We start from the raw sequence: 72,089 nt of genomic DNA on the forward strand, positions 1-72,089 counted from the left end.
TCACTAGACGATATATACACACACTCCGTAGACTATATACACACACCATATACACACACTCTGTAGACTATATATACACACTATATACACACTCACTAGACTACGTAGATGGTCAGACCGGATATAAAGACGTATGTTTCTGGTCGCTAAAAAGACGTTAACAAAACTTCCTTTCCCAACTAATATACAACGTGGCCTGGACTTCACAAAAACTGTCCTAATGACGTCATTGCAACCAGTTTGGCCCGCTAGGGTTAAAGTATTTATATTTTCTAAATGTGGAGGGCAATAATCCTCAGCAGCTTTGCATTCCAGTTTGTCCCTCCCATACAAAATCAGTTGCTTCTCCTATGTAGTGATCACATCTTGTGTCGTTTCCAATACGCCAAGGGCTAAAGGAGACCCTGAGCAATCCGCCCCAGGCATCAGTGACTGTCAGCTCAAGACTTTTGCACACTCCCACAGCAAAGCATGCAGAGCCACAGCCAGAGTCTGATCAGTCAGGGAGGAAACGTGACTGACTACTGAATAATCTCATCCTCCAGATTAAACTAACTGTACACGCATCTGAAAAGCTGCTTTCTGAAGCCCAACAGGTACAGAAGATATTAATAGTCGAATCAGTGATCTTGTTGGAGGTTGGTTTGGAAGGCAGTTAGTTGAGAATGGCCAAACAGGCTGATGTCAACATTTAAGGTATATATTGTATTACGATAACCTGATTACTACTACCAATATTCAATGTTATGTACTGTAGCTACATTTCTATGAGGTGGGAGATTATTTACATTTACCCTCCTATATAAGAGTGTTGATAAGCAGCTATGAAGCCACATAAAGTACTAACCAGAGAGAGAGAGAGAGAGAGAGAGAGAGAGAGACAGAGAGAGAGACAGAGAGAGACAGAGAGAGAGACAGAGAGAGAGACAGAGAGAGAGAGAGAGACAGAGAGAGAGAGAGAGAGAGAGAGAGAGACAGAGAGAGAGAGAGAGAGACAGAGAGAGAGAGAGAGAGAGAGAGAGAGAGAGAGAGAGACAGAGAGAGAGAGAGAGAGACAGAGAGACAGAGAGAGAGAGAGAGAGACAGACAGACAGACAGAGAGAGAGAGAGAGAGAGAGAGAGAGAGAGAGAGAGAGAGAGAGAGAGAGAGAGAGAGACAGACAGAGAGAGAGAGAGAGAGAGAGAGAGAGACCTATTTATTTGTTTATTTTAATATCATAGGCCCCTGGGCCAGATACAGAATGTGCCGTGTTCAAAGGGGAGAGAGAGAGAGAGAATTGTTGAACTACTATTGAACTACAGTATACTGAACTAGTACTATTGAAAACCATACAATGAAAACATGTATGGGACACACACATTGCTTAGACGTGTCCACTGTGATATTCCCTCATACAGTGAAATGATCCATGCTTCACATGTCCTGCTTTGTGTACCTCTCTTCTGATTGGAAATCAATATGATAATAACTGACCTGACCTTAAGTCCTTAACCCTTAAGTCCTCTAGGGACACTGACCAAATATACCAGCATTTTCCCACCTTGCAGCTGGGGGCCCTCAGCAGGTGCAGCTGATTAACAAATCCTACTCTCTTAAGGACAGTTATGAGAGGGAAAAACTCCTTTCCCACTGAGAACATTTGCTTTTCGTCCATTTGGTTTTAATCCAGGAGGAATAGAGAGCTCAGCTCAGCTGGGTTGGACCCTATCAGTCATCTAACCTCCTGGCTCAACCAAAGAGGAAACTATACTTTCCATCACAAGCTGAAGAGCTATCAGCTAACTGAATTAGACCAGCTTTACCTAAGGACTTTATCATACCATGACAAGTGTAATGTAAATGAGAAATGTTGAGCACACTACATATTTCAATTGAAACAGAGCTATGGAGTGTAATTCTAGTGTTAAAGCTCATGGCATGTGTCATGTAGCATAATGGTCAGATCTAGAATCCCATTGGAGAAGTATACTGTATGTGCTAAGATGTTGTTGAAAATGATTTAACATTTCATTATGAACAAATGTGTATGCGGAATTGGTTGAATTGGTTGAATTGGTACTCAACAAATCCTCAACGAAAGAATGGTATAAACACTGCACGTGGACCCTGAATGTCTTGGTTAAGAGGGTGGTCTAGGCTGCTTATCTCTGTGGTCTGTTTTTAAAACCCTCTTTGGCTTAAAAGATCTCTCTAGATCTCTGGAGATGGCCATTGCCACTGAAATGAAATGCTTATAGTTGCTGTAAGAAAAGACTGATAAAAGGGGATGTCACGTTTCTTCAAAATCGAACCCAGAAGCATACCAGGACAAGGAGAGTAGGAAGAAGGTGAGTATTTATTTACAAGTGAATGTGAGTGGGTAGATACATCCAGGTGGCGTAGCGGGCAGCGGTGGTGAGTTGATGGGAGTAAATAGGTGGATCCAATGGGGAAGCGGAATCCTCCGATGACCAGGCGGGAATGGGGTAAATGATCCGGGTGAGTAACTGAAGACAGAACAAACGGAGGTAAGTTGAAGGCAAGCAAGACGTACAAAACAACAAAACTAATTCTATCCAACTTGAGGCTGATACTATGGCACAACATACTGTTCATGGCTATCGATCCGGCAGGGAATGGATGTCAGGTCAGAGCTTTTGAAGGGGAGAGGTGATGATCAGGACAGGTGTGCAGATTACTGATGGGATACAGGTGCGGGTGAACATCGATCTCCCAACAAGCTAATCTGCCCGGCAACCAGACAGGGTGCGTTCCAGGACACCGGAAACACACTCCAGGACAGAAACACAGGCAAACACAGACTCAGGAAGCGGGGTTCGTGACAGGGGAAGCCTTTTAGCTCAGCGCCACGTCCCATAGCCTGTGTAAGAGAGCATTGCTAAATATTGAGAACATGCATTACACTCTCGTAAACACAAAATGGCATGACACATACAATGATTAAAGAGGCAATCTGCAATTGATACATCATTTTTTAAAACTTAAATTAATGACATGTACCCACTGATTCTTGATAACTTATAAAATGCCTTAGAAATGCCTCACGAGTTTAGTTCAACTGTCGTACCCATCAGAACCCAAAATAGAAACTTGTTTAACTCGGATGTTTGTAAACAAAGTAAATGTAATGGTTAAAACTATCATTTTGATATCATGGATGGTCAGTGCTTACATCCATAACTCTGTTTATGTGGTTACATTTCTCCAGCGCCATCTCTCATCTTTTTACCGAAACCGGGGCGGAGAGACACTTTGTTATTGTTTCAACTGCTGATTGAGGCTTTACGGTGAGCAATTTGGCATGAGTATCAATATGAATGTATAATGTTATTTGACCCGTTTATGGCAAATGGAATTACGATAATGTACGTTTTGTCTATGTTGAGCATTGCCATATCTACAGTCTATTGCCCAGCTGTCACAGCTGCATTTTTAGCTGACGCCTGTGAGACCATAGTTTAGTTATGAATGCGTATACATGTTGTAAGTAGCCTCTTCGTGTCCTATTCCGTCCACCAGCGGTAATACAGCAGCAGTCATCCTGATATAGGAAAAGTCCATGATATGTCTTTTGACTCAATATCCTCTCCTTATTATGTAGGAAAGAGTTTGAGCGGGAAGCGTATGCTTCCTAAAGCTACGGCAGCTACAGTATGTGATGTGTATAGTGAAGTAGCTTGCTGGAGCCTTGTAGCATTAGGTCAACTGACTTGGTGGAAAAGTCAGAGCATCACCTCATCAGATTGGGAAGCCAAATGATCCAGTTTGTCTTGGCCCTGTATAGTCACAACTCAACTGCTAAGGAAAAACACTGCAAATATGGGCTGGATGACACAACAGAGTTACATGTCATGAATATTGGAGTAAATCAGCACACAATGGACAGATGCAGGAAAAAATGCTGGACACATGCTGGAAATACAGGATTCAAGCATTTTGAAGAATCTTTATTAGCTCCTCCAAGCTAATAACTAAGCTTTGGCTTTGAGGGCTAAAAGAGACCATGGTTCGAACCCCAGTCAGTCATACAAGGACACCCTAATTGACCTATTGAGTGAATATTCCAATAGTATTTCATTCCGTTTCACATTGCCGTTTCTTTGCGATTACTAAGACTACAAAAAAAAGCTTTTGCCATATTGTCTGATGAATATAGAGGATTTTGAATGATTCTTTTAACGTCTTATTCTACGGGAGTGACAAGAAAAACAGCATCTGTGACCTTGCAAATAACTGTCTAATCAGTCTGCTACCCTGTCATTCATCAAGTGTAACAAGAGTTTAACTCTTTCTCTAAATACTTACCTCATTCCCTGCATTTACTGGCCCCATTAATGTTTTTATTTAACCTTTATTTAACTAGTCAAGTCAGTTAAGAACAAATTCTTATTTACAATGACGGCCTACCAAAAGGCAAAAGGCCTCCTGCGGGGACGGGGGCCTGAGATAAAAATGTTAAAAAACAATATAAATACAGGCCAAAACACACATCACAACAAGAGACACAACACTACATGAAGAGAGACATAAGACAACATAACAGCAAAACAGGACAACACTGTTAACACAGTAAATGGATCAGCTGTACTGTTTATGACACTAGAGCTGTCACCATTACAATCTCTCAAGCACATGTACTTTATCTACTGTAAACTGTACATGATTAGTGGTCATTCAACAGCTTTTCAGCTCTCCTCCAACTCAAACAAGCACCTCAAATCAGACCATCGATGATGTTGATGACTTTTGCTGTGGTTTTATTTTTTGCTCCTCTTCTCCCCCTCACACACGTCTCAAAATGAGCAGAAGCGTTCACATGACTGCCACTGTTGATGTGTCTAATGTGCCTGTGAACGGATCGGTTCACTTTCCCAGCGAAAACTGTCTCTCTGTGACTCATTGCCTCACTGGCCAACAATGTGATATGCAGGAGCTGTGATGGAGCAGCATCTGTTTAGGCCACTCAGGATTAGTAGGAGGGGGAGAGATCAAATTGTACTTGTCACATGCGCCGAATACAACAGGTGTAGACTTTACCGTGAAATACTTACTTAAGAGCCCTTCCCAACGATGCAGAGTTTTTAAAAATCTGACAAAATAAAATAGTAGCACAAAAGGAATAAAATACACTAGAATGAAACTATATACAGGGAGTACCAGTACCAGATCAATGTGGAGCTATATACAGGGAGTACCAGTACCAGATCAATGTGGAGCTATATACAGGGAGTACCAGTACCAGATCAATGTGGAGCTATATACAGGGGGTACCAGTACCAGATCAATGTGGAGCTTTATACAGGGAGTACCAGTACCAGATCAATGTGGAGCTATATACAGGGAGTACCAGTACCAGATCAATGTGGAGCTATATACAGGGAGTACCAGTACCAGATAAATGTGGAGCTATATACAGGGAGTACCAGTACCAGATCAATGTGGAGCTATATACAGGGGGTACCAGTACCAGATCAATGTGGAGCTATATACAGGGAGTACCAGTACCAGATCAATGTGGAGCTATATACAGGGAGTACCAGTACCAGATAAATGTGGAGCTATATACAGGGAGTACCAGTACCAGATCAATGTGGAGCTATATACAGGGAGTACCAGTACCAGATCAATGTGGAGCTATATACAGGGAGTACCAGTACCAGATCAATGTGGAGCTATATACAGGGAGTACCAGTACCAGATAAATGTGGAGCTATATACAGGGAGTACCAGTACCAGATCAATGTGGAGCTATATACAGGGAGTACCAGTACCAGATCAATGTGGAGCTATATACAGGGAGTACCAGTACCAGATCAATATGGAGCTATATACAGGGAGTACCAGTACCAGATCAATGTGGAGCTATATACAGGCAGTACCAGTACCAGATCAATGTGTAGCTATATACAGGGAGTACCAGTACCAGATCAATGTGGAGCTATATACAGGGAGTACCAGTACCAGATCAATGTGGAGCTATATACAGGGAGTACCAGTACCAGATCAATGTGGAGCTATATACAGGGAGTACCAGTACCAGATCAATGTGGAGCTATATACAGGGAGTACCAGAACCAGATCTATGTGGAACTATATACAGGGAGTACCAGTACCAGATCAATGTGGAGCTATATACAAGGAGTACCAGTACCAGATCAAGGTGGAGCTATATACAGGGAGTACCAGTACCAGATCAATGTGGAGCTATATACAGGGAGTACCAGTACCAGATCAATGTGGAGCTATATACAGGGAGTACCAGTACCAGATCAATGTGGAGCTATATACAGGGGGTACCAGTACCAGATCAATGTGGAGCTATATACAGGGAGTACCAGTACCAGATCAATGTGGAGCTATATACAGGGAGTACCAGTACCAGATCAATGTGGAGCTATATACAGGGAGTACCAGTACCAGATCAATGTGGAGCTATATACAGGGAGTACCAGTACCAGATCAATGTGCAGAGGAAGTATTTGAGGTAGATATGTACACGACATCAGGGTAAACTAGGCATCAGGACAGATAATATTAAGAGTAAAATAAAGAACAGAGTAGCAGCAGCATAGGATGAGTGTGAAAGTGTGTGCGTGTGTGTGTCTGTATGTGTGTGTGTGTGTGTGTATGCGTATGTAGTGTGTGTGTGTGCTTATGTAATGTATGTGAATGTGTGTGAGTTTTGAGTGAGAGTGTAAGTGTGTGTGTGAGTGAATGTGTACATAGTGTGTACATACAGTGCCTTGCGAAAGTATTCGGCCCCCTTGAACTTTGCGACCTTTTGCCACATTTCAGGCTTCAAACATAAAGATATAAAACTGTATTTTTTTGTGAAGAATCAACAACAAGTGGGACACCATCATGAAGTGGAACGACATTTATTGGATATTTTAAACTTTTTTAACTAATCAAAAACTGAAAAATTGGGCGTGCAAAATTATTCATCCCCTTTACTTTCAGTGCAGCAAACTCTTTGGAGGGAGTTGAAAGTCCGTGTTGCCCAGCAACAGCCCCAAAACATCACTGCTCTAGAGGAGATCTGCATGGAGGAATGGGCCAAAATACCATCAACAGTGTGTGAAAACCTTGTGAAGACTTACAGAAAACATTTGACCTCTGTCATTGCCAGCAAAGGGTATATAACAAAGTATTGAGATAAACTTTTGTTATTGACCAAATACTTATTTTCCACCACAATTTGGTGGATCCTACAATTTAAAAATCCTACAATGTGATTTTCTGGATTTTTTTTTCTCATTTTGTCTGTCATAGTTGAAGTGTACCTATGATGAAAGTTACAGGCCTCTCTCATCTTTTTAAGTGGGAGAACTTGCACAATTGGTGGCTGACTAAATACTTTTTTGGCCCACTGTAGTTGTGTGAGTTTGCATCGAGTCAGTGCAAGCAGTCTTATGGCTTGGGGGTAGAATCTGTCTCTGAGCTTGTTGGTCCAGGAGACGATGCTCTGGTAACATTTGCATGACTGTAGCAGAGTGAACATTCTATGGCTTAGGTAGCTGAAGCCTTTGGCAATTTTTCGGGCCTTCCACTGACACAGCCTAATATCGAGGTCCTGGATGACAGGGAGCTCGTACCCAGTGATGTACTGAGCACTCACCACCTGCTATAGAGCTTTGCATTCGAGGTCAGTGCGTTTGGCACACCAAGCAGTGATGTAGCCAGTCAAGATGTTCTTGATGGTGTAGCTGTAAAACTTTGAGGAGCAGAGGGCTCGTGCCAAATCTTTTCAGCCTTCTGAAGGGGGAAAGGTGGTGTCATGCCCTCTTCACGACAGTGCGGGTGTGTATGGACCATGTTAAGTCCTTAGTGATGTGGATGCCAAGGAACTTGAAGCTCTCGACCTGCTCCACAACAGCCCTATCGATGTGGATGGAGTGTGCTCTCCTATAGCCAACGATCAGCTCCTTGGTCTTGCTGACGTTGAGGGAGAGGTTGTTGTCCTGGCACCACACTGCCAAGTCTCTGACCTCCTCCCTGTAGGCTGACTCATCGCCGTCTGCCTGCCACATCATGCCATCAGCAAACTTGATGATGGTGTTGGAGTCGTTAGCTGCCATGCAGTTGTGGGTGAACAGGGAGTACAGGAGGGTACTATGCACACACCCATGAGGGGCCCCCTTGTTGAGGGTCAGCGTGGCGGAAGTGTTGTTGCCTACCCTCACCACCTGGGGCCGGCCCATCAGAAAGTCCAGGATCCAGTTGCAGAGGGAGGGTTTCAGTCCCAGGTTCCCTAGCTTGGTTATGAGCTTGGAGGGGACTGTGTTGAACGCTGAGCTGTAGTCTATGAACAGAATTCTCACATAGTTATTTCCCCTCTTGTCCGGGTGGGAGAGGTCAGTGTGAAGTGCAATTGAGATTGTGTCGTCTGTGGATCTGTTGGGGCGGTATGCGAACTGGAGTGGGTCTAGGGTGTCTGGGATGATGGTGTTGATGTCTGTCATGACCAGCCTCTCAAAGCACTTCATAATAATAGCAGATGTTAATGCGAGTGTAGCGAAATGCTTGTGCTTCTAGTTCCGACAATGCAGTAATAACGAACAAGTAATCTAACTAACAATTCCAAAAAAAACTACTGTCTTATACACAATGTAAGGGGATAAAGAATATGTACATAAGGATATATGAATGAGTGATGGTACAGAGCAGCATAGGCAAGATACAGTAGATGATATCGAGTACAGTATATACATATGAGATGAGTATGTAAACCAAGTGGCATAGTTAAAGTGGCTAGTGATACATGTATTACATAAGGATGCAGTCGATGATATAGAGTACAGTATCTACGTATGCATATGAGATGAATAATGTAGGGTAAGTAACATTATATAAGGTAGCATTGTTTAAAGTGGCTAGTGATATATTTACATCATTTCCCATCAATTCCCATGATTAAAGTGGCTGGAGTAGAGTCAGTGGCATTGACAGTGTGTTGGCAGTAGCCACTCAATGTTAGTGGTGGCTGTTTAACAGTCTGATGGCCTTGAGATAGAAGCTGTTTTTCAGTCTCTCGGTCCCAGCTTTGATGCACCTGTACTGACCTCGCCTTCTGGATGACAGCGGGGTGAACAGGCAGTGGCTCGGGTGGTTGATGTCCTTGATGATCTTTATGGCCTTCCTGTAGCATCGGGTGGTGTAGGTGTCCTGGAGGGCAGGTAGTTTGCCCCCGGTGATGCGTTGTGCAGACCTCACTACCCTCTGGAGAGCCTTACGGTTGAGGGCGGTGCAGTTGCCATACCAGGCGGTGATACAGCCCGCCAGGATGCTCTCGATTGTGCATCTGTAGAAGTTTGTGAGTGCTTTTGGTGACAAGCCGAATTTCTTCAGCCTCCTGAGGTTGAAGAGGCGCTGCTGCGCCTTCCTCACGATGCTGTCTGTGTGAGTGGACCAATTCAGTTTGTCTGTGATGTGTATGCCGAGGAACTTAAAACTTGCTACCCTCTCCACTACTGTTCCATCGATGTGGATGGGGGGGTGTTCCCTCTGCTGTTTCCTGAAGTCCACAATCATCTCCTTAGTTTTGTTGACGTTGAGTGTGAGGTTATTTTCCTGACACCACACTCCGAGGGCCCTCACCTCCTCCCTGTAGGCCGTCTCGTCGTTGTTGGTAATCAAGCCTACCACTGTTGTGTCGTCCGCAAACTTGATGATTGAGTTGGAGGCGTGCGTGGCCACGCAGTCGTGGGTGAACAGGGAGTACAGGAGAGGGCTCAGAACGCACCCTTGTGGGGCCCCAGTGTTGAGGATCTGCCAGCTGGTCTAAGCATGTTCAGAGAACCTGCTCTGGTATTCTCTCTCCTGGTGTTCAGAGAACCTGCTCTGGTATTCTCTCTCCTGGTGTTCAGAGAACCTGCTCTGGTATTCTCTCTCCTGGTGTTCAGAGAACCTGCTCTGGTATTCTCTCTCTTGGTGTTCAGAGAACCTGCTCTGGTATTCTCTCTCCTGGTGTTCAGAGAACCTGCGCTGGTATTCTCTCTCCTGGTGTTCAGAGAACCTGCTCTGGTATTCTCTCTCCTGGTGTTCAGAGAACCTGCTCTGGTATTCTCTTTCCTGGTGTTCAGAGAACCTGCTCTGGTATTCTCTCTCCTGGTGTTCAGAGAACCTGCTCTGGTATTCTCTCTACTGGTGTTCAGAGAACCTGCTCTGGTATTCTCTCTCCTGGTGTTCAGAGAACCTGCTCTGGTATTCTCTCTCCTGGTGTTCAGAGAGAAGGAGAGAGAAGGAGTGAGAAGGAGAGAGAAGGAGAGAGAAGGCGAGAGAGAAGGGAGGAAGAGGACACACACCAACACCCACAGTAGATGGAGAGACAACTGGACAAGAGAAACAGACATCAGACATCCATCAGAACAGGGAGACAACTACACTTTATGACATCAGAGGGCTAGTATGGCTTGTTGACCAAACTTCCCCATGTAGGTGTGCCAGAGAAGATAAGACATTATTCAGTTATCACTGAAACCTTTGCCCCGCCTCTTACTGTATATTCCCCCATAGAGAATATCACTGGCTTTTGACTGCTGAAACACAAGCTAGTAAGCTAGGATGTATGGTACAACTTCCAAGCTGTTCAACATTGTGTTATTCCTGAAGTCTGTATTCCTACGTTTATCTATGATCATGATGATAGTACAACTACAAGTATCGTCAGGAGTGCAGTGAGTGTAATAACACTGGCAAGGTATACAGTTCGTAACGGCTTTGCTCATATTGTCTGCGGTAGTGCTTTGGGTAACTGTCAGCTACGTATTTCTCCAGCAAATAAAAGAGGGAAAGAAGGACAGATGAGGTTTCTGCTCAGGTTTTGTTTTCAGTTATGGGATGGGAAACAATCCAAGGGGAAGATTGGAAAACGTTATGTGGCGAATCAGTTTGATTTAAACTGAAATATGAATCCCTCCCCGTTATGGATCCAGAGATGTATAACAGATATTACGTTAGACAACTGTCTTCATTCAACCTGAGGTCCAAACTGTGGGGGGAGAGAATGGAGTACTGCCCAGAATGGGTGGTCTGTCCATAGAAATAGACTACCCATTGGTCGAGACACAGTCTGAGGGGCTTTGTCCCTTCTAGTAATTATTTTCTAAGGGTCTGTTGCTCAACTGTCTCGACCAACGATGTATATAAACCCTAGACTGCTGATCTTATGTATTGGCCATTGATACGCTTTGAAGCAGCTCTTCATAGGAATGAATGGAATTCTACAATATTTCAATTAAATGTTTCAAGGACAAAATTACATTTATTTCAGTATTATTTTGCTATAGTGGCAACAATAGTAGACATTAGTCATCTCTCAATATTATACTTTAAGGATTTTTACCAAACATATTTTTTTAAAACGTCATTTGTATGTTTAGCTCACATAATATAATGTAAAGTATGCATTAAGGTGTCTGTAATAGAATACATGTTTCAAAAATGAATGTAGACATTAATAAATGCATTTCTATAGCTTCTAAAAATGTTTTTTACAATGGTGGGGGAGTGCCAAGATGGAGGCTTCGACACAGCGCCCCATACAGTCATCTAGTATATACATAAACCATTGGTCTCAACTCAATCTAACTTTAACATTTTAAATAAGGACCCAACACTTCCAATTCTTTTCTGTGATTGAAACTCCTATGCCAGCTGAGCCTGTCCTGACCTGTCTGTTAGAGAAGGATGATTGAAAAAGACAGCCGCTGCCGCTGAGAGACAAGAGAGTGGAATTAATTGGGAATTCAACAAACACATAGCAGACTCCTGAGAAGCAGCAACTCCACTCTTGCAGATGGTCTTGTCAGTGGCACGACTATATCCATACAGGGATGTACCCTTTGGAAGTGGCGATCATTTAGCCTGGTCGCAGATATGTTTCTGCTGTCTTGCCAACTCCTGGCATGATCAATGGCAAGACAGCACAAACAGAACTGGGACTAGTCTAGGTATAATCTTGGGGGTAAATGATGACTGATGCTTCGGGTGAAGGGATAAGGGTTACTTTGTAGGATGATATGTGAAGTAGAGTGGATTTCAATGCAGCAGGTCAGGTTTGTTCAGACCATCTGTCACCAGAGGAAAGGCAGATGCAATACATGACTGTGCCTCGCTAGAGCTTTTGAACTGCCAGAACCAAATATTTCCCATTTTATTTCATCAATTCATCACTTCTGCCAAAAAGTGGCAGCATGCAATTTAATTTAATGTCTTTTTTTTACTCCATCTGAGGGGGAAGATTTCTACCTTCTACAGAGTCAAATGTATTAACTTCTACATGAAAGTGTTTTTCCCCCTTATCGTGCAACTCAGAACCAAGTATCAATTGTACAAAATGCAACTGACTTATATAGAAAGCACATCTTTGCTATTCTTCCATAACAACTCTGGACCAAGCACAGTATCATAGGATATAGCGTCTGCCTGAGGACATGCCAATAGGATTTCACTTGTGCAATAAACTCTTAACATGACAGCGCTGTGCAGTATCTGCTCTTTGTCGTCAATTGTCGCCAGTTAACGCTCTGCTCAATCTCCCTTTAAATGGCCCTATGTAAATCTTTCCTGAGATCAAACTGCAGCCTGATAGGGTCAAACAAGGTTCAGGCTTTGATCATTGACCAATCAGGAGCACCATAAAGTCAGTTGCCATCTAAGAAGTCTGATAGCCATCAGGTCTCCCAATAAAAGAGCCATTTTTATAGGAACAAATTCTATCCAAATAAATCCTGTTTTCTTTCTTTGGTTTGGCTCTGGGGTCAGAGTCATTTGGGGTCACGGTAATGGCACCAGTCATTCATGAGTTAACCCCTTCTTTGCCTTCTACTACCCATGCACTGATAGCTTGGCTTGGGGAGGAGCTGCACAGTGGAGCAAAGGTAACTACATTTTGTGAAATGGATGTCAATTTTGAATCCGTGTGTGATCATTAATGTCTCCATTTTTTTAAATCCTAAAAGGTCCCTTACGAGAAATAAAGAGATGGACCAGAGATGAAATGTATGAGACTTCTCTAAGACAAATTAACTTGAATTGAGATGATCATTTGCCCAAGATTCCTATCATGGCTGATGCATTTCTCTTTAATTGACTAAAGAGCAACAGCTGAGACATCACGAGGAGTTAGATTAACGTGGTATCATAAATCCACAATTCACTTACCTTGATTTTAAGTGTTAGTACAAAGGCACAATAGTATGGGCAGGTACAACTGGATAATACCCTGAACGGAAGTTGTCACACAAATATGCAAACATCAGGCAATACTGTGTCAGTTCCAGCTGTATTCAATCTGATCTATGAAATTGTATCACATGTAAAGTTCTGTTGTGTTATATCTCTAGCTAGCAATAGTGAACACTAAACTTGTCAGTTAGAGGACACATTCTTCCAACACAGGCAACTACCTCCGAAAAATCAAATAACAGCAATAATGAAGACCCACAGACCTGCAACGAGCAGTCGCGGAATCCTGACACTGTATTCTTCCACTGTGTTGTGCTGCACATGAAGATAGCATTGATTGTGGGTTTCTGGACTGTCTTGACTATTGCATAATTATTTGAATTTTTATTGGCTGCCATTTTGAATTTCCTATTTACTTGAGCAAACAACCCACTGGGCACACACCGGTTGAATCAACTTTGTTTCCATGTCATTTCAATGAAATTACTTTGAACCAAGGTGGAATAGACATTGAATGTATGTCTGTGCCCAGTGGGACGCATCTTTATCAAAGAGGAAACTGTTGATTTCATGTGAAAGAAAGCAAAGTCTTACAATCTGAGTACAGCTGCACACTGGCTTTAAAAGGCTCTCATGTGTAAAGTGCAACCACAAATACAAAAGATGGATGAAATGAGTCAGGTACTTAGCTTTTCAGGAGAGCAGTAGGTTGAATAATGAGTATGACTAATGAGCTGTATGATCATCGGCCAATACAAAGTTCTGTGATCTGTTTGGGCTTTTCTCAAACATGCATTGCATTCTATGCACCTGTTAGATTTGGCAGCAATAGTGATGGATTCCATACCAGACCACCACTGTTCAGCCAAACCTAATGACTGAAACTAAATTACCATCTAATGATCTGTTATGAAGAAATATTGAAATTGCTAAGGGCATTTTCAATATCGCAGGCATTAGCCCTCTCATTATGTTGGAGCAATCAAAACAAATATTGTCCATTCGAAAATACTTTTGGGAAGAGAAGAGATTTTGGTCACAGCTGTGAGTGAGAGCATTTTCTCAGTCTATGTTTTCCGGCCGCATTGCGACACAGTCAAACTGATATTTACATCTGAATCTTCTGAATGAAACGACTGCATTCCTCCCATCTCTCGGCATCAAATAAAGTACAACATACAGAGTACAGTGATGCTTAGCTGATTTGTAGGCCCAAGGAGGGTAAAACTGCTTTCTGAATGGATTATGAGTATTTAAACATTCTAAAAGGAGGTAACTGACTGCCTGATAGAAGAGATGAGAATATAGGGTCACAGGTAGATCCCAATGTTTTACGTTTTATGATACAGCCTCCCTGTTGTCGATACATAAGTCATGTGGAATTGCACTAAAACCCAACTATTTGACCAGAGCTCCCCCTGGGGGGAAATGTGCTCACTTACAACCAAGAAAAATTATATGAACATAAAGATGGGCATAAGTCATTTATTTTTGAGTAAAATATTGTGCAGGTGTACATAAAGGATGTTTAATTTTAAAAAACTTTTGTGATATCAGGGGAGAACTAGTGTTTCATTACTTACCAAGATAACTAACAAACCAGCACAGTACAAAGAATCACACCCTTCTGTATTTTCTAGTTGCAATGCAAACTATTTACCACCAGAGGGCACTGTTGTACAGCAAAGTGACCCTCCTCACTATCTCCTACTGTCACATACTTAATGAACACACACCCCCGCCAGGGATCACATAAGTCAGAGTGTGTGGCTCAATAAAGACACAGTCATGGTCTCATGGATGACTGAAGTCAGGGATCTTTAAACTAATCGTATAGTGTGTTTCATCGACATTACAACAACATTTAGTAGGATAGGCGTGGTATGGTATGCAGCAGTGGTGTCTTGCGTTAACCATTTTATCTAAAAAGGAAATCACTTTTGATTATTTCACCAAGAATAAGAGGTAGGTTTAAAGGTAATATATATGCTAAACTATGTATACCCGTTTATATTATAGCATGTATCATGCTCATAGATTCGATTTATACAGTCACTATTACAATGAACAGGAGAGAGGTTCAAATAACAGCCGCAATGTGAGACACATTATACAGAAAAACAAATAGGTTACAAATAAGTCCACCAATGTGGTATTACTAGTAAGCGAAGCGAGCTTAAAAGACTACCTCAAACGTCCTTGCTCTTCTGTCCCGTGAAATTTCTGCCTGGCACATGTGTCTACATAAGATCGAAAAGAAAACTAAAGAAAACAGGCACAGTGTGCCTTTCAACACTGCCAAAAACCCAAAGCGTGTCAAATAATGTTGGTGATTCAAGCTCTAGGGATTTCGTAACTTTCAGTGAGAACATATGTTGTCGTAGTAATTGAGGACATGAAGACTGGTGGGTTTCCTGCTGATCTTAAAAAAGTCTTTCTTCTCTTTACTCTATTACAACTCTATGCTGTGTGCCAACAATAAATACCTGTGGGCACCATCCATCTGGAGAGCCCCGTCCATGCACGCCTTGCATCAATGCTATGGCCTTAGTTGTGCCCAAAACCTGAGCAACTAACTATATGGAAGATCACAAGTGATTTATTTTTCAACTTACTGCTTGCTCACTTGGGGAAATAGCCGTCAGGGGTGAAATAACATAAAAGTCACCTTTGGAAATGACAGAATGAACCTTACAATTTTTATATATATATTTAAATGTAAAAATGGAGACATACTATTCTATATCCTCTCCTCTCTAAATTGTTGATTTATTCTCTCCTCTCTCCTTTGTTTTTTCCCTCTCTCAAGGAAGTTATTCCATGCTGGGAAAACAGACATGCATTTTCTCCCCCAAATGTTCCAGCTATCTGCATAGCGAAAATCGTACACTTTTCAATATCCTTGCTTCCCTACTCAATGTCCCGCCACAGTAAAGGAGCTTCATCGATTCACTTGTTCTACTCTCCAGTGAAGAAGAAGCTTCTGTATGGTGGTGAGGGATGGGGAGGAGTTCACCCCAGCAACCACAGGCCTCGCTCTGGATATGTGAGAGAAGATAGATTGGCCTGAAAGCCTGCTTCCTGGGGCCTACATTTTACTGACATAGAAGTCTCTGACAGCTAAAGGCTGGAACCTTCTCAGTTGCCGCAGCGACCCAGGCCTGACAGTCTATAAATGTGAGGTTATGGTGGATCCATGAGTGTCTCCTTTCAGCCCAACACTGAGTCTGTGTCCTAATGGGTCATGGTCAAATGTAGTGCACTAAATAGGGAATAGGGTGTCATTTGGGATGCAAAGCTGATTCTCTGCAACCAGTGCTCACAAGACAATACAAAATCAATCTCCTTTGTTGCACTCGGTTTCTGATTCAACAAGGCACAATTTTCCAAATTTCTTCTAAAGAGAGGGAGGGTTGGAAAAGTGCAGTCACTGTGACGTGTGGCCTGCAGAGGCATGTACTCTATGTACTGTAGATAGTCAAACTATTCCCTGGCTCACCGCCACATCACAGAGACCCCCCACAGTTTGACAAAAGAGGACACTCAGAGGATGCGTCCCAAATGGCACCCTATTCCCTATACAATGCTCTACTTTTGACCAGGGCCCGTAGAGTGAACTATGTAGGGAATAGGGTGCCATTGGGGACACAACAAGCATATCTCTCCAGGAATAGCTGGCCAATTCAATAGGACAGGGCCTCTTAAGACAGAATCCAATTCAAATAGCGGCTACCTCGTATAAGATAGAGAGAATACCGAGATGTTAAGCCTACTCATTCATCATAATGTAGCAAACATTTACAGAGTGAAAATGTTAATATGACATCTTTATAACTACATGTAAACCTTAACATAGTTCACATTGTTTGTTTGGACTGACACACACACACACACACACACACACACACACACACACACACACACACACACACACACACACGTTGATTATGTTTGAATGAGGGACAACTTATTTTTCGGTCCTTTATGTCGGTTGGACAATCAGAACCCATTGGCTTGCATAATGCAGTTCAACCTTTACGTTGTATAATGCACAGTTATTTGCCTTTCTGCAAAAGTTAAACACGGGTTCTGCTTCAGTGAAGCCATGGTCAAGGTTAGCTAGGCTACACTAACCAGCTTTGTCTGTCCATGACTATTGTGTAGGGGCTTGTCCACCCATTTGCGTCAGATCCTCACAGATCCTCACTCACAGCTTTGAGTTTTGTGATGTAAGTACCCATATTGAAATATAATTATTATACCATGTCAGTCATATTGTGTGTACCCATTAGTGTTCCGGTCGAATTGCTGTGGTCTAAGGGTCATTGTCCCTTCTGGTAATCCTATTTCTATGCATACCACTTCCCCTGGTGTGTATAATATGTATAGTGTGATATACCACTAGATAGCTTCTGTGTATGTTTAAGGGGGCAAGCCAAGCCTTAATGGTTCAGAAAACCGCCCTCTTAACCACAGTTCCAGACCAGAACTACTGTGTATAGCCTAGTCAGACAAAATGATTCCCCTTTTATCATCTCCACTTCACCCAGCTGTTACGTAACATTCAATCTAATCAAAGCTGTCACTGAAACGTTCACGAGAGTAGAGGGAGAGGGGAAAACTGTGGAAACACGATATAGATCAGTTGATGTGGATCCCAGGCACCGCATGGAAACATTGACAGAGAAAATATATCTAAACATTTGCCCTTGGTTGGATGGGAGACTTTCATGATAAACAAACCTAGAACGTAAGTGCCTGTTGGGGAACATTTAGCTAATCTCCATGCTGGATAACAGGCGCAGAGATGACGATGATGATGGTCTTGGGTGAGGCTGGAGATGTGGGTTGGCGGTAGTCAACTTGATTTGCCAATTGTGTTTAGTATGAGTACTATGAGAAAAGATCATTCATGCATGAAATAATCGTCTGACTTGTCATATTGGGCACTTCAAAGGAGGTACCTAAAAGACCATGTGACAATGACCCTGTTCGTTATCAGGTTTGACAATAGATTTTAAGAGCAAATCCTTATTTTATTGCCATTGGATTATACTTCATGGTCATTTAATGCCATTCTGTAAAAACATGTTTGGTATTATACAAGCAAGCAAAGAACAATCGGTACCAAGGGTCTGTTCTGATTTTAATTATGATAGGTCTACAGATTTCATCCATTTTCCTTATTGCCATTGGAAGTGAACCATTTGTCTTCAGGGCACCGCGGGGAACCTGGCAAGGAGCTTCGGCAGATTTCTTTTTCTTTTTTCACACTGACAATAGAATTTTGAATAGTTGGATTTTTGGTTTCAAATGAATATGCAAACTTAAACTCTCCTTCTCACAGTGGGCCAGAAAGCTGTGTGTGTGTGTGTGTGTGTGTGTGTGTGTGTGTGTGTGTGTGACTGTGTTTGTTTGCGCTTGTGTGACTGTTTGCATGCATGTGTTTGTTACAGCTATCGTTTTATAAGAGATCACTTGAGAACATGAGTGATGAGGCTGCGAGACTCACACCATAGGGTGAGTTTCTTTGGATTATTCAGTAAACATATTGGTCTAGTCACAGTGTTCGTGCAATGCTCCCCCAATGTAGTATAATATTAGATTGTGCTTTTAGACTCCAGAGTAGGCCATAAACATCAGAATGTACCACTCCTTTGGAGACAGCAAATCTAGACCAAAATATTTGGCTCTCATTGGTTGGTGGTTGTATGCATTTGGTTTTGTAACTTCAACAAGGGACCAATGCTAAGACCAGGGTCATGTGAAGTTGGCTGAAACTGGGAGGGACGACCTAGACTGAAGAGTGTCTGCTAAATCAATTACCTGTAAGCCACCAAATTTCTATTTCCGTTGAAAAACTGTTTCAGATGCATGTCCCAATGAACACAGACCAGATTTGCATGTTCTAATTCAAATATTCCTTGATAACACTGCTATTTTACGTTTCCGTGTTTTGGCAAAGCAGGCCCTGCACAGAATACCATTGTTCCCCGGTCAACCGGTGCTCCCCTCCTTGACTCACCATATGGCTTTGGCTAAAGATGGCGTCATCAGGATCAGGGCATGGACGCCTTGCAGACAGTGTTTTCTCTCTTCACACCTGTGTTAATTTATGGTGTAGCCTCTCATTTGATCAACACAGAGAGACAAAGGCCTCAAACAAAGCTCTCAGGTACAGAGGCGATGACTGTGTTTGCTGTTGCAGCTCTGGGCCATTGTTTAAAGAAAATGGATTACCTATGTTCCATTCATGAACACATTCTGGCCCTTCTTAAATGGGGACGTGCTGGCTATATGGCTCTGAGTTATAAACGATTTAGCCAATGAAAACGCTCAAATCAAAAGAAACTACTGGGCCTTAGCCTCAATGACCTCACTGTTACGGTCTGGAGAAAATGTGTTTGCATTCATGTTCATGTTAATGCTGATGACACTAATGTTAAATGTTGACACCAACGCTGAGAAATAGAATGCATTGCTATGTAGTTCTATTGTATTGTACAGTTGTCATAAACATGCGTGAGCACCTTATAAAGGCTTATCATCTCACAACGATTCAAACTATTAACAACCATTGTGTCATTGAGGCAATCTCCTACAAAGAGAAACATAACGTTTAATTAGGCTTATAAGATATAAAAGCACGTACATCAATTTATTTATTTTTTTGCCTAGTTTGATATTGAACAACAAATGGTATACACTTTAGGTCATTTTATTGGTTTCGGAAATTATCAACACCAGCAAATGTAAAACCTTGTGATGGAGTCCAGTTATAACACACTGACAGAGTTACAAAGAGTCACATTCAAAGCATTAATATGTACAATTCCACACTCAAAAAGCCTTCACTGGTGTAAACTGAATTGGGATTGTAATGTCAAATCAGACATGTAATTAAGTGATAAATTGTATTTTCTCAATTCCCTCCTCTGACCTTCTCCTCCAATGTAGTTTGAGAAGGAGGCAAGGTGATAGGACAAGAGGAATTGAGGAAAGACGATTGAGAAAGACATGAGGTGTTGACAAAAGGGAAGTTAGGGAGAAATGGCGAGACTTCAATGGAATAGCAGCTAGCAGCCATTGCGTGCAGAACCCTTCTGACGAGAAATGAAATAAATGCCTAACAATACCACTTCTGTAAGTTAATTCATCACTGATAACTTATTTTTATCATGGGGTAAACAAATGATTGTGTCTATAATGGCACCATACAGAGTACATAAGATAATTTGACAAACTTTTTTTTGTTCAGTACTCAAACAACTAGCAAAAAAAGCCACGTAACAAACTGACAGATTTGCAATGTGTTCCATGTGAAAACGGCACTCACAATTTTGTCAAATTAGTTATGTGTTGAACATGAACATTTCATGTGACGTGATACATTTGAGGACAGGACTGTCTTGCAAAACGCAAGCTACCCCTAATGTTCATCACAAAGGATTCAACAGGAACAGAGGTAACAGCTAGGAATGTGTTCAGGAGGGAATAAACATTACAGTACACAACATTCAGCACAACATCAGAACACACCTTGTCACTGGGGTTTGCTACTACTTTGTGACACGATGTACAAAAGGCATGTCCACAGACTACATAGTAAAGACAGACGAGACCTCTTCCAGCCATGTTTAAGGCAATTTAAAAGCATTTCCTACAGGTATTAATTCTCCTCGGTACCACTGGTATCCCTGTCATTCTTTTTGAGCAATACACATTTTCACAGAAAGCATCATTACAATCGAACAAACAAGTTAGACACAATCAAATAAATAAATCACGTTAACAAGAATACAGAAATAAAGAATGACTGCAATATTATGTTCTTTTAAGACAAAGATGAGTGCAACGGATTGTGTAGGACACATTGGACCTCTGACATCAGACGTACGCTACTATGCTGCCTGCATGAGCTTTACCTGGCGTCAGACCTACTGTACACATATAAAGGCAATAATAAGCATCATCAGTAAGAGTGAGGAATGTCAAACACGGTGAACATCTTGTGTCACGGAATGCCAATGTTGAGAAGTCTTTGTGCCAGTTTCACAGACATAAGTTACGCATAGTTAGGCGATTGCACATCAGCATGATCCCAAAAATATTTGGGTCATCTCAGATTGTTCTGCCAATTCTCACATAAAAACTTAATTGGGAGGAAGGATGTTTCACATGATTTTTTGAGAAAAGCCATTTTAGGCCCATTTAAGACCTACCTATACATGCCTCCTGTAAGACCCTATGATCTGTGAACAGTATGTGGTACAGACATCTTGGTGCCATTATCCTCCTTATAGTGTGCTCTTAAATATGGAGTATGTCTAGATTTAAAAATAATAATAATCACATTAATTGTTTCAACATTAACAACATTATTATAAATATCTCAAAAGTACCATTTTTGATTTAGCTTAGACATATTGTTTGGAACAACATGCTCTTAAAACAAATCACATTTCCAGAGAGGGCTCTCTGCTACTTTCAAAGAATTTATCAATGATATACATTGAAATGTACCGTACATTATAGGTCATTAACCAAATCACACCCTCCTGTAGGATTGCACATTCAGAAAATGTTTTCCCCATTCACTATGTTTGTGATGCTCTTAAAATGTATCATAACTTTAAAAAGTAGCAGAGACCCCTGAAAATTGGATGTACTTGTATAGTATATTACTTAAAACCACCATTTCGGGCCCGTGGGAAAAGCGGCCATCAAGAGCTTCAAAGTGCAGTGGCCTTCATCATACAAGTTCAAAACGTGCGAGTGACCACTTTAACAGAAACGTATCTGTGGACCATATCAGTACGAGCCAGGCCTCAGGAGGATCCCAGGAGTACGGGGAGTACAGTATTAATGCAACACAGCACATGTGCTGCTCGGTGTAGAGCTAAAGGGATCAAAAGGAATAGGGGCATATAACAGAGTACACAAAGGCAAGTCATCCCGAAAGGGCAAAGCACGACACAGTAAGCCTAAAGTGGAGGAAGAAATCTAATTGGACTTCTCCAAAACCACTAGCGATTCTAGTAAACTTCTAGCTCCAACAGGATACAGAAAGACCACGAGGGATAACGATGGTGTGAAGTCCATCTGAAATTTGTTTGGTACAAAGCTGGAGGTTTTAGGAAGCAGGAAAAGGGTGGATTTGGGAAGTTTGGTGTGTTGGGCTTTTTGAGATCAGAGAGGTATTCTGATCAAACAGAAAACAGGTGTTGGGTAATCAAAGCTGCTCCGGATGTGTGGCCGATGTTTGAGACCCACAGACGTCATGGACTAAATCGGAGACAGACCCGGATGTCCTCGGATCCAAAGTTTCTGCGGTGAAGGTGGCGACACATGAATAATGGAATTTATCCAGATGCACCAGGCTGGACTTTCATCGGGGGCTATTCACTGACACAGTTGATTAAACGTGTGTGTGTGTGTGTGTGTGTGCACGCGAGTATCTCTCCCACAGCTTTTATGGTGGTAGTTTCTCTGCGTTTTTGGACAGACTTTGCAGCAGGGTTTTCTGAAAGTGCTCCTCAGATGTTTCAGGGACGAGGAACTCGAGGAGAAGGTCCCAGATACAGTAGACCAGGTGTCTGTACAGGGTAAGAGTCACAGGTTAAAGGTCAGGAGTCTTCCAGAAATCTGCTGTCCAACATTTCCTCTCTCCAAAATTATACACAATTTCATTCTGGCAAGTTACAGGTGGACATTTTAAGTTTGTTTAAAATGTTGAAAACTTCATTTGTGGCTAGTGAATTTTACAATGGGTCAAATTACAAACGGATATTTCTGCAATTGTGTTGCAATTTCCTGTACATACCTACACATACGCTACAATCACAAGACGCAGGCCTCCTAACTGTCCCTAGAATTTCTAAGCAAACAGCTGGAGGCAGAGCTTTCTCCTATAGAGCTAAATTTTTATGGAATGGTCTGCCTACCCATGTGAGAGACGCAGACTCGATCTCAACCTTTGTCTTTACTGAAGACTCATCTCTTCAGTGGGTCATATGATTGAGTGTAGTCTGGCCCAGGAGTGTGAAGGTGGACGGAAATAAAATCAAATTCAATAATGTTTCAAACACTACAGGGAAAGGCTCTGGAGCAACGAACCACCCTTGCTGTCTCTGCCTGGCCGGTTCCCCTCTTTCACCTGGGATTCTCTGCCTCTAACCCAGGAGGGTTACTGGCTTACTGGTGCTCTTTCATGCCATCCCTAGGAGGGGTGCGTCACTTGAGTGGGTTGAGTCATTGACGTGATCTTCCTGTCTGGGTTGGCCCCCCCCCCCCCTTGGGTTGTGCCATGGCAGAGATCTTTGTGGGCTATACTCGGCCTTGTCTCAGGATGGTAAGTTGGTGGTTGAAGACATCCCTCTAGTGGTGTGGGGGCTGTGCTTTGGCAAAGTGGGTGGGGTTATATCCTTCCTGATTGGCCCTGTCCGGGGGTATCATCGGATGGGGCCACAGTGTCTCCTGACCCCTCCTGTCTCAGCCTTCAGTATTTATGCTGCAGTAGTTTGTGTCGGGGGGCTAGGGTCAGTTTGTTAAATCTGGAGTACTTCTCCTGTCTTATCCGGTGTCCTGTGTGAATTTAAGTATGCTCTCTCTAATTCTTTCTCTCTCTCGGAGGAGGACCTGAGCCCTAGGACCATGCCTCTGGACTACCTGGCATGATGACTCCTTGCTGTCCCCAGTCCACCTGGCCGTGCTGCTGCTCCAGTTTCAACTGTTCTGCCTGCGGCTATGGAATCCTGACCTGTTCACCGGACGTGCTACCTTGTCCCAGACCTGCTGTTTTCAACTCTCTAGAGACAGCAGGAGTGGTAGAGATACTCTTAATGATCGGCTATGAAAAGCCAACTGACATTTACTCCTGAGGTGCTGACTTGCTGCACCCTCGACAACTAATGTGATTATTATTATTTGACCATGCTGATCATTTATGAACATTTGAACATCTTGGCCATGTTCTGTTATAATCTCCACCCGGCACAGCCAGAAGAGGACTGGCCACCCCTCATAGCCTGGTTCCTCTCTAGGTTTCTTCCTAGGTTTTGGCCTTTCTAGGGAGTTTTTCCTAACCACCGTGCTTCTACACCTGCATTGCTTGCTGTTTGGGGTTTTAGGCTGGGTTTCTGTACAGCACTTTGAGATATCAGCAGATGTACAAAGGGCTATATAAATACATTTGATTTGAAGAGGACCAAAACCTCCTACAAGGTTCAACGAGCCAAATTAGATCAGCAATGAAATCCTTACAATTGAGAGAACTTTCTTGATTCTAACAGCATGTTTCAAACACTACAGGGACTTAGTTGAGTCGTAAATATATTATACTGTACCTTACGCACACACACCTTATTTGAACATTTCAATAAGAAGATTAATTGTGACACATGCTGCTATAATCAAAACTAACGTATCTTAAGAACAAAGGGCTGGCAATGTAGAAATCATCAGCTTTACCCACTGGAAACGTGTCTGGAAAGAGGTATATAATATCAAACACGCTAGAAAACTTGGCTGATGCCCACTGATCCAAAACCAGCTCATCACTTGGCTTTAGAACCCTTTATCAACACCTCATGTCACGTTCCTTCATAATCTATTGCAAGACCATGATGTCAGGCTCTTTAAATCATGGCCAGACAGACAGACAGACAGGTAGTGTACGTTACTTTGTTGTGTGTGTGTGTGTGTGTGTGGTCACCTGTTTATGTAAGGGTCCTGCAGAGATTCCAGTGCAGTCTGCCAGCTTAGTTGGTATTTGTCTGAGCCCAGCATATCTGAGAGAATATCTGTAAACACAGAAGAGTACAAATATAGGACCGTGAGGCCACACAGGACTCACAGGGATAAGCTAAAAACCATAGCTAGTTGGATATAGTAAGACCAGTAGTCCCTGAAATGGCTTCTTAGAAAGATCAATAGTTCGTTGAAATTATTGAATTTACATTAAAGCAATATCATAAGCATTATGTACGACTGTAATACTGATGAATTGTATGTTTGCAGAGCTCGATAGGAATGAGTGTGTATGGGCCAGGAGTTTTTCCTGATCATGTCCTGTACTGGACTCCAGACCAAAGTTATAACCTGGTTCCTTTTTCATGGTCAGGTACCAAGGTCAGGATAAACTCCTGGGTCATGTTTATTAGTAAAGTTCATGAACAAAATGTATACAAATAATTGGAACGGAAAAAGAAAAATGAGCGTTTCTTATTGAACAAGTCCATAATCCCCCGGTTTCAGTCCATTTCCTTCCATTTGGTGCCTAATGAACACGAGCCTGCCTCTTCATTAGTGATCCCTTACCTGGCAGTAGTCTCATGAGGCAGTGCAGAGACTGCTGCTTGGTGTCCTCCTTCTGTTGGTGGCTGCGCTCTGGGCGGGGCTGAGCTGGTAGGCTGCCCCCCGGCCACACAGCCTCCTGGAGCACCCGCAGGTAGATCACCCAGTACTGGGTACAGGTCAGGTTAGCCACGCTCACGTCAAGCCACCTGCAAGGGACAGACAGACAACACACACATCAGGGATGTGATCAGGACAACATATTATAGATTGTATCTTTACTGATTTACTGTCTATTCGGAAAGTATTCAGACCCGTTGACTTATTCCACATCCTGTTATTTTAGCCTTATTCTAAAATTGATTAAAACAATTTTTTCTCCATCAATCTACATACAGTACCCCATAATAACAAAGAAAAAACTTTTAAAAAAAATACAACTGAAATATCACATTTACATAAGTATTCAGACCCTTTACTCAGTTTATATATATATATATATATATATATATATATATATATGAAAGATGAACAGATCGGTCCTTGATGAAAACCTGCTCCAGAGCACTCAGGACCTCCGACTGGGTTCCTGAGCACAGACTTAAACCCTGAAATAGCTGTGCAGCGACGCTCCCCATCCAACCTGACAAGAGCTTGAAGGAATCTTCGGAGAAGTATGGAGAATATATATTGGGAGTTTTTCCCATACTTCTCCGCAGATTCCTTCAAGTTCTGTCAGGTTGGATGGGGAGCGTCGCTGCACAGCTATTTCCGGGTTTAAGTCTGTGTTCAGGAACCCAGTCGGAGGTCCTGAGTGCTCTGGAGCAGGTTTTCATCAAGGACTGATCTGTTCATCTTTCCCTCGACCATGACTAGTCTCCCAGTCCCTGCCACTGTAAAACATCCCAACAGCATGATGCTGCCACCACACTTCACCGTAGGGATCCCATCTCCACAGAGGAACTCTAGAGCTCTGTCAGTGACCATCGGGTTCTTGTTCACCTCCTTCACCAAGGCCCTTCTCCCCCAATTGCTCAGTTTGGCCAGGCGGCCAGCTCTAGGAAGAGTCTTGGTGGTTCCAAACTTCTTCCACTTAAGAATGATGGAGGCCAAGGTGTCCTTGGGGACCTTCAATGCTGCAGACATTTTTTGGTACCCTTCCCCAGATCTGTGCCCCAACAAAATCCTGTCAGGGAGCTCTACGGATGATTCCTTCAATCTCATGGCTTGGTTTTTGCTCTGACATGCGATGTCAACTGTGGGAGCTTATATAGACAGGTGTGCCTTTCCAAATCATGTCCAATTAATTGAATTTACCACAGGTGGACTCCAGTCAAGTTGCAGAAACATCTCAAGGATGATCAATGGAAACCGGATGCACCTGAGCTACATTGAGGGTCAGAATACTTACGTAAATAAGTATTTTTATGTACAGAAATATCGAAAAACCTGTTTTCTCTTTGTCATTATGGGGTATTGTGTGTAGATTGAGGAGGGGGAAAAATAAGGCTGTAACGTAACAAAATGTGGAAAAAGTCAAGGGGCCTGAATATTTTCTGAAAGCACTGTAAGAGCTGTAAAGATAGGGAGGTCAGTGTGAGAGTAGGGTAAATGTCCATGAATAGAGGATGATGGCAGAGAAGCAGAAATTCCTGATGAATCAGGGAATATCACATCAGTAAAATTATCAGGACAACATAGAAAGTGTCACCGAGTATGAATAGAGGATGATGGCAAAAAAGTAGGAATTCCTGATTTAGCAGCAAAAAGCAGCACATCCCTGCACGCTATACAACAGATATGTGAGAGGCTATTCCAATGGAATAATTCCAAGAGTGCAAACCCTCCATGTCTGTCATTCCAGGTAGGCTCAACCAAATGCTCAGCGTATTTGGAAGATTTAAAATACTAGGCTAGTTGGACACGAGACGGTATTGCCTTTTTGCTTGGTTCGTGCAGCATGTGCCAAACCAGCAAGCGGACGTGAGGCAGCCTTGACATTCATCCAGACTGCGCATCTACAGCATTGACAAGCTAAGATGTACCTGTGGAACTCATTTACGTGGTGAAATACCACCTGGCTGCACGGGTCAAGGCACAGTGCAATCCCAATGTCATCACAGTTCTTTTCGTTGAAACATCAATTTACTTCTGACAAGGTAAACCGGCCACTTCTAAAGAAAGACTTTGTGCATGGCGATACTGTCACATAGAGAGGATATTTAACTCCCAACGAGATTAAAACCCAGACTGACTTACAAAATGTAGGCACAGAATGCAACAACCCGCCATCCACATAACGTGCAGAGGTTTTTTGAGCACAAGGTAATGGCCGTACAACGATAACCTTATAGAATTACAGTAGATGGTATTAATCAACTAAACGAAAGCAGACCAAAGAACGTGCCATGCCTGTAAAATGATCGGTGCGTTTCCAGTCATACACACACAGGGAGAGAAGATTTGCTGGTGGTCTCTTGAGTAGGACTTAAGCAAAGAGAGAACACAAAAAGTGGTTGTATCCAGACTGTATTTAATTGGATGAGAGACTTGATCAAAATCATGTAATAACACTCTGCAGATGTTACATAATACTGTAAAATGTCACTAAAATATGTTCAACAGAATATGTCCTTCAAGGCAAAATGTCATTTATCGTTCATGGCACATTTGATGTTCCTTTAATTGAGTTATTTCATGACAGGATCTTTCGTCCTGTGTTGCCACACACTGTTGAGGGACATAGACGGCCCTTGTTGTTCGTTTTCTTTTCACTACCTTACACCTTCTCATTGTTAATATGCTTCATAACAGCGAGGCTGGCCTTCCAAACCAATGCATGATGACATCCTGACATCTGTGTGGAACCATGATGTGGGACTGTGAGATACTGTTACTATAAAGCCTATGAAGGATTGCCTGCTAAGAACCTCTGGCAAGATTGATGTGAGCAATTATTATCGTTGCACATATGTTGTATGCCTTGGAGGGAGAGAGAAGATAAGTTAATAGAAAAAATACATTCCAATGAGAGAACTTCTGAGTTCAACTAACAAATAACAATGACTAGGAGTTCTGAGAAAATACAAGTTACGTAACACAAGTAATATGGATTCCTTACAAAAATGTGTTGCACATTGAGCTCAATACTTCCTTGACTGAAGAAACTGTCATTTCTCACAGAGCAGCTATGAATTCTGGGAAGTGGACCTTGGCATTTGTTTGCCACGGATCTCCTACTCTTCACGAAGTTAACTCTGCAGTTTTATTTTAGCTCCCTCGGAAGGTGGACAATGATGAGTGTTCTGTTCAACGCCACATACAGTGCCTTGCGAAAGTATTCGGCCCCCTTGAACTTTGCGACCTTTTGCCACATTTCAGGCTTCAAACATAAAGATATAAAACGGTATTTTTTTGTGAAGAATCAACAACAAGTGGGACACAATCATGAAGTGGAACGACATTTATTGGATATTTCAAACTTTTTTAACAAATCAAAAACTGAAAAATTGGGCGTGCAAAATTATTCAGCCCCCTTAAGTTAATACTTTGTAGCGCCACCTTTTGCTGCGATTACAGCTGTAAGTCGCTTGGGGTATGTCTCTATCAGTTTTGCACATCGAGAGACTGACATTTTTTCCTATTCCTCCTTGCAAAACAGCTCGAGCTCAGTGAGGTTGGATGGAGAGCATTTGTGAACAGCAGTTTTCAGTTCTTTCCACAGATTCTCGATTGGATTCAGGTCTGGACTTTGACTTGGCCATTTTAACACCTGGATATGTTTATTTTTGAACCATTCCATTGTAGATGTTGCTTTATGTTTTGGATCATTGTCTTGTTGGAAGACAAATCTCCGTCCCAGTCTCAGGTCTTTTGCATTTTGGTTTCATCTGACCAGAGCACCTTCTTCCACATGTTTGGTGTGTCTCCCAGGTGGCTTGTGGCAAACTTTAAATGACACTTTTTATGGATATCTTTAAGAAATGGCTTTCTTCTTGCCACTCTTCCATAAAGGCCAGATTTGTGCAATATACGACTGATTGTTGTCCTATGGACAGAGTCTCCCACCTCAGCTGTAGATCTCTGCAGTTCATCCAGAGTGATCATGGGCCTCTTGGCTGCATCTCTGATCAGTCTTCTCCTTGTATGAGCTGAAAGTTTAGAGGGACGGCCAGGTCTTGGTAGATTTGCAGTGGTCTGATACTCCTTCCATTTCAATATTATCGCTTGCACAGTGCTCCTTGGGATGTTTAAAGCTTGGGAAATCTTTTTGTTTCCAAATCTGGCTTTAAACTTCTTCACAACAGTATCTCGGACCTGCCTGGTGTGTTCCTTGTTCTTCATGATGCTCTCTGCGCTTTTAACGGACCTCTGAGACTATCACAGTGCAGGTGCATTTATACGGAGACTTGATTACACACAGGTGGATTGTATTTATCATCATTAGTCATTTAGGTCAACATTGGATCATTCAGAGATCCTCACTGAACCTCTGGAGAGAGTTTGCTGCACTGTAAGTAAAGCGGCTGAATAATTTTGCACGCCCAATTTTTCAGTTTTTGATTTGTTAAAAAAGTTTGAAATATCCAATAAATGTCGTTCCACTTCATGATTGTGTCCCACTTGTTGATGATTCTTCACAAAAAAATACAGTTTTATATCTTTATGTTTGAAGCCTGAAATGTGGCAAAAGGTCGCAAAGTTCAAGGGGGCCGAATACTTTCGCAAGGCACTGTACAGTACCGACCGGATGCAAGCGCATTAGCCTAAATCATGGTCGCCACGATGACAAAACAGGGGAGGCAAGCGCATTAGCCTAAATCATGGTCGCTTACGAAGACAAAACAGCGGAGGCGAGTCGAAAACAAAGACGTGGGCACGAGCTGCCAAGGCCAAACATACTTTCTTTCAGCCAAACATAATTTTTCCCCCTCATTTGGGGAAAATCTTTGGACATTGTGGCAGATCCTGCTGAAAGCATTGGGAACCTCCCAAGTCTCCCCAGTCTATAATGTCATGGGAGGGCTGGTCTGGTCTGGTCTGACATGCACGCGGTGGTGGTTTATGTCTTGGGGAAGGAGCAGTCACTCCAGCTCCTCCTACCCAGTCACTGGGGAGATTTATAGCAGCCCGAATGCACTATTTCATCAGGAAACACGGAGGCCCTGGAAACAATCCGAGCGGTGATGTCTTTCACAGTCGGCATCAGAGTAAGTCATGTTCACGTTGAAATAACCTCGCCCTGACACGGTGCACCTGGTGAAGGTCTCCTGCCATGAGTAACCATGCAGGGAAACCAACCGAATAAGTAAGTCTACACAGTGGGCGATGTTGTCTCTGGAAAAGATCGTGCATCTTGCTATATCGATGAACGGCACCCAATTCCCACCACCACATACTTTCTAAATATGTAATACAATACAGTACTTATTACAGTATCATTGATGAAAATGATGCAACACAAAGTGCAATAGCTAACCAGCCACTCAACATCAGCGTTGGTGGATGGAATGCAGGCCTCTCTGGGATAACAAGAAGACAAAAGCTGCACTGGTCCAGACAAACCATTTAAGGGCTGACGTTGGACCACAGCTAATGTAAGGAGATGGAACTAAAAAAAGCGAGTTGTTCGGAATCAACAGTAGTACATTTTATTCCTACTGCTGACCCATCGGGCCGTTTATGAAGTGCAGTCCATTTTGACTGGCGGTGGCTTTGACAGGGACACGCAGCATTAGCAGAGAATACATTTCTCCACCTCAGGAAGAATGGGAAAAAAAGGGGTTACTAAAGCTCTCCCGTAGCCAGCCATGTTTAAACAATCCCATTTCAAATTCTAATAGGTGCCTTGATTTCTTCTGACACTGCAAAAACATCAACGTGACAACTATGTTTATTTTGAAGTGCCTAATTGACATGTGAAATTCGCTGGGAAAAATTGACACAGCCCACGACGTGGTGTTGTTTCGGGTGGGCAATGGAAAGGGGAGTGAGAAAGACAGTTAATTCATTGTCTGTGACAGACAGAGACCGACCCTGATGCACATGCTGGGAGGAACCCTTTAATATCAGCAGATTTGGAGCATATTGGCTCTGCTAGTTGATTGTCATTTCTCCTCACTGGAGCCCTTGTTGGAACTCGCTAGCTGTTTGAAGTGAGATGATAGAAGTAGTGGACCACTCTCTCACCTTCATTTAATACCTTGACACACACAGGGTTAATGAAAAAAATTAATGGAAAAGCATCTCCTTGGCTTTTTTTAAATGTAGACCAGGGGTGTCAAACTCATTCCGTGGAGGGCCTAGTGTCTGAGTTTTTGGGTTTTCCTTTCAATTAAGACATGGACAACCAGGTGAGAGGATTTCTATACTAATTGGTGACCTTAATTCATCAATCGAGGAGCGAAAACCTGCAGACACTTAGCCCTCCGTGGAATGAGTTTGACACGTGACGTAGACGATTATCAAAATGAGGACTTTAGGATTGAGAAGTCCATCATGAAGAAGGCCCTATAGCACTTGAGAATGAAGAACCTGTGCTTTCTTGTTAGGGATATTCTGCCATGGCAGTGGGATGCGAGCCTGTCAAACCAGTTTAAAACGCGAAGCCTGTCTGGGTTCAGACTAACACTCATTCCATGTGATCTGTGTTAAACCATCCGGTGCCAATCACATAAACTGTAGTTGTTATTCTAAAGTCTTGGGTGAAAATAGCACAAGAACTTGGGACTCGGCAGCCAATAGTAAAAACACTTTTTCAAACAATAATGTGGACGAAGACATGAAAGTGTTTTTATGGAGCTCAAACAAAAAATGGGGAAAATAAAATGACTACTTTCTCCGACGTCAGACTCCAGCACAGCTGAACTAGCAGACATTGCGTACTAATTTAGAAATAGCCGCTGGATTAAAAAACCCATTCAAATCCTGCATCACACTTCAGTTTAAATTACGACAACCCTTAAAAATCGGCGAGATGACCTAAGAAAAATATGATGCACTTCACTCAAGACTCAAAATTGCATTGAGTTAATTACCAGAATCAAAACATCGAACAAAAGTCAGAATGATGGATTTGAAGCATGTCCAGGGTGCAGGTGTTAGTGAATGCAGGTGTACTGTGTGTGCACTGGGTAATTAAACAAAAAAAAAGGCCATCGTCCATCTATCCATCCAACTGCTAGTTGAATTCCCACAATGCTGTTGCCAAACAGAGCAAGATGCCAAGGCAGCCAAAGAGCTGAATTCCATCAATCTATTTAGCTAGCAGAATAATCAAACTGGGAATGGAGGTCTGTAGCCAGCCTTTAAACAACTCATTACATGTTAACAGACTGTTCCACAAACCCAGAGGCACACTGGACTGAGACAAAGTGTTCCTCCTCAGTGCAACGGGTCTGCTTTAGCTCACAGTTATCATTAGCATCAACAATAGTAAAGCCTATGTCATACACAACAAGAGCATTTTACTCCTCAAACACCTAATACAAGGTCCAGGGAAAGATTCCAAGGGTCTTAAAGGGATACTTCAAGATTTTGGCAACAAGGCCCTTTATCTAATTCCCCAGAGTCAGAGGAACTCGTGGATGCCATTTTCATGTGTCTGTGTGCAGTTTGAAGGAAGTTGTTAACTAGCTTTAGCTCAATGACTGGAAGTCCATGGGTATCTGCTAGCATGTTAGTAGATACCCTTAGACTTCCAATCATTGCGCTAACATTAGTTTGTACTGGACACAGACATAAAAATAGTACACACGAGTTCATCTGACTCTGGGGAAGTGCCAAAATCCCGAAGTATCCCTTTAATGGAGGACTCATTTGTTTGTAAAAAACGAAACAACACAACCACACGGACGTAATAAAGAGTGAAAAGACAAACAAATAAACAAGTATTTACAGTACGGCTGGTAATCCGAGAGCGCCGTCTTTATCCGCCGGCTACATCCCCAAAGTGTCTCCAGATGGGCTGTGCTGCAAAAACACGCTAGCCTTATGATGAACGAACATGGCCTTTAGCTACAGACCAACAACACTGGCTGGAGAGGGGGACAGCTGGGGATTACTTCTGACCAAAGAGACCACCATATCGTACAACAACAAAATGCATGCTACTCCTCAGTCCAAAGACAATAGAAAATGGTATGGCTAGGCCACCGCTAACTGCCAATCACCTGAAACACAATTCCATTCCCCATGTATCAGAGCGCTAATGACACATCCACAAAACTCTATTTGGAACTTTAACCATAAGCAAAAAGAAACAACTTAGGAGCTTGAGTTGGGATAAAAGGTCTTCCGACAGACGGATGTCATCTCATCTGCGTGACACCTTTCTTCCTCAACAGCGGTAAAAGCACCTCTACTTCAGTCAGAGGCGCTGCGGCTGCATCTCGACCCTGATAACATCTCTGCACATCGATGTGAAGCCAAGAAATTGTGTACTCTGGGTCTCAATTAGTCTCAGCCCTCAAGGCCAAGTGCTACATCAGAAGTTTGTGTAAAGTACAAGAGGAGAGATCTCTGGCTTAAATCAAAGCCAAGCCAGAGTTTACATCTCCGAAAGAGGAGAACATTGGGCAGATGGCCTGAGCAATAAGGTGCATCATCGAGGGGCTCTTGAGAGGTCTGTCTCTGTCTGACGAGTCCTGTTGGATGTCTGCTAGAGGAAACTCAACTGTCTATACGTCCAGAAGAGGGGGGGGTTTAAGGCTGATAGTTCTGTGTGATGAGGGGTGTGGGGGACAGGGGCATAATTTTCAACTTATAAACAGTCAGGATGTTGCCCCCCCCACCATAAAAAAGCTGTGTCCTCTTCACTTGAGAGCTCACAGGGAAGAGCACATATTTTTTTCTTATGACCCAACATCTTGACTGTCCATAAATTGGAAAGGACTTACGGGAAGTCTGCCGCTGTATGACTCATGTTAATTACAGGCCCAGCAGAACCTCATAAGGAAGAGAGGTTGGGGGGCTGACAAATAATGACACAGCAGAGTGGGGGCTATTCAGTGGCAGTACTGGGGCATCATTATGAAGAGCTTTAGCACTGCAGGCATACTATAGACACGCACTACTTGGCTCACTGCAGCTCCCACTAAAAGGGGCTTAGGGGGCAATGTTAGAATTCTCCTCTGGATCTGACAATGCCTTGGAGGGAGACTCATGAGACTTAAAAACCAGGGGTGGATATTGTGTGTGAAGTCCTGTGAACACGTGTTGTTGCACATAGTGCCTGCGAGCACAGTGTGATCATCAGAGGGAGACCGATAGCTTGGTGAACACCTCAAATAACCCCTATTGACCTCAACAGAACACACTGTTGTGCTTCTACATTGGCCTATTAGGCAAGCTTAACAAATTGCTTTCAATCCGAATCTGTAGTAGAGACATGGAGAGCATTTCATTAAAACTCACACGATGCAATCCAAAATCCCTTAACAATCTCCCTCTGTTCTTTGCACAGAAATGGTCAAGAGGTAAAAATACTAAATGAATAAGAAAAAGGATGGTAGAACAACATGTTAACAAAGATTCAGAAGCCGTTTGCGAAATATTTTAATTACAGAACCATAGACTATCAAGGGTTAACTATAACTTGATAGCTAGAGCTATTAAAATGCCATAGTTATCTTGTTGCCAGAGAGTTCTTTAAGTTTCTTAAATTCATTATAATGGCAGTCTCCTCTGTGATTGTTCATGGAATGCATTCAATACACTTCCAGTGTTGATATTACAGCACAAAGTGCTTGGTAAAAATAACCACGTGGCAGACTTGAGCTGTGCTTACCGTAACCACCTCCAAGAGTGGGAAGTCATTTGGATGGGACAAAATAAGCAGTCGGCCAAATTGGCCAATGTTGTAATGAAGTGTTAGTAAAAGCCCCACTCTATACAGCCGACTTCCTGGTAAGAATGGAGGAGTGTGATCATCTGGGGTGCATTTCTCTTCAAATAGATCCATCTCCACTGTGGTCTTTATTCTGAAAACCTTGTATGGTGTCTGGTGTCCTAATCATTCTGGCATGCCTGGGTAAGTGAGGAGAGCGCTGCATCAGAGAACTAGTGCTTACCAGACCTGGGTTCAAAAAGTATTTGAAATATTTTGAATACTTGTGTTTGCTTGAGCCTGCCTGGAATGTGCCAGATGGGTGGGGTTTGCACTCTTAGAACTATTTCCGTGGTCCCATTCCACCAGGCGAGCTCAATCAAGCACAGCTTAAGTATTGGAAAGATTTCAAGCACTATTTTTTACACCCAGGTCTTGTGCTAACATCTTCCGTTGAAACCTCTGTTGAGCCAATTAGCATCCAAAAGGTGTCTGGCAGACTGAGGCCTCCAGGCAGCCTTCAGGCGGATCGTGAGCCAGAAAGGCCAGCAGTAGCAGGAGCAGCACAGTATAGTAAAGTATTACCTAGTTCTCCTCTGGCATGTGATGCGTCTGTTTCCACTGAGGCGCAGGCTGGCCTAGCCTAACCAGGTATGGTCTGGCATCATCAGATCACCGTCTACATCCACCATCTACCCCATCCGTGCTATGTCGGTGCATGTGTGTGTGCACGTTTGACTATACTTGTGAGTCCCAGAAGACCTCACAAGAAAAGTGAGGAAATTTTGCTGTCCTCCCTTGTACAAATACAATTTTGGGGTTCGGTTATGGTTATAATTAGGGGTTTGTGGTTAGGTTCAGAATTAGTGTTAGGTAAATAGGATTTTGAATGGGGATCAATTGTTGGTCCTCACAAATATAGTAAGACATATCTGTGTGTGTGTGCGCATCTGCGTGTGTCTTGTGTGTGTCAGGGGCTGTTTTTATTGGGAGTGTCGTGGCACCGCATTTCATCGGCTGGTCAACACACTGACATCTAACGTTACCGACTGTGTGTGGCTGGGGCAGGTTTTCAGAAAGGCTGATTTCACAGTCTAGTGCATCGCGCCAGGGACAGTTAGAGGCTGCGTCTCTCCAACATCCATCTCAAAGTGCCCTTTTCCTGCTAATAGTCTCTCAGACTGAAGATCATATCCCCTTTTGATTCACTTGCGCATAGGGCAGACTTCCTTGAACCAATTTCTGGTAACAATGTAAGTCTATACCAACGATTGTGGTCTGGAGGACTACGGCATTTAAACTACCATGAAAACCACCAGAATAATTCTCTCATTACAGACTATCTAAAAAATACTCAATTACAGGAAATGGGATAGAGTTGAGAAAGATGTATAAGGAAAATCTTATACACCTAACATTCCAATAGGATTTGGGTAATGGCTTGACACCTAACACAGGCAACACAGCTCATAGAAGTCAGAAACAGTATTTGCATGCCTGTCGCATGCCTGTCGCATGCCTGTCGGATGAGTTACTTTGCCAATAGCTTGTTTCAATTCATCGTTGTCATTCGCAAACCCTTCACTTCCATACATATTAGTAAAGGAGAGTGATTGAATATATGCAGCCTATGAGACAGTTATAGAAGACGTAGTAGCAGACCAGTCAGTCTGGGTGAAATACACGTCTCTCACATGAGAAATGAGAGGAGGAACCTGCCAGACAGTATTCCTCTCTGTTAGTAATTACTTGTGGGTTGGGGCTTGCCAGGGCAGAGCAATTTACGGCAGCAGGTGACATGTCATCCTGAAAAGAAAATCACCCAGCAGAATTTCCTTGTGGTCAGAGCGGCACACGACGAGAAGAATACCAGGAGCCATGAGCGACCGCCAGCCCAAGATAAGCACGGACCGAGAGAGGGTGATGGAGAGGAGCTGTACTCGCCAAGATCCCATCCTTACGAAAAAAGATTGCTGTCAGAGTGGATTGCAGTCAGAGTGCAGTATCACTGCAGTACGTGTCAGTATAAATGCAGTATGCTGCATCTACAATACCACAGACCAACTTTGGGAAACACTGGTATAACCTACTAGGGTAATCCAACATTTCAATACACATGGCTCTCTTTAACTGAGCTTTAACTAACACGTGGTTGTACCTTGCTCGTACTAACTAGCCTACAGTCTAATTTGACTTTAGAACTCAGATGCTACACATAATAAATGATTCAATACAAAGAAATACCAGTGAAGGCAATTACAATCAGAGCCCAATCAAAATAACTTTAACTGTTTAATTAATTAGTTTTGATTCCTTAGTTTAAGAGAATATCGATTGAATGCTTGGCCAGGAATCAGTAATAAAGAAAACAGATGGCCAGCTAGTATATGCATAAAAGATTGTCAAGTTGTGCCTGCAACTATTCATGTTGTTGACACTGGGCTGCATTGCTTTAGCTGAAGACTACCATTTTTGGTCAAAGGAGCATTGATCCGTTTGAACTAAAATTACCCAACAACTTTTTTTATGAGCCCGAGTCACTGCAGAACTATGCCTTTGGTTTGTCGTCACAGAGCACGTCGTCCCGATGCAGCTCAGGTGGAATAAAAAGGATAGCTGAAGTGTGAACAGAGGCATTAGCCTACCTCTGACTTGTGTTTATCGCTTATCAGAGCTAATTTTACCCAGCCTCAGATCGTGTTGCTGGTTGTGCACTTTACAGGAAACAAACAATATAGGTCCCCTGGACCTAGCCACTGTCCCAAACCGCTAACTTTTAAACCAAAAACAAACAGGAAGTCATTATGTCTGATATAAGCATGTTTTAAATTGCAAGTATCCTACAGACACAGCTAGCTGACTGAACTAGGGGGAATACAGCATAGAACAATGTATTTCAGAACGTTTGCGTCGGCAGGGGGGAATAAAACTCACCAAGACTTGATCCTTGCCTGGCAGATCACTAGAACCCATACAGGGTGTCCAGACACTTTCCGCCAGCCAAGCTGTTAAGTAGTGGTGGGTAACGATGGAACCAATGCAGCCTGGTCCAAACCTGATTGCAACATGGTCACGAGGAACCTTCCCTCCATCAATGGACTTTCCATTGGGTACAAGTTCAACACTGATATTGCTCATTGTCTTTGTCTCGGACAGCATGATCACACTGTTGAAGAGGGTGCCGTGTCAGAACAGACTGTTGGGGATGTCACACCTCCTCAACGGAACAACGAGTGATAGGGTTACATAACAGGGCTCTTTTCCATTCCTGCTCTGCCAAATCTGCTGGAAACCAATGGCCTGACCACCAGTGTAGTGGACTCAAACAAAAGTTGGGCACCTGCAATGGGGTCTTCCTCCACCCCTCCTTCACTGCTGGGTGAACGACTCATAACTCAGAGTATGAAGCACAGGAAGACCCTCTGTGCAATGAAACTAACCAGCACCACTGTTAGAAACCACCACCTCTGAAGGATGCTTATTTTGGGGCCAATTATTTAGGCTGAACTCACCCTGGCTGTCAATGAAAAGCATTCACCATTAAAAGAACAACAAGGACTCACACTTAACTCAAAAACAAAAAACAAACAAAAAAATCAGCTTTGACACCTCCCCAAAAAGACGGCTAATGAAAAATGTAAGTTGAGAGAAATAAAAAGTTAATACGGGGACAAGGCGGAATGCATAACAGGACACCAACAGAAAAACATTGCCTTGAAACAGCTGGTGTTTTTTTAGGTGCTAAATAAAAATCATTCAAGCAAACTATTGGGTAACAGTAATATACATCTGTAACATTTTGGGCCTGTCCACCAGTATACTGGCAGGACCCATCATTCCATCTTTCCCCCTCCGAAAATGGATGTCGGCTGTGGAATTGGCGGGAAGCCCTGCTGTACACTACAGTGCAAATTACCCATTTGACATGGCAAAACATGTCACCGCACGGATCTGCTCCACACATGACAGCAGAGTTGGAGAGCCGGGCTGTACAAGCTGTGGTCAGACGGGTCCTCAACTGGGTTAAAGATGTCAAACGTACAGTAGAGTTGTTTGCCACCTCACCTCCACCAACGTCCTGAGAAAGAAGGCCGTGTGGTGATGGAGTCGTAAGGTATTTAAGGTGCCACTCCAGGAGGGAACACCTGTACTTTGTCTATTCTGTCAAGGGTCATACTTGGCTTGCTGTCGATTCATTACCCAAATATGAAGTATTTTCTGGACTTGGGGAGCAAAATGTTCCACACTGGAATATGTTATCAACTGTGCTCAGCTGAGGCAAAAGGTTGCACCGAAGTGAAGCTACTTCATTCAACTTGACTACTGGGAGGTTTCAATCATCACTTCATGTACCACCATTATGTCATGCCAGTAAGACTGACATTGGATGCTAGAACAACAGTCCAGTACTATATAGGCATGCCCCCGTCTCAAACTAAAACTACAGGTGTCAGAAGTGGGATCCAAAATGACAAAAAAAAGAGTGGAGAAGGACACAGACACCTCTTTCTCAACACCTCTTCTCACTTTGGAAATGCATCTGGACACATTTGAGAGCCATGTCGTGATAAAACAGATCTCAGATTCCCTTGGCTTAAGATGGTCCCTTAAGTACACTGATGGCTGAAGGATACTGCACATAACAAAACAAGCATATCATCACCCTGTGGGACCACCTTATGGGGAAATGTGGCATATTTAACACTTACGACGTTACCCACTGTTCAGAAACCAGACAGAGTGAAAGGACTGTTTGTGTGAAGTTCATATCTGTGTGTATGAAATTGTTGTCATTCACAAAGCCTAAAGATCATTTTGCTGCTGTACCCTGTGAGGCTACAGTATATATATATAATGTCATTGAGAAGATAATTTTATCCAAAGAGAATTACAAAACAGTGCATGTGTGTATGTGATCCCTGCAGGAACTTAACCCATGACCTTGGTGTTGCTAGCAACACACTCCTACCAAATGTACCGGACAGTATATGAGGCATATTGTTCAATGCTATAAGATTGTCAGTCATTCCTTCGATGCCGTTCCTCTGAAGATTGTGCTTGCTTCATGTACAGACAAAAAGACACAAATCTGGCCTCGAGTGGATTTTCCAGACGTCTGTCTAAGGGTGAATATTTTCATCTTAGATTGTCCCAGTTTCCAGTCTATAAAATTATGCATCTCCCTAACCAATGCCTTGGACCCAATTTACGAGAGCATGTCTCCAGCCAAATTCATCACACAGACGTTGTGTGTTGGAGGCCGGGCTCCATCCACTCGCAGTTCTTGATTAAAGCAGAGCAGACATGCAAGCGGTGCCGGTGACAGTCATGGACCTGGTTTCCATAGCCTGCATCTCCTTTGCATTTTACTAAAAGCTTATGTCATATTAAATAGGTTTAGCGCTGGTTTCTTGGCGTTTCAATTTTGTAACTGTAAGTAAACAACTCAAAAACTCTGAAGTCATCGATGCACTGCACTGAGAAGTACTGCGAACCTTTAATCAAATTCGGTAGTGTCTCGAAAACCTGAACAGATAGACAGTACAGTCAACAGTAGCCAAAGCTATATGCCTAGTAACTGTTTAGCCTAGCTAACCTTTCCCTTGTTAGAGAATTTAAAGAGTGAAAGAATTCAAACGTGTTTTCCTCTACTGCTATCTCCAGAGGCTCTTAGGCCTGTCTGTTAGGGTATAGCTAGCATAGCTGAGCAACATGTAAAAAGATGAGAGGACTAGTCGCCAGTGAGAACAGTCTCTGCTGACAGACTGATGCTTTAAATAGCTCGGACCAACAACACAGGGGCCACTAATACAGGACCCTCTGTCTTTAGGAAGGGTTAGGTGACTTAGATCACACAAACCCGAAAACATTGTATGCATGTTGAGTTTACTCTCTTTCCATTCAAGAAAATAAGTTTAATGAGCCTAAACTCAAAATGTCAACCTCAAAACTACCTTCTCAAAAAAGCAACATTCATTACATTAATCAAAATCCTTCTATTAATCTTAAAGAGAAACACAGTTTTTCCTCATAGAATTAGAATGAAGACTAGGAAGCGTCGACTTCATAAACAGGATTGGTCTTGCACATGGCCAATCACATCCCAGTCTGGCTGAGGCCCAGCTCACACATCAAGGCCCAGGGGCCCCTGTGATACGATACTTTCCGATGCTCCTGTCGAAACGGAAACCCTCGTAAAAGTCGTCAGAGCGGCAAGAGTCAGAGGAGAAAATCTCATTAGGAAAACAAGTTAGCCTAAGCATTATCACAGCATCACCGATATTTATTTTGAATGGAACTAGGTCAAGCGTTTATACACCATCCAGTATGCTTAATCTCAGAGTAGGAGTGTTAGTGCTGATATAGGATCAGTTTAGCCTTTTTGATCAGAATGAATATTTTACCTTTATTTAACTAGGCAAGTCAGTTAAGAACAAATTCTTCTTTTCAATGAAGGCCTAGGAACAGTGGGTTAACTGCCTGTTCAGGGGCAGAACGACAGATTTGTACCTTGTCAGCTCGGGGGTTTGAACTTGCAACCTTCCGGTTACTAGTCCAACGCTCTAACCACTAGGATACCCTGCCGCCACAGAATGAATATGATTATATGGATGAGGGGGGGGGGGGCTGATCCTAGATCAGCTCTGCTACTCTGAGACGCTTTGTGAATACAGGCAGAGTTCTCCGTACTGCTTCTAATACACAAGGACTCCAGAAATAAATGTTGTCAATTAAGATGAAATGCATTATCAAGATACTATCATTAGGGTCTATCAAGCTGTAGGATAACTTGGTAGGCCTACTGATCATAGCAGAGAAGAACCTGCTGCTTCAAAATCAGTTTTCCCACAAAGAAATGGAAACAGAAGCAACTAATTGCATAACACATAACTTTCTACAGAGGCACTGTGGAAAGTTATAGAACAGCAGGTTGAGGAAACTTGGAAATAATTGATTTTCAAAGTGATTAATACAGTGGGGCAAAAAAGTATTTCGGCAGCCACCAATTGTGCATGTTCTCCCACTTAAAAAAGATGAGTGAGGCCTGTAATTTTCATCATAGGTACACTTCAACTATGACAGACAAAACGAGAAGAAAAAAAATCCAGAAAATCACATTGTAGGATTTTTAATGAATTTATTTGCAAATGGTGGAAAATAAGTATTTGGTCAATAACAAAACTTTATCTCAATACTTTGTTATATACCTTTGTTGGCAATGACAGAGGTCAAATGTTTTCTGTAAGTCTTCACAAGGTTTGCACACATTGTTGCTGGTATTTTGGCCCATTCCTCCATGCAGATCTCCTCTAGAGCAGTGATGCTTTGGGGCTGTTGCTGGGCAACATGGACTTTCAACTCCCTCCAAAGATTTTCTATGGGGTTGAGATCTGGAGACAGGCTAGGCCACTCCAGCACCTTGAAATGCTTATTACGAAGCCACTCCTTCATTGCCCGGGCGGTGTGTTTGGGATCATTGTCATGCTGAAAGACCCAGCCACGTTTCATCTTCAATGCCCTTGCTGATGGAAGGAGGTTTTCACTCAAAATCTCACGATACATGGCCCCATTCATTCTTTCCTTTACACGGATCAGTCGTCCTGGTCCTTTTGCAGAAAAACAGCCCCAAAGCATGATGTTTCCACCCCCATGCTTCACAGTGGGTATGGTGTTCTTTGGATGCAACTCAGCATTCTTTGTCCTCCAAACACAACAAGTTGAGTTTTTACCAAAAAGTTATATTTTGGTTTCATCTGACCATATGACATTCTCCCAATCTTCTTCTGGATCATCCAAATGCTCTCTAGCAAACTTCAGACGGGCCTGGACATGTACTGGCTTAAGCAGGGGGACACGTCTGACACTTCAGGATTTGAGTCCCTGGCGGCGTAGTGTGTTACTGATGGTAGGCTTTGTTACTTTGGTCCCAGCTCTCTGCAGGTCATTCACGTGTGGTTCTGGGATTCTTGCGTGGAGCCCCAGATCAAGAAAATCATAGAAAATCTTTGGAGGGAGTTGAAAGTCTGTGTTGCCCAGCAACAGCCCCAAAATATCACTGCTCTAGAGGAGATCTGCATGGAGGAATGGGCCAAAATACCAGCAACAATGTGTGCAAACCTTGTGAAGACTTACAGAAAACATTTGACCTCTGTCATTGCCAACAAAGGGTATATAACAAAGTATTGAGATAAACTTTTGTTATTGACCAAATACTTATTTTCCACCATAATTTGCAAATAAATTCATAAGAAAATCCTACAATGTGATTTTCTGGATTTTCTTTTCTCATTTTGTCTGTCATAGTTGAAGTGTACCTATGATGAAAATTACAGGCCTCTCATCTTTTTAAGTGGGAGAACTTGCACAATTGGTGGCTGACTAAATACTTTTTTGCCCCACTGTATATCTTCCAAATCACTGTAAACTTGCAACGTGAAATAAATAACGGGAGTCTGTGAAATGTGAAGAAAACATCTGTCTCGGAGCAAAAGGAAAAACATTCCTTTAAAATACGAGCTCCTGACAGATGGTATTATTGTGAAGCCATTTGAAGGGACCATGACAGACACGTTTATAACTGCGTGCGTGTGTGTGTGTATATTGCTATCCTTGTGGGTACCGGAAATGTGTGTGTGTCTGTGCGTCTAGCCCTGAGTGAGAGCATGTCAGACTCGGAAAGTAGGGAGAGGCGAAAGGTCATTGGAGAATTAGAGAAAAATCTCCCCTTGCTTGAGACTACCCTTTCAAAAAAATGACCGTGACACACAGAGGCATGCAAAGTGACAGGCTACTTGACCGACAAAATAACGATTACCCTCCGAAGAGCCAACATACCTGTCCCATATGTGCGAGGAGAGGAGCGTGACCAATTTGACTGGAGCGTGGAGCGAGTTCCCCAAAAGTTGGAGCAACGGACTTCTCTCCCACTCCAATTTCGCTCACTTCACGAGCTCAGGACATGCCCAGCCCAGCATGCATCTGTAGTCTACTTGTGTGCTGCTACAGCCCCTTGCTTTAGCTACTGTCATGGAGTTCACTAAATGTTTTCATTAAGAAACGTATGAAACACTCCGGTGCAAAATCAAGGTGACTTATAAAGATCAGGAGGACCAAGAGCAAGAGAGGGAGTGCGGTGATGTGGTGTCCACAACTAAAGAACCATTATGGAATCTGAAAAGACATGTATCTCGAAAGCATGGTGTACTTACTACGTGCACTTGCTAACGGAAAGGAATGAGGTGGGTAGCTAGCAAAGTGTCATTATAGCAAAGTATTTATAATCAAAATCTGATCTCGTAAAAGTTTGGTTGATTTTGGTTCTTTTATCTATAGAATAGGATATCATTGATTTTGGCCCAATAGGCCTGACATAACCTCTTTCAAGGAGCATTCTGTTTTGCTTGGGTTATTTTGCCTAAAAACCTTTTGGCCTACCTATACATTTTATTCTTCTTTTTTTTTTACTCTGCATCCCTGCCCAGCCTGGCAAGTGGCCCAAAGGGTGTTTAGCATTCCTAGTGGCTCTGCAAGCGCGGAGAAGGTAAGAAGGCAAGCTCTCCAGGCACCATCGCATCAGCCACAGACTCTGGCCAAATTCGTGTTTCTAAAAGTGAATAGGCCTAAGACATTCTTCATTTTATTTCCTTGTAAGTAAGTCATAGCCTTTATGCACAATTTATAGACTATAATAATTGAATACAAAGAAATGTTGTTTAAATGCTGAGCGCTTAATGTTCATGCCAGCCTAGCGTGTCTCACTCACAAATGCTTCACCATTTATTTATTTGGAGGCTATAACCTTGAAATAAAATCGGCTAATAATAATAATAAAGCCTAAATAATTCATTTTCGTTCCTTCTGAACGATGCTTCTTAGGCTCCCTGTCTGGCTCCTGACCTATTTAGAGTGTTATATGCGGTTTAATATGACATGTAGCCCGTTTGAAATGATGAGTGTTTTTTACTGTCACCTTTTCTTGTTTATTAAAATACGTTTCATTCAAATCATATGGTTTGGTTTCAATACTTCAAATCTAAATGATAGGTCCAGGTAATCACAAAATTGGTTAAACTGTGATTTTAATGAATGGAGCGAATCTGGAGCAGTGTTTTTTAGCGGGGCCGCTGTAAAGGACGTGGGGTGCCGGAGTGGAGCACAAGCGTCGTTCAGTGAGCGATGAGCGGGATTTCTGACTGCACAACTTCGCACACATGCTCTGGTCCCAGTACACAACATCGCTGATGCGCAAATTCTTTACGAGCTCAGAGATTGTACTCTTGCACATTAGAGGAACAGTTTCCAGTTATTCAGCAGAAACCACAACCACGTTGGCCCTTTTTATAAACTCCTTGAGATATGCAAGACTCCTTTACTTGTTTGACAAAATAATACTGGAACAATACTGTATCCACATAAGCCTTTTGCTAAATGCTTCATTCTAATAAGAGTTTGGGTGCACAGTAAGTCACACAGTCAATCTTCTGAAAAGGTCCATTTCGAAATGATAGGTTCCTGATTTCCATATGTTCTGATATACAGTACTAGATATGGGAGGTCAGTGGCTGACTGGTAAGTGGTGACAGATGTCAACATGTTTTGGAGGACATGTGCTCTATGGCTGTCCATGCCATAGAAATAGAATGGAGTAGAGTAATAATTATATTTCTATGGTCCATGCATCAGTACAGTACCTGTCAATGAGGGTTCCAAATAGCAGCCGGATAGTCTTCCGGATGTTGTCGGTGCACAGCCAGCTCCACTGGTCCTTCATTAGCAGACACATGATGTCTAGGGCCACGTCAGCCAGGGCCGTCTCCGCCACTGTGGACAGTGTCACAAAACACACATCAAATACACACACACACACACGTAAATGACACGCATGCACACACACATATGCACACTTTACAAAGTAGCCCACATTCTTGAAACAAGCACAATAAACACCATAGGTTTGAAGCCTTGTGTATGTATCACTATTTTACCATGCATTAGCAATGGTCCAAAGTAAAATCATTTATAGAAAGCAACTGCATCTCAGTTTTCAACCAAAAATACAAAATAACATTCTGGCTATGAAATATGAAAATCACAAAACACTAAAGTCTCACGTAAGAGTTGGATATCTACTGTATGTCAACATTATTGGCAAAATTTGTCAGAGGAAATCTGTAAAAAGGAAAAAACCTATGATACACACAATGTCAAACATTGACATTAACAAACAGTAACCTCTTGCTCCTGGACAGATTTCTCAGCATAGACAAAAAAAATACCCCCAACAAATGTTTGCCAATACTTCCCTCTAGTGGTGACATTATAGTACTGCATGGGTATGCTGGTCACATCGTTCAGGTTAACTTTTCAACCTTGAAATGTTCAGGAGTGATCTGGATGTTTCAGACCTGTCTGGTCAGTGAGAGTGAGCCAGACGGCTCACCATGAAAGTCTGGCCCACATCTGAAACGCATCTCCTTCAGACAAGACAATGAGCAGACGTTAAACATGGAAGCCCTAGCAATTTGGATTCAATTAAAAAGGAACATGCTCATTCCAATGTTCAGTCGTGGGAGATAGTTTCCATATGAAGTCAATGAGATCACCATTTTTTTCTAAGGCCATTCACTGGATCGGAGACATACAATAGACTGCTGGTCTTCCATGTGTGGAGATGGAAGTAAGAGGCAAGATCATTTAGAGGACCTAAACCTTCGGTCCACATTCTAAAACACTGAATATTCATAGACCGGGCCAGAAACTGAACTTAAACCAAGTAAGAAAAGTAGCAAATCCTGTTTTTATGTACAGTAAAAAACATAATTTCACAATGAATGAGCCAGTCAAGCTCAGTCTGGAGTGGAAGATGTGGGCGGAATTGTGCTTCCCCTGACTCCACAGTCACGCCACTCTGTCCGTCTGTCTGTCCACACAGTAAGAAGCATGCATTCACGCACGTACAAACAGACACTGCCGGGATGAACAGAAAGCGGTCATAACGTAAAGATCCATTATCACAAGCCAAGATTTTTGCATGAACTTAGTTCCTGTATTGAACTAATGGGGCATTGAACAATATTGTGAGACGTGTCATTATGTAAGTTCACGCACCCACAACTTCTAAAATATCCACATTCTCTGCACAGTCCTTACCAGAGTCTTGAATGGATGCACCTGGTAAATTATTCCGCGTGCACCCACAGCCTCCAACTTCTCCTTTGAGGCCTGGACAGCCTTCCCTCTCAGCCTCTGCGTCACACATCACCGCTAGTTCCTGCTCCTTAATAAAGGCCTCTAGACCAGCAACCGACAGGCCGTTAAACCCCTGGAAAAAGAGAAGCATGACAAAAATTCATCTGTTTAAGGATTAAAAACTCTTATAACAAAATGTCATGCAACAATCGTCACTGTAGACGAGAGACCACAGTACAGTGAAGTACTTACTGTGCTCCCCTCATCTAAGCAGTATAGCACTTTAGGCCTCATGTCAGACACATTAAGGACTGGGGTGATTTTGCTGGAGAACCTTAGCCGGGACCTGTAAACAGACACACATATCGAACTATATAGCAATTCATTTCACAAAATGTCACGCACATTTCATAATGAAATAATGTATACACATATATATATACACACACACACACACACACACACACACACACACACACACACACACACACACACACACACACACATATCCACCTATCCATCCATCCACCCACCCACCCACCCACACCAAGTGTACAAAACATTAAGAACAACTTCCTCATATTGAGTTGCACCCCCTTTTGCCCTCAGAACAGCCTCAATTCCTCAGGGTATGATCTCTACAAGGTGTTGAAAGCTTTCCACAGGAATGCTGGCCCATTTTGACTCCAATGCTTCCCACAGTTGTGTCAAGTTGGCTGGATGTCCTTTGGGTGGTAGATCATTCTTGATACACACGGGAAACTGTTGAGCGTGACAAACCCAGCAGCGTTGCAGTTCTTGACACACTCAAACCGGTGTGCCTGGCACCTACTACCATACCCTGTTCAAAGGCACTTCACCCTCTGAATGACAGTTTACCCTCTGAATGGCACACATGCACAATCCTTGTCACAATTTTCTCAGAGCTTAAAAATCCTTCATAAACCTGTCTCCTCCCCTTCCTCTACACTCATTGAAGTGGATTTAACAGGTGACATCAATAAGGGATCATAGCTTTCACCTGGTCAGTTTATGTCATTGAAAGAGCAGGTGTTCATAATGGTTTGTACACTCAGTGTATATATTCAGGGTTGGACTTGAAAAATGTAAATACAGATTACATGAAAATAACTGTCATTTGTAAAATAATCCATTGGATTAATCCAATTGAATAATGTAAACTGATTACTTTTGGATTAACGCCTTGGTAAATCAGCATCTGCCTCGTAAGTTTATCTTGCAGAACAATCAGTTCCCTCTAAAGCCTACTGTACTTCCGAGTATAAACATTTCAATAATATATTATGACAACATTTTGGGATGTTTTGTTGTTCAGCAGAAGTTTTTTGGGCTGTTTGAGCACACAAAATGTTGTCTTGAAGCTTGTCGAAGTTCGGTAGCCGAAGTCTTCGCCCCTTTGTCAGTGATTGGTCAACACTAGGGATTCTTCAATGAAGTGTTGTCATTCAACAGCAGATGACCAGTTTTCATGCAAATCTTTTCACCTGAGAAATACGGCACCAAACATCTTAGCTAGATGTACAATTGTTTGACTAAGACCTCCAAGGCAAAAACATCTAAATGATTTACACATTTATTGAGTTATCTTAGATTAATTTAGACTATTTTGAGGAAGTGTACTGGCTATATTGTTGATACAACATCTCAAAAGGGACAAAAGCAAAGGACTTTTAACGGAGTATGCGAGTAGACGTTCACTTCGCCTAGCCGAGCTCTGCTAGGAGCAAACTGACCTTATATATGCAGACACCTTTACTCTGCCCACTCAACCCCAGAATCATTGGGAAAGTGCTGGCTCAACTTTTTAATGCATCTTCTTGATGAAATGGCATCACTAAAACGTCAGTGTTACTGTCAAGTTCCAGAAAAAGCTTTTCCAACACTCATTCTTTGATTGTGAAATTATGGGCCTACATCCTCCCACGAAATGGTCATGTCTGGCCCCCCCTTCATGTAACAGTCTAGTATGACTTCCAAGACAGACAGATAGGTAGATTTCAGTGTACTCATTTCCACTGAAACTTGAGATTTAGCAGTAAGTAGCGGTTTGTCATATCTGTCATGCCAGTTCTTGGGAAGTCAAATGGGTGTTGACTCATCAAAAATGAACTTTATACACAAACTTTTTTTGTGACTTTTTTTGTGGTGAAAAACATTCCTGTGAAACGAAACTAGGCAGATTTCAAAATAGATTAGAGCAGAAAGGAAAAGCTTCCATTCCCACTGAAAGGTGACTTCTAAGCAGTGTGGCTCAAAACGGCTTTCAAAGATCTGCCATTTCTGTGTGTTTGAGGCAAACACTTACAGCCCACATCTTGATATTAGAAGAAGTAGTGCAATCAGCTGTTTTTAAGAATGTAACTGTAATCCAATTACACATTAAAAAAAATGTAATCTTGCCTGATTACAGTTACATAAACATTTGTATGTGATTACCTAATACATGTAATCCATTACTTCCAACTCTGACTCTATTATTGAGACACCATTTATTGTATTGTTCTACAGAAGGAGGAGTTCATTTGACTTACTTGTTTTTCTTATCTGAGGAAGGCTTTCCCTCAGAGTCTCCGTCCATGTCTTCTGTAGGGCTCTGTAGCTCTGAGCGAGGAAACGCCGTCTTCAAGGTGTCCACAATCTACAGAGCCATTTGTTCACACAGTTACATTCCCCTACGAATCTACTGTATTTGGACAGTGAAACAAAAACTTTTCATTTGGCTCTATATTCCAGCATTTTGGATTTGAGATCCAATGTATTATATGAATCGACAGTGCGTAATGCCACCTTTTAATCTGAGGGTATTTTCATACATGTGTTTAACCGTTTAGAAATGAACACACTTTATGTATTTAGTATTATAGTGTATTAAATTGAGTAAAAGGTTTAGTATTTTTGTCCCATATTCCTACCTCGCAATTTTTATTTTTATTTTATTTCACCTTTATTTAACCAGGTAGGCTAGTTGAGAACAAGTTCTCATTTGCAACTGCGACCTGGCCAAGATAAAGCATAGCAGTGTGAGCATACAACAAAGAGTTACACATGGAGTAAACAATTAACAAGTCAATAACACAGTAGAAAACAAAGGGGGGGTCTATATACAATGTGTGCAAAAGGCATGAGGAGGTAGGCAAATAATTACAATTTTGCAGATTAACACTGGAGTGATAAATGATCAGATGGTCATGTACAGGTAGAGATATTGGTGTGCAGAAGAGCAGAAAAGTAACTAAATAAAAACAGTATGGGGATGAGGTAGGTGAAAAGGGTGGGCTATTTACCAATAGACTATGTACAGCTGCAGCGATCGGTTAGCTGCTCAGATAGCTGATGTTTGAAGTTGGTGAGGGAGATAAAAGTCTCCAACTTCAGCGATTTTTGCAATTCGTTCCAGTCACAGGCAGCAGAGTACTGGAACGAAAGGCGGCCAAATGAGGTGTTGGCTTTAGGGATGATCAGTGAGATACACCTGCTGGAGCGCGTGCTACGGATGGGTGTTGCCATCGTGACCAGTGAGCTGAGATAAGGCGGAGCTTTACCTAGCATAGACTTGTAGATGACCTGGAGCCAGTGGGTCTGGCGACGAATATGTAGCGAGGGCCAGCCGACTAGAGCATACAAGTCGCAGTGGTGGGTGGTATAAGGTGCTTTAGTGACAAAACGGATGGCACTGTGATAGACTGCATCCAGTTTGCTGAGTAGAGTGTTGGGAGCCATTTTGTAGATGACATCGCCGAAGTCGAGGATCGGTAGGATAGTCAGTTTTACTAGGGTAAGCTTGGCGGCTTGAGTGAAGGAGGCTTTGTTGCGGAATAGAAAGCCGACTCTTGATTTGATTTTCGATTGGAGATGTTTGATATGAGTCTGGAAGGAGAGTTTGCAGTCTAGCCAGACACCTAGGTACTTATAGACGTCCACATATTCTAGGTCGGAACCATCCTATATTAAACTTGTGACTCCACAAACTTGTTGGATGCATCTTGTTGGATGCATCTGTAGTTTGTTTTGGTTATGTTTCAGAATATTTTGTGCCCAATAGAAATTAATGGTAAATCATGTATTGTGTCATTATGGAGTGACTTTTACTGTAAATAAAATGATATGATGTTTCTGAGCACTTCTACACTGCTGTGGATGCTACCATGATTACGCATAATCGGGAATGGAACGTGAATATTGAAAAAACATTCTAACTTCTCACCATTATCATTTACAGGGGAGGTAAAATGTTTGGGAGTGCGTTTTTGATGCCTCTTAAGTTCCTCACTCTCCGCATTGAGGTTTTCTGTACAGCATCTCCTTGTTTCTAATGCATACAGGCCTAGTTAATTAAAGTGATTATCAATAACACATACCTTGTCTATGTGTGATACGATGAACGGCTTCTTAACAAAGGCAATTCTTGCATCTGTATTAAGAGCAAGGAACTCCTGCATTTCTTCACTGTTGGCAGTTTCGGGTATAGCACAAAGTTGCTGAAAAATAGGGGAGATGCGTGTTAGTTTTCAAGTAACAATAAAATAACGTTTTATTTGTCACATTCTTCGTAAACAACAGGTGTAGGTAGACTAACAGTGAAATGCTTGATTTCTGTTAGTCTACACCTGTTGTTTACGAAGCACGTGATGAATAAAATAGTATTTGATTTTGTAATGTCATGAACATTATGTTAATTCATCCAAATTTCACTCAGATCTACAGTTGAAGTCTGAAGTTTACATACACTTAGGTTGGAGTCATTAAAACTTGTTTTTTAACCACTCCACAAATTTCTTGTTAAACAAACTATAGTTTTGACAAGTCGGTTAGGACATCTACTTTGTGCATGACACAAGTAATTTTCCAACAATTGTTTACAGACAGATTATATCTCTTATAAGTCACTGTATCACAATTCCAGTGGGTCAGAAGTTTACATACACTAAGTTGACTGTGCCTTTAAACAGAAAATGATGCCATGGCTTTTGAAGCTTCTAATAGGCTAATTGACATAATTTGAGTCAATTGGAGGTGTACCTGTGGATGTATTTCAAGGCCTACCTTAAAACTCAGTACCTCTTTGGGGAAATCTAAAGAAATCAGCCAAGACCTCAGAAAAAAAATGTGTACCTCCACAAGTCTGGTTCATCATTGGGAGCAATTTCCAAACGCCTGAAGGTACCACGTTCATCTGTACAAACAATAGTATGCAAGTATAAACACCATGGGACCACGCAGCCGTCATACCGCTCACGAAGGAGACACATTCTGTCTCCTAGAGATGAACGTACTTTGGTGAAAAAAGTGCAAATCAATCCCAGAACAACAGCAAAGGAAATTGTGAAGATGCTGGAGGAAACGGGTACAAAGGTATCTATAGCCACAGTAAAACGAGTCCTATATCAACATAACCTGAAAGGCCGCTCAGCAAGGAAGAAGCCACTGCTCCAAAACCACCATAAAAAAGCCAAACTACGGTTTGCAACTGAACATGGGGACAAAGATTGTACTTCTTGGATAAATGTCCTCTGGTCTGATGAAATAAAAATAGAACTGTTTGGCCATAATGACCATCGTTATGTTTGGAGGAAAAAGGGGAGGCTTGCAAGCCGAAGAACACCATCCCAACCGTGAAGCACGGGGGTGGCAGCATCATGTTGTGGGGGTGCTTTGCTGCAGGAGGGACTGGTGCACTTCACAAAAAAAGATGGCAATATGAGGATGAAAAATTATGTGGATATATTGAAGAAACATCTCAAGACAAGTTAAAGCTTGGTCGCAAATGGGTCTTCCAGATGGGCAATGACCCCAAGCATACTTTCAAAGTTGTGAAAAATGGTTTAAGAACAACAAAGTCAAGGTATTGGAGTGCCCATCACAAAGCCCTGACCTCAATCCCATAGAAAACTTGTGGGCTGAACTGAAAAAGTGTGTGCGAGCAAGGAGGCCTACAAACCTGACTCAGTTACACCAGCTCTGTCAGGAGGAATGGGCCAAAATTCATCCAACTTATTGTGGGAAGCTTGTGGAAGGCTACCCGAAACACTTGACCCAAGTTAAACAATTTAAAGGCAATTCTACCAAATACTAATTGAGTGTATGTAAACGTCTGACCCACTGGGAATGTGATGAAAGAAGTAAAAGCTGAAATAAATCCTTCTCTCTACTATTATTCTGACATTTCACATTCTAAAATAAAGTGGTGATCCTAACTGACCTAAGACAGGGAATCTTTACTAGGATTAAATGTCAGGAATTGTGAAAAGTTTGCATGTATTTGGCTAAGGTGCATGTAAACTTCCGACTTCAACTGTATATGGCAATGAGAAATATTACATTAAAGTGTATAATACATGCAGTTTACAAAGTACAAAACGAACAAAAAAATATTGTTTTAATTCCCAAGGCTTGAGTTAAGATGTTACCAACCTTGAGGAAAGTCTCGAGCAGCCCTTTCCTGGCCTCAACTTTGTCACTGTCCATGTTACCAAACGGCAAGTCTGGAAATATTTTCTTTGGTCCTTTCACATCTAAACCATGTTAGTGAGATCAGTTAGAAGCTGTAAGAAAGACAACCAGTCTAGTTCCACATGACACATGGAACTAAAACGCCTGAAAACGCCTGTCATTGTTCAGATAACAATACTCACTTTTGATGAGTTTTCGCAAGTCTGATTTCTCCTCCAAGCGGGTCTGTAGGTTGAGAAACTCACTATATCGCCGGTTGACCGTGTGATAGGCAACTGGCTGGATAGACCCTGGGATATTAGAGTCCATTGCTGTTTCATACTGAAAGACATATGTTTTAGCACAAAACAAACTAGATTAATATAGACAAAAATAACCCAGAAACTTCCCTTTCCACTAATTACCTTTTCTTTCCTCTACTCTGTGTTCTGGCCTTAAAACCAACACACCTCATCAATGATCAGAATAAGTTGTTTTAGCAGCGTATATGAAGACACATATGTAACCTAGCATATTCAACATGTAATGTTCTCCATACTGTTCTCCAAACATTAAACAACAAACAAATTCACCTTGCAATAATAACTCACCTTGACCGTGTAGAGAGTGTACGGGTGCGAGCCGGTGCCACGGTGCTCCTTGGCCGTGATGGTCCCGGGGATCCTAAGGTTCTGGATGATGATGGGGCCTTCGGGGCTGCTGAGGGGCTCGAAGCTGAAGGAGGGCAGGGGAGCCATGGGGGAGGAGGTCTGCAGAGGGCCACTCACCGACGCCGTCAGCCCGTTGGAGTGGCAGCCCACCGCAAGGTCTACGCTCAGCAGCTCTCTCTCTGGGCTAGTGCCGCTGTCCCTCATCTCCAGGTCCTGGAGGCTGCTGAATCTCGAGGGAACGTCCTCGGTCGTGGTGCACAACACGTTAGCGTGTTGTTGTTCAGAGACCAGGACTTTGGGGGAGGAAGTGACCTCGGCTAGACCAGGGTAAACCCGGAGGTCATCTTCCAGATCCATGACGCTGCTGATGTCAGTGGGCGTGGCACACTCTCGAAACCGGTCCGACAGCGCTTCCTCTGCACCAATCAGAACCAGGGACTCCATTGAGCTCCTCTTGAAATCTGTCAGAGGAGAGTCCAGGTCTGAGTCGGTCTCTTGGTAGAACGGGTTGGATTTGACTGGTCTCAGGTAGTCCATTGGGCAGATACCAATGTACTGTCTAGCCTGTCGAGGCTCTTCTTCCTCTATATTATTCTGAGGGCAGTACAATTCTGCCGAGTCGATGATATCGTAAGCAGCCAACTCGGGTGTGGCAGCCTCTGTGTCGTTAGGTGTTTCTGATAGGATCCTTAAGGGTAAAGAGCAAGGGACCTGAACATCTTGCTGGGGCTGATCCTGCTCTAAGACAGTAAGAAGTGGCAGTGATGGTGTTTTTGGTGGTTCTGAGGCTTTGGGGGCTTGCATACTTGACTTGGTGAAAATGGAAACGATTAACAGGTTCAGCCAGTCTGGATCCGATAGTTTCGTAATGAAGGGGAGAAGGACATTGCACGTGATGAGCTCTCCGACCACAAACCTTCCCGTTCGGGTTTCCAGGTGAGGCAGTGGGACAAGGACATGCAGCAGCAGGTCAACAATAGCCCTGGCGTAGTTCACCTCCATGGCCGAGCTCTTCACAGCAGGGTGAGGTGTGCAGACCCGGGAGTATGCTTTCCAGAGGCTGTTCTCTCCATCCGGTTGCCTCTTCAGCTCGGCCATGACTTCTTTGGCTCTCAGGTAGCTCTGAAGGTGGCCGCCACACAGGTCCAAAACCCTCTGGGTCAGGACCTTCCTGTCCACTCTTCTTGACCGATTCTTCAGCTCCATCGCCATGGAGTACATGGCACTTTGCACCTCGACCTCAAAGTGCCGCTCCGAGGACACTATGCAGTACCAGGAGGACACAAAGTCTCTGATTATCTTGCGCACGGTGGTCTGTATCTCGTGGTCTAGCTGACGCTCACTCTCAGGCAAAGGAGGGACCCTTTCCAATGTGATGAACCGCTCTAGGTGAACAACTCTGTTGGAGTCCAGGACAGCCTGAGATCCCAGCCAGCCTCCCATGACCACCAGGAGGCTGGTGAAGACACACAGCAGCCATACATTCACCAGTAAATGGAAGAGAATCAGCCATGTCAGAAGAGCTCCAAAGCCCAGTAGGCTCCTCTGACCCAGTAGCTCCGCCATGGTCCACTGAATTGGGCCAACAGTCTCGGACTGAGTGTGAGACATGGCTCTTCATATGACTTTTATATTCAGTGTCTACAAAAAAAAAAATAACATAAGTAACGTTAGATTCCTTTTACATTATCTACCTGGCAACACAGACATAGCTAGTGAATTTATTATCTGTGAAAAACTACATTTCTTCTCTGAAACCTACAGGAAGAATTGGTATTATTGCCTGGTTAGCTGAGTAGCTCTGGCTAGTAGCAGCCAGTGGAGTGGACCTAGCTAACGTTAGCTTGTTGCCATGTAAAAGTGACAATCCACATAGCTAGCTTCATCTAACGATTTTGTAATGACACATTGACTTTACAATTAACTGATGATATATTATTGATATGATGAGATGTCTGGTTATTCATGGTGGGGGTGGGAAGCTACTGTTAGTTTGCTAGCCGGGTCGTCTTTCCTTTCGTTAGCTTGCTACAGTAACGTTAGCTAGCTAGTCAAGCTAAATTACCCTTGCTAAATTTACCTTCGTCAAATGTACCCCTAGCTTGATGTTCCGGAAAGTACGACAAGTAAAATGATACAAGCAGTCATGGCAACTGTATCACTTGCAAGAAGCTGGCAACGTCTTGTTTTCTTTTTTTGACAGCCCCATCAGTTTGTTTACTTCCCGTATCTCTTGACCAGGGTTGCCAGGTCTACAAAATTCTGGTCAATGACGTCTCAAAACTGATGCAAATTTCTCTCCACATCAAGAGAGTTGCCACATTAATCCAATAAACCCTTTTTCCATAACGCTATGGAGCGAATTAAGGAATGTCGACGTAATTTGTAACTACGTAGGCTAAAATGCAAAGGCTGGTTTTCCATCCAAATAAGAATTATTCCGAGCTTAAATATACAGTACCAGTCAAAAGTTTGAACAAGCCTTCTCATTCAAGGGTTTTTCTTCATTTGTACTATTTTCTACATTGTAGAATAATAGTGAAAACATCAACAATATGAAATAACACATATGGAATCATGTAGTAACTAAAAAGGTGTTAAACAAATCCAAATATATGTCATATTTGAGATTCTTCAAAGTAGCCACCCTTTGCCTTGATGACAGCTTTGCACACTCTTGTTATTCTCTCAGCCAGCTTCATGAGGAATGCTTTTCCAACAGTCTTTAAGGAGTTCCCACAAATGCTAAGCTCTTGTTGGCTGCTTTTCCTTCACTCTGAGGTCCAACTCATCTCAATTGGGTTAAGGTCGCCCCCTTTAAGGGATCCTTGAAGAACCTGTTGACCTTGGGGTTCATTTTTTAACTAAACCCCCACATAACAATAGAACAATAATTTAGTTGTCAGTGTTCTTCATGATTTTAGTGGCAAAGCAGAATAAAAAATCTAAATAATGAGGTAAACTCCCAGCAGAGCCCCAAGTCCAATTATATTATATCCTCTTCCGTGTTGATGTAAAATGTTTTGATGTTCTCCGTATCCATAGCCAGAATGATTATGCAGTGCATGGTGATCTAACTGGTTTCCTGTTATATCATCAGAGGTGTAAAGAGGGGCTGAAGTCTGTAAATCCAAAAAGTAGTAATTATACAGATGTTTAACAAAACATGCACACGACAGTATTCATACCTTGGTTTTTGTGGTAAATGTGGATGAAAAAAAACTGTTTTGATAATGGTTTTCATACACATACCTTGTCCATAATGTAGAGGCCTATGTGATTTTCATTGAAGAGGTAAGGGAGGAGGACGGCATGTGATCTGCATAACATACCAATACCAATTGATATACCTTTGTATGCTTCCTCATCTGTATACCTGCAGACACAAACACAAAAGTGAGCAATTCAGTCATCGGCACCCAATACAGCTAGCCTTCAACATATTCTTATAGCATACATATTCTTACCTCTTTGTTGATTGATATCCATAAAATTGTGTCCATTTTCTATTGTATAAAGATTTACACAAATGTGAAAAGATAGATGGTATTATCACAAAACAATATCAATTTAGATCATATTACCTTAAATTGAGGAGATCTTTACATTTTTCATTTAAATGCCTGGACCTGCACCCCCTTCAAATTCAAATCCAAATATTTCAGTTGGGCACCCCCACCAACTAAGGAGGTTAATCGATGAACCCCACCTCCTTTGGGGTTCTTGGAAGAACCTTTTTAGGGCAATTTTCAGTGCCAAGAACCCTACGGTTCTTTGAAGGACTTTGAGGATCTTACAAGAACCCTTGTTGAACACCTCATGTTTAGAGTGTAGTATAGTTCTTAATTTATTTAGAATGATATCATATCATTGGGGGTTAAGACAATGGGATGATTCTGTATTCTGGAAAGCACTTGACCAATACCCACACGAACTTCAAAGGTGCGCATGAAAAGGTCCGGGCTGATGGAAACATGAAATGCCGGTACAATTTTATAAATGCTGACAGACTATTTGTTATTACAACATGGTGTGATATTTTTGTGTCGGTAAAATTAATTATGCAAGAAATGGCGGTGGAAACACCGTTATGCGCCACTATTGACATGATAACCCTCATATCGAAGTAAACGTGGAGTCAGTCACACGATGATATGTTATGTGCTCCTCCCACTATGACAACGGAAAGCATGCAGTTTATTGGGCTACAGATTAAATACATTATGATGAGCTTCACAGGGTGGTGAATGTGCAAGTAATGTGCAAGGTGATGAGCTCGATGCTCCTTTGCAATTAATATCGAGGGTCTTATTCTGGTGACATGATGGTCGATGCTTGACTGCCTTTTAATCGTATAATGTAGGTAGTCTACTCGCACTGTATGTGAGAGCTGTTGGCTAGGGCACATGTGCCAAGACAACGCAACAGTTTTGTGACAAAACCATCAGTAGAGTTGAAAATGCGATGGAAACCCATTTAACTTGTATTTTTCATTTGGTACATGAGAATTTTAGGGACAAGTTCATTTTATGTGCACTACGTCACCATCACGCACAAATCCGTTTGATTAACACATCTCTATTGGGAAAATGCTCATATTATTGTATGGAGATTTTAGTATATTCGCATGAAAATCTGGAAGGAAACCTTTCTACTGTCTGTTTTTTTTTCATGTTTAGGCTACACAACACCGTCCCTGAGCGAGCATTCACATTCTCTCAGGATGCTGAAAGAAATAAATAATATCTCTCTACTCCTGTTCCCGAGACAAAATTAACATTTGGTGTATACTTTTATTGCAAATAACACTTAATTCTGTAGGAGTTCATATTGTAAGAGGCTACATGTGAGGCCTACAGTCAGTGTCCAGACTTCAGTCACTATTCCAACGATTAGGCCTAGCTGTTCCCATCTGAACTTCAAAGGTGCGCAAACCAGGGTGTCATATATTGTGATTGGCTAGTCTTTTACTGGTACGGCGCCTGATTATTATATTTTCGATCTAGACTCCAGGATCAGCTAACCACATCGTATGTTAAAGCAATCTGACAGTCGATGACGTGGCACGCAGCCATTGGTTGATACATGCAACGTCTGAACAGGGGAACGCAACCAAATTCTTTAGTCATAAAGATGATAAATTAAATGCATTTTATCTGCGACTGCCACAGCTGGTCATAGCTGCATCTGAATAAACATGATTGATCTCACTGCTTGGTCAGGTCACTATATGAAAAATGTTATTGTCTTGTCAGATATCCAAGATGATTCGATAATAATACTTTATTTAAAAACAGTCAAAGAAACAGTCATAATTAAACTGATATTCCACGTGTTTGGGTTAGGTATAGAGAGGCAATTGGGTGTGCATGGTAGGCTACACTGTTAAGGTAGCCTGGGCCCTGTAGCATTGGGATGACATTGTTTACATGACATTATCTATTCTATTGCTATACTAATGTCCTTTAGCAATGTTCAGTTGTTCAGAGGCTGCTCAGATTACCTGAGAAAATATGCCACACAGGAAATCAATGTGGCACAATGAAGTGTGGAAAATGTCTATGAACTCAAAGGCTAAGCTGTCGACTATACCCACAGCCAGTAAAAAGCCATCCAGGCAAATGTCAAGGTTTTAATCATGAATCAGTCAAGGCAGGTTTTTGCTCATTGTTCAAATAACCACATGGTGACTTATTACAGTATGTGAAGAATGTGAGCAATATTGTTGTGTAACTTTCAGCTACCCACAACAATGAGGTCCTTTAAAAATGTTTAAATGAAGCCATCTGTTTGAGCCAATCAGTTGTGTTGTGACAAGGTAGGGGGTGGTATAAAGAAGATAGTCCTATTTGGTAAAAGACCAAGATCATATTATGGCAAGAACAGTTTAAAATAGAAAAGCAAAACAACAGTCCATCATTACTTTAAGAGATGAAGGTCAGTCAATAGGGAAAATTTCAAGAACTTTGCAAGTTTCATCAAGCACTATGATGAAACTGGCTATCATGAGGACCACCACAGGAAGACCCAGATTTACCTCTGCTGCAGAGGATAAATTCATTCGAGTTAACTGCACCTCAGATTGCAGGCCAAATAAATGCTTCACTGAGTAACAGACACATCTCAACATCAATTGTTCAGAGGAGACTGTGTGAATCAGGCCTTCATGGTCGAATTGCTGCAAAGGAACCACTACTAAAGGACACCAATAATAAGAAGAGACTTGCTTAGGCCAAGAAACATGAGCAATGGACATTAGACCAGTGGAAATCTGTCCTTTGGTCTGAGATTAGGTTTTCAACCTCTGTGTCTTTGTAAGATGCACAGTAGGTGAACGGATGATCTCCGCATGTGTGGTTGCCACCGTGAAGCATGGAGGAGGAGGTGTGATGGTGTGGGGTCGCTTTGCTGGTGACACTGTCAGTGATTTATTTAGAATTCAAGGTACTCTTAATCAGCATGGCTACCACAGCATTCTGCAGTGATACGCCATCCCATCTGGTTTGCGCTTAGTGGGACTATCATTTGTCATTTGGACAATGACCCAAAACACACCTCCAGGATATGTTAATCAATCAAATGTATTTATAAAGCCCTTTTTACATCAATCGATGTCACAAAGTGCTATGCAGAAACCAGGTGTCATGCCCAGATCCTTTATTCTCTATTTTGGTTAGGTCGGGGTGTGACTAGGGTGGGCATTCTAGTTTCTTTATTTCTAGGTTGGCCTGGTATGGTTCCCAATCAGAGGCAGCTGTCTATCGTTGTCTCTGATTGGGGATCATACTTAGGCAGCCTTTTCCCACCTGTTTGTTGTGGGATCTTGTTTGTGTATAGTTGCCTTGAGCACTGCATAGCTTCACGTTCGTGCATTGCCGGTTCACATAATAAAGATGATGAACCCAAACCACGCTGCATTTTGGTCCGATTCTTACAACAACGTTTGTGACTCAGCCTTAAACCCCAAACAGCAAGCAATGCTGATGTAGAGAAACACAGTGGCTAGGAAAAACTCCCTAGAAAGGCAGGAACCTAGGGAGAAACCGAGAGAGGAACCAGGCTCTGAGGGGTGGCCAGTCCTCTTCTGGCTGTGCCGGGTGGAGATTATAACAGTACATGGCCAAGAAGTTCAAACGTTCATAGATGACCAGCAGGGTCAAATAATAATAATCACAGTGATTGTAGAGGGTGCAACAGGTCAGCATCTCAGGAGTAAATGTCAGTTGGCTTTTCATAGCCGATCATTCAGTGTTAGAGACAGCAGGTGCGGTAGAGAGAGAGAGAGAGAGAGAGAGAGAGAGAGTCTAAAACAGCAGGTCTGGGACAAGGTAGCATGTCCGGTGAACAGGTCAGGGTTCCATAGCCGCAGGCAGAACAGTTGAAACTGGAGCAGCAGCAGGTGGACTGGGGTGGACTGAGGACAGCAGGTGGACTGGGGACAGCAAAGAGTCATTAGGCCAGGTAGTCCTGAGGCATTGTCCTAGGGCTCAGGTCCTCCGAGAGAAGAGAGAAAAGAGAGAAAGAAAGAAAGAGTTAGAGCATACTTAAATTCACACAGGGCACCGGATAAGACAGGAGAAATACTCCAGATATAGCAGACTGATCCTAGCCCCCTGACACAAACTACTGCAGCATAAATACTGGAGGCTGAGACAGGAGGGGTCGGGAGACACTATGACCCCGTCCGACGATACCCCCGGACAGGGCCAACCAGGCAGGATATAACCCCACCCACTTTGCCAAAGCACAGCCCCCACACCACTAGTGGGATATCTTCAAACCACCAACTTACTACTCTGAGACAAGGCCGAGTATAGAACACAAAGATCGCCCCCACAGCACCCGAGGGGGGCGCCAACCCGGACAGGAAGATCACGTCAGTGACTCAACCCACTCAAGTGACGCACGCCTCCTAGGGACGGCATGAAAGAGCACCAGTAAGCCAGTGACTCAGCCCCCATAATAGAGTTAGAGGCAGAAAATCTCAGTGGAGAGGGGAACCGGCCAGGCAGAGACAGCAAGGGCGGTTCGTCGCTCCAGTGCCTTTCCGTTCACCTTCACACTCCTGGGCCAGACTACACTCAATCATAGGACCTACTGAAGAGATGAGTCTTCAATAAAGACTGAAAGGTCGAGACGAGTCTGCATCTCTCACATTGATAGGCAGACCATTCCATAAAAATGGAGCTCTATAAGAGAAAGCCCTGCCTCCAGCTGTTCTAATTCTAGGAACAATAAAGATGCCTGCGTCTTGTGACCATAGCGTACGTGTAGGATAAACCATCCACAGAGACAAACTGATACCTTTCCGACAGATAAGATCTAAACCAGGCCAGAACTTGTCTGTGTAGACCAATTTGGGTTTCCAATCTCTCCAAAAGAATGTGGTGATTGATGGTATCAAAAGCAACACTAAGGTCTAGGAGCACAAGGACAGATGCAGAGCCTTGGTCTGACGCCATTAAAAGGTCATTTACCACCTCCACGAGTGTAATCTCAGTGCAATGATGAGGTCTAAAACCAGACTGAATCGTTTTGTTTACATTGTTTGTCTTCAGGAAGGCAATGAGTTGCTATGCAACAGCTTTTTTCCCCAGCAAATTGAGAGGAATTGGAGATTCGATATAGGCAAATAGTTTTTTTTATTTTCTGGGTCAAGGTTTGGCTTTTTCAAGAGAGGCTTTGTTATTCACACTTTTAGTGAGTTTGATAAACATCCGGTGGATAGAGAGGCATTAATTATGTTCAACATAGGAGGGCCAAGCACAGGAAGCAGCTCTTTCAGTAGTTTAGTTGGAATAATTCAGTAGTTTAGTTTAGTTGGAATGCAGCTTGAAAGTTTAGAGGCCATGATTATTTTCATCAATGTGTCAAGAGATAAAAAATGTCTCCCTTGATCCTAGGTCCTGGCAGAGTTGTGCAGGCTCAGGACAACTGAGCTTTGGAGAAATACGCAGATTTAAAGAGGAGTCCGTAATTAGCTTTCTAAATGATCATGATATTTTCGTCAAAGAAGTTCATGAATTTATCACTGCTGAAGTAAAAGCCATCCTCTCTTGGGGAATGCTGCTTTTTAGTTAGCTTTGCGACAGTATCAAAAATAAATTTTGGATCGTTCTTATTCTCCTCAATTAAGTTGGAAAAATAGGATGATCGAGCAGCAGTGAGGGCTCTTCGATATTGCACGGTACTTCCAGTTAGGTGTAGTGACATTTCAGTTCCAATTTTCTGGAATCTTGCTTCGGGTATTCAGGTATTTTCTGTATACCAGGGAGCTAGTTTCTTATGACAAATGTTTTTGGTTTTTAGTAGTGCGACTGCATCTAGGGTATTATGCAAGGTTAAATTTAGTTCCTCAGTTATCCAATTTTTGTCCCCTGACATCCTTGGGACTCTGGAAGGACATCTAGGAATCTTTGGGTTGTCCGAGAATTTATAGCACGGCTTTTGATGATCCTTGGTTGGGGTCTGAGCAGATTATTTGTTGCGATTGCAAACGTAATGATGAAAAACATTAAGATCATTAGATCCACAATATTTATTCCACGGGACAAAACTAGGTCCAGAGTATGACGGTGGCAGTGAGTAGGTCTGGAGACATGTTGGACAAAACCCCCCACTGAGTCGATGATGGAGGAGGTCTTTATTCCAGTGAGATTGCTCGAGCAAACATTGCCATGTTTAGTTTTGCCCAACCTAGATCAAGGCACAGACATGGTCTCAATGGGGATAGCTGAGCTGACTACACTGACTGTGCTAACAGCCTGCTGCCTGGCCTGCACCCTATCTCATTGTGGATCTAGAGTAGTTAGTGCCCTGTAAGGGCTATTTGACCAAGGAGAGTGATGGAGTGCTGCATCAGATGACCTGGCCTCCACAATCACTCGACCTCAACCCAATTGAGATGGTTTGGGATGAGTTGGACCGCAGAGTGAAGGAAAAGCAGCCAACAAGTGCTCAGCATATGTGGGAACTCCTTCAAGACTGTTGAAAAAGCATTCCTCTTGAAGCTAGTTGAGATAATTCCAAGAGTGTGCAAAGCTGCCATCAAGGCAATGGGTGGCTACTTTGAAGAATATACAATATATTTTGATTTGTTTAACACTTTTTTGGTTACTACATGATTCCATATGTGTTATTTCCTAGTTGTGATGTCTTCACTATTATTCTACAATGTAGAAAATAGTATAAATAAATAAAAACCTTTGAATGAGTAGGTATGTCCAAACGTTTAACTGGTACTGTATAACTCATAGGCACAAGAAGCATGGAGCCACTGTACTACCAAATCTGATGAATCGGATCACCTTTTGCAGTGTTGTAATAGTCTAGTGTGCTACAACTAGTGTTATAGTATTGCCGCTGCACACCACACATTGCTCTACCCCATCTGGGCTAGAGGAACACCTATGTGATAAGGCTGCTCATCAACTACAGCTCAGCATTCAACACCATAGTCCCCTCCAATCTTGACACTAAGCCCAAGGCCCTTGGTTTGAGTACCTCGCTCTGTAACTGGATCCTGGACTTCCTGACAGGCAGACCCCAGATGGTGAGGGTAGGTTACAACACCTCCCTCATGCTGACCTTCAACATGCCCCCACCCCCAAGGGTGTGTGCTCAGCCCCCTACTGTACTTTCTGTACACCCATGACTGCGTGGCCACACATGACTCCAACACCATCAATATGTTTGCCGACAACAAGACGGGGTTGGGCCTGATCGTCGACGGGGACGAGACAGCCTACAGGGAGGAGATTACAGCCATGGCACAGTGGTGCCAGGAAAACAGCCTCTCCCTCAACGTCTGCAAAACCAAGGAGCTGATAGTGGACTACAGGAAACATGTGGAAGAGCAACCCCCTATTGACATCGACTGGGCTGCAGTGGAGAAAGTCAAAAGCTTAAAGTTCCTTGGTGTGCACTTCACAGAGAACATGACATGGTCCAATCACACCACGTGGTGAAGAAGATGCAGCAGGCACCTGAAGAAATTTGGCCCTCGGACCCTAAACAAGTTCTAAAGCTGCACAATCAAGAGCATCTTCACAGGCTGCATCATCACCTGGTACGGAAACTAATCCGCCCTCAACCAGAAGGCCCTAATGAGGGTTGTGCGGACGACCCAATAGATTACTGGGGGTGAACTCCCTGCCCTCTAGAACATCTACACCAGGCAGTGTCTGAGGATGGCATGAAAGATCGTCAAGGAATCCAGTCACCCAAGCCACATATTTTTCACTCTGTTACCATCTGGCAAGCGGTATTGGAATATCAGGTTTTTGACCAAAAGGCTCCGTGACAGCTTCAGCCACCAGGCCATCAGACTGCTGAAAAGCAAAACCTAGCTGTCTCCCTGCACAGACCTGCACCTTAGAGACTGCACTTCTAGAAAAAAGGGTTCCAAAAGGGTTTTTCAGCTGAAACCCTTTTGGGTTCCATGTAGAATCCTCTGTGGAAAGGGATTCTACATTGAACCCCAAATGGTTAACCTGGAACTAAAAAGGTTCTTCATAGGGTTATGGGGACAACCCTTTAGGTTCTAGAGAGCTCATTTTTTTCTAAGAGTATATATGCATCTTAGAAATTGTTTTCACTGACTACACACACATTTACACACACACACACACACACACACACACACACACACACACACACACACACACACACACACACACACACACACACACACACACACACATACACACACACACACACACACACAGTCAACGCTGCTGTTCTAATATATACTATTGATTCCACTACCCAATTTATATTTGTAAATACAGTGTAAATCCAGTCCATTATTACTACGCATACTACCTCTTATATTACTTCTACTACATCTTATTTTTGACTTGACTCTTTTCATTGTTATTATTGATTATTGATAAATGTACGTACTGCACTGTTGAGGGAACTAGCACATAATAATTTTGCTGCACCTTTTATACCTGCTGTAAACTGTGTTTGCGAAGAATACATTTGATATGACTCATGTGGCTCTACTTCCGCTGTTGAAATAAACTACTCTAGAGGTTCATCGGCTGCTCAGATGACCTTAAAAAATATGCCGCAAAGAACATCAATGTGGCACAATGTAGCGTGGGAAAGGCTTAAAGCTAGAATCCTTAAAGCCTACATCATAATATTATATGATTCTTCAAGAATATAATCTAAAAATAAAACCTACATTCCTCGTGCGCTTAGTTCAATTCTCGTACCCAATCAGAACCCCAAATATAAGCTTGTTTTACTGAAATGTTTGTAAACTATGTCAATTTAAACAAACCCTGTATAGCCTCAAAACATAGTTAAAATGATAATTTTCACATAATGCATAATGGTCAGTCCATGTATCCATACTGATGGGAAGTGAACTGACAACTGGAGGGTTGCTGGTATCAAATCTTAGATGCCATTGCCTGCCGTTGTGCCCTTGAGCAAGGCAAGAACAGCTCCCCGGTGCCTACTAAAGCAGCCCCCCGCACCTCTCCAAAACCTGTATGTGTGTCTTTCGGAGAGGTTGGGTTAAAAGCAGAAGACAAATTTCAGTAGAACCTTGTGTGCAATTAACCAATAAGTTATATTAATACGTTTGAGAGTGGTTATAGTTCTCCAGACCCATTGCTCAGCTTTTTACTAACACAGAGGCAGTGTGTCCACTTTGTTATTGTTTCAATTAAGGATTCTAGCTTTAAACAGGCTCAAATGCCAATCTGTCTACAACACCCAATAGAATAAAATCCAATTGAATGGCAAAGTTTATATGCATCCCAAATGACACCCTTTTCCCTTTGCAGTACACTACTTTTGACCAGGACTCATAGGGCAATGTGGGGAATAGGGTGCCATTGGGACGCACATAATGGAGTCAAGGGAGTGCAAAACATTTGGGGAGATATATTTTCATCTTGTTTTTTTTTCTGTTCATCATGACCATTTTTGTTATAAAGAGTAATATTTAAAAAAATCATAGCAATCAAGATATTATGCATGGTGAAAGGTGCATTGTGGAGCACATTCATTGCATTATCACAGTTAATGTGTTGCTGACTGTTTACATCACATCATTTAAAAGGCTTATCAAGTCCTTCTTGATATGAATCCAATTCTCAATTTACGTAAATAAAGGAATTTAAATGATGCAACCCTTTTGAAACGTTCGCGTTTGCTTTCGATTGCACTCTTCCTGCACTATAAAAGAAGACAGGCTTATCCAATTGACATCACAGTAAGGTGAGTAGACGTTCCGATTTATTTAACCTAACCTTCAATGTATGTATCCAATTAAATAACTCACTATAGAATCTTATCTTCGAATCTTAAAATATAATTTCTCTATCTCAGGTTAGGTAAGGCAAGGTGGACTTCAGGAGACACTAAAATGCACTATAAAACATATATTATGTTGGTGGGAAGGGGGAAATGAGGTATGCTGGTGAATAGTAAACCTCGCTAATCTAATTTGTTCAGTGTGGTTGAATCTCGAGCCGGTGTGGGAAAATATTCCTTTCCGACCTCAGATGCCCAAATAGGTCCCTCATTAAAATACGTTGGGTGCAATTTCACACATACCATGTGTGATTTCCAGTCTAGTCATTCATGGTAAGACGCCAACTTGTAAGAATCCTAGAAAAGATTTAGGCGAAGGAAAATAGCTAAGCTACATAGCTCAGAGATATTTGTTTCATTCATGCATATTGCTTTTGAGAAGTTACCATTGATGAAGGTGAGTAGTTTCCCATCAAGGTAGCCTACCTGTATCTCAGTTTAAGGGTGTAGGTCTAATGAGTTATACATACATGAATAGGTGTTTAAATGTAAGTTGTTATGCATGATTCGCAAATTAATGTTCTTAATTTAATTCGCAACGAAAACAAATGTGTAACTAGATTTTGCTGGGTTTTGGGGAGGGGGGACTTTCAATGTTATATAACATTCATAATATTAATTTAATTTAGTAAAACAAAGTCAATCACATTATCTAGGCTACAGTACTCGCCTCCACGTTTCGCTTTAGGTTTCTATTTCTCCGGTGGGCGTCAGCATCACTAGAAAAGGGAAGGCAAGGACTCTGGGCTTAGGAGTCAAGATGATACCCTATGTGGCGTTGTGCAAATATTGTAAGTATTTTCCTTTTTCTTCATCTGACTTTAGCTTAGTTATAATGACAAATTGACTTGTGATCAAAGTTTATAGCCTATATTTTTGTTTATTTGAAGAATTGGTAAAAAATAATTGTGTCAGGGAGTCCAGAAATACATTGGGACTACTGTCAGAACAACAAGTAGTGCTTCACCTTATGGGCAGTGGTGGAAAAAGTGCTCAATTGTCATACTTGAGTAAAAGTAAAGATACCTTAATAGAAAAGGACTAAAATAAAAGTGAAAGTCACCCAGTAAAATACTACTTGAGTAAAAGTCTGAAAGTATTTGGCTTTAAATATACTTAATTATTAAAAGTAAAAGTATAAATAATTTCAAATAACTTATGTTAATCAAACCAGACGGCACGATTTTTTTATTGTAATTTTTAATGCACGGATAGCCAGGGGCACACTCTGACTCAGACATCATTTACAAACAAAGCATTTGTGTTTAGTGAGTCACGCCAGATCAGATGCAGTGGGGATGACCAGAGATTTTGCGTGAATTGGACAATTTTCCTGTCCTGCTAAGCATTCAAGATGTAACGAGTACTTTTGGGTGTCAGGGAAAATGTATGGAGTAGAAAGTACATTATTTTCTTTAGGAATGTAGTGGAGTAAAAGTAAAAGTTGTCAAAAAATATAAATAGTAAAAGTATAGTACAGATACCAAAAAAACGACTTAAGTAGTACTTGAAAGTCTTTTAACTTAAGTACTTTACACCACTGCTTATGGGGAATTCCAAATACAATAAATTACTTTTGGAAAAACTTTTTGTTGAATTCCAACAACTTATTGGGAAGTAGAAAAGGGGATGTTGTTCAGGAACATTCTAAAAGTCATTCTAAATCTAGTTCTGTGATTTTGGGGTGAAAACAAGAATAGCCCCACAGACTGCATGCCATCCATGTATATTGCCTATAATTTAAAAACATATATCCCTCTGTAGCCCTTTTTAAAAATACATTTTTACATGTTTCTTATATTTGAAGCCTGTAGGCCTATTAAACAATTACTTATTTCTTTTCCAGTTCCTGTCGCTATAGTTGTGGTCATAGTTTTCAGTGTCAATGGATACATTGAAGATCCTCTTTTTGACTGCCTGCAAGATTCAGACTATGCCGAACTCCATGAAATTGTGAACAGAGGTCTTCCCTTCACAAAGACACCTCATCGTATTGCCATCGTCGGTGGTGGTATTGCTGGACTGACTGCAGCAAAGTTTCTGGAGGACGCAGGGCACAAGGTACAGTATCTTTCAGAACATTTACTGTATCAATGTCAACACAATGAATAACATTGACATATGCTAATTTATGTATGATTGACATACTCAGAAATGAATTTAGTGTCAGTATTGTAATTATCTGGAAGAGACTAATAATAAGCCTACAGTGTAAAAGGGGGAAACTGATCTATTTTTTTGGGGACAAGGTGACTTTAATAGAGGCAAGTGGTCGAATTGGAGGACGGGTGGAGACCTACAGAAATAGAAGAGAGGGATGGTATGCAGAACTGGGTGCTATGAGGATCCCTAGCTTTCACAAGTGAGTTAGGCCTTTTGTCCTACCACATGAAATAGGTAGCGATCTCTTATCCCATCTCTTCATATGTTATTGTTGAAAAGAGGTCAAGCATCCTCTCAAATGAATCATTATCTGATACAGGTGCATGTCCTATAGATTTGCATAAGAATAATAGCAGGTGTTTACTTTAACCATCAAAACAAAGTTAACTATGGCATTTTTCATTCAACAGAATTCTTTTATCATTTGCATTAAAAATGGGCCTTGGACTGAATCCATTTATCCAGGATGACATCAACACATATTACTATGTGAACGGGTTGCTACAGAAAACATATACGGTTAAAGAGAACCCAGACGTGCTGAACTATCCCTTGACTGACAAGGAAAGGGGAAAATCGGCTGGTCAGCTCTTCGACTTGGCCCTGTGGAAGGTGTGTGCAAAGGGAAGGGGGCTCCAAACACAGCATTAGACTCCTGTGGTGGAACACTGTGTAATGTTAAATGTTATTTTATATACAGGTACAGTGTGTCACATAATACAGTTATAACAAATAAGTTTTACAAATGATTTGTTGTAGATAAGGGATGATATCAAGACAGCTGGCTGCGAGGCCATGTTGAGAAAATATGACTCGTACTCAGTCAAGGTAAGAAAACACTTGGTTGCTTATAGGTAACCATCAGACAAGATGCAGGATTATTGTTATAGGCTAAATTGGTATGCACTTTGCCTTATTCAGCTATTTTAATAAGTGTTGATTTCTGATAGGAGTATCTAGTGAAGGAGGGGAACCTGAGTCGTGGTGCCATGCGCATGATTGGAGATATCCTGAATGAGAACAGCCTCTTCTATGCATCACTTACTGAGATGCTGTATATTCAGTCAGATATTAACGACAACACTGTGTAAGAACAGCATTATGCACATATAACCAAATTAGACACCCCGCCCTACATCTAGTGTTTTTTAAGTAGTGTATTAAAGTAGTGGAATGTTCTCTGTTTTTCAGCTATTACGAGATCACTGATGGGTTTGACCATTTACCAAGGGCATTTTACCAGGCCCTCAACAGTACCATTCTTCTCAACTCCAAGGTCCGACTCATCAGTCAAACCAGCAGCAACGTAACCGTATCCTACCAAGACTGGCGCAATCCATCCTCCCTGACCAACCTTACAGTAGACTATGCCCTGGTGACAGCTACAGCGAAGGCTACCCTCTTCATGGATTTCCAACCCCCGCTGTCACCCCAGAAGATGGAGGCCCTGCGGTCCGTGCACTACGCCAGCTCCACCAAGGTGGTCCTCAGCTTCAGTGAGAGATTCTGGGAAAAGGAGGGCATCAAAGGGGGGAAGAGCATCACAGATCTCCCCTCTCGTTTCATCTACTACCCTAGCCACAGCTTCCCAGGCACGGCTGGGGGGGCTCTCCTGGCATCCTACACCTGCTCTGATGACTCCACTCTGTTCCAGGGGGTCAGCGAGGATGAACTGAAGGCCTTGGTGCTGGATGACCTGGTAAAGATCCATGGGGAGGCTATACGACCTCTCTGCACTGGAGGGTTGGTGAAGAAGTGGGGGCTGGATCCCTTCAGCCTGGGGGCTTTTGCCATTTACACACCTTACCAGCAGACGGACTACGCCACGGACCTGTTCAGGAATGAGAGCAGGGTCCACTTTGCTGGGGAGCATACGGCCCTACCTCACGCTTGGATCGAGACTGCCATGAAATCTGCACTAAGGGCAGCCAGGAACATAAGTAACCTGGCATGATAGACATCTGGGGCCTGG

General features: G+C 42.4%; 2 protein-coding genes and 1 long non-coding RNA gene across 4 annotated transcripts in view; 2 read left to right on the forward strand and 1 right to left on the reverse strand.

The window, feature by feature from the left end:
• Nucleotides 1–2,751: 2,751 nt before the first annotated feature.
• Nucleotides 2,752–56,967, reverse strand: snx19b (sorting nexin 19b). Of its 2 annotated transcripts, none has more exons than XM_031795876.1 (12): nucleotides 56,700–56,967; nucleotides 54,560–56,260; nucleotides 54,152–54,290; nucleotides 53,931–54,031; nucleotides 51,878–51,997; nucleotides 50,051–50,157; nucleotides 47,751–47,844; nucleotides 47,460–47,631; nucleotides 46,001–46,130; nucleotides 25,508–25,692; nucleotides 24,903–24,990; nucleotides 2,752–2,861 (listed from the first exon to the last, which is right to left on the reverse strand). In XM_031795876.1, the coding sequence occupies exons 2-12, from the start codon at nucleotides 56,228–56,230 to the stop codon at nucleotides 2,837–2,839; spliced, it is 2,832 nt and encodes a 943-aa protein (XP_031651736.1). In that variant the 5' UTR covers nucleotides 56,231–56,260; nucleotides 56,700–56,967; the 3' UTR covers nucleotides 2,752–2,836. The 2 variants fall into 2 exon arrangements, with proteins under 2 accessions (XP_031651736.1, XP_020363516.1); XM_020507927.2 differs by lacking the exon at nucleotides 2,752–2,861 and adding an exon at nucleotides 19,892–22,785 and having other exon boundaries at nucleotides 56,700–56,961.
• Nucleotides 14,971–19,841, forward strand: LOC116354758 (uncharacterized). Its single transcript, XR_004203974.1, has 3 exons — nucleotides 14,971–15,154; nucleotides 15,999–19,017; nucleotides 19,158–19,841. It is a non-coding gene; the product is annotated as an uncharacterized LOC116354758 (long non-coding RNA).
• Nucleotides 56,968–67,855: 10,888 nt separating the features above from the next.
• Nucleotides 67,856–72,089, forward strand: part of il4i1 (interleukin 4 induced 1) — a 4,747-nt gene continuing 513 nt past the window's right edge. The window contains exons 1-7 of the mRNA XM_031795880.1: nucleotides 67,856–68,745; nucleotides 69,801–70,015; nucleotides 70,204–70,316; nucleotides 70,528–70,729; nucleotides 70,877–70,945; nucleotides 71,068–71,204; nucleotides 71,309–72,089. The exon at nucleotides 71,309–72,089 is cut by the window's right edge and continues 513 nt beyond it. Of these exons, the coding sequence (XP_031651740.1) occupies nucleotides 68,715–68,745; nucleotides 69,801–70,015; nucleotides 70,204–70,316; nucleotides 70,528–70,729; nucleotides 70,877–70,945; nucleotides 71,068–71,204; nucleotides 71,309–72,071 (1,530 nt within the window). The 5' untranslated portion in view covers nucleotides 67,856–68,714 and the 3' untranslated portion in view covers nucleotides 72,072–72,089. The remainder of the gene's footprint in view (nucleotides 68,746–69,800; nucleotides 70,016–70,203; nucleotides 70,317–70,527; nucleotides 70,730–70,876; nucleotides 70,946–71,067; nucleotides 71,205–71,308) is intronic.

The sequence above is a fragment of the Oncorhynchus kisutch genome, linkage group LG18 (assembly GCF_002021735.2).
Source record: "Oncorhynchus kisutch isolate 150728-3 linkage group LG18, Okis_V2, whole genome shotgun sequence".
In the NCBI taxonomy this organism is placed as follows: Eukaryota; Metazoa; Chordata; class Actinopteri; order Salmoniformes; family Salmonidae; genus Oncorhynchus; species Oncorhynchus kisutch.

Bases quoted from the DNA above. Each gene is read 5' to 3' on its own strand.
- snx19b (XM_020507927.2), bottom strand. From the start codon at position 56,230: ATGTCTCACACTCAGTCCGAGACTGTTGGCCCAATTCAGTGGACCATG. The intron at 51,998-53,930 runs GTTGGTAACATC...CCTATTTTTCAG, and splicing joins TGCTCGAGACTTTCCTCAAG to CAACTTTGTGCTATACCCGA. The intron at 50,158-51,877 runs GTATGTGTTATT...ATGGCTCTGTAG, and splicing joins TCGTATCACACATAGACAAG to ATTGTGGACACCTTGAAGAC.